We start from the raw sequence: 51,385 nt of genomic DNA, 5'->3' as shown, positions 1-51,385 counted from the left end.
AAGGCCGGCCCGCAAGCAGAGAGAAGGAACCCGACCCCCACTTTCCTTCTCGCCACTGTGAAAGGAGGAAATCGCATCTCGTTTCCTCCTCACCGTTTTCCGATTTTTTTTTTTTTTTTTTTGCGGCTGCCTTGTTTTTTTTTTTTTTTTTGACAGGTTTGGGGTGGAGGAAATGAAAGCTTCGAGGATTTGAAAAGATTATCCAGAAGCCAGCCGGCACACCTGCGACAAGGAGCTGAACGAACCGAGTAGCTGTTTTGAGCGAGCTTGGCACTTGCTCTTCCCAACGAGTTGCATTGGCTCTTTTTTAGCATTGGTTTGGAAGACGATTCTTGCTGTTGTGAGAGCACAAATACCTTGTTCTGCTCAAAGAAGTAGTCATTGAGGTATCATTTTTAGTATAAATATCTGATTTGGCATCTTTCGACAACGGGAAGTACGAGCGGCGTTTTCTGTATATCAGGGATGGCGCTCCATAGACCAGTGCTTCTGAATCATTATGGTTCGTAAACCGGCAGAGGTGACGGAGGATCCCATCCGTAGTCGGTCTAGCACTATTCGGTGTACAGCGTTTTGCTGTAGGGCATTTCGGTGCGGACTTTTTGGTGCACAGACATTTCAGTGTACGGACTTTTTGCTGCAAAGACTTTTCGGTCTGGGACTTTTCGGTGCCCGGATATTTCGGTGCACGGACATTTTGATGCATCGACATTCGACGCTACGGTTTGCTCGCCGGTATCTCCTTTCCAACGTACGAAGACACGCTTCACATCGTGTTTGCGCGTTGAGTTGATAGAGATAGTCTCCTCTATAAGGTTTTGGTTTTATTATTGGTCCTGCGTGTAGGAAAGGACCCAAACGGCAAGACGTTTGAAGTCGTTTGTGTATTCCGAACAATTTCGAATATCTTCAAATGCGCCTCCTCCGCGTAATCGCATAGCTCCGATTGTTAATATTAAATTGTGATGACCTCGCACGACAAAAAAAAAAAAAAAAAAAAAGCAATGTAATTATCATTTTAACTCATTAGGGAATAAAGTAGGCGTGTACCGGTACAAAATAAGTGTAATCAAATCAAATGTCGATTTGAAGCAAGTAAACAAGCCGAATTTCGTGAATGCTAAATCGATTTTATTTGGTATCAAATGTTTGCTCATTCTCGTACGAAAAAAAAAAAAAAAACGGTGACCACAGATTATACACAGCGTATGATCTGTGGTCAACGCCTCCTTCCATGCCGTAATGACGTCGCCGGACGTAAAGAACTCCCTTACAATCGTGCTTATGAGGGGCGATTTTTTTTTTTAACGAATAGACTTTTTTCTAAAAAGGACGTCGGAGTTACGCAATTGCCGTTTGTATCTTATCTGTAGTCATCAAAAAGACCAAATCATTCATTTTTAAAGAAATGTAGTGCACGTGAAGTGCTTCACGGCGTCCTAAAAAGCCTAATTTGGACGCGAATCGTGTTACCGCAATCTTTTCGGCCGCCGCACTCCTCGCCCCCCCCCGCCCCCCCCCCCCCCCCCCCCCCCCCCCCCCAACAGTGGCGTTGTCACAGCGACGCGCATGATTTGTCGCTTTGGCTTCATGGCGTTAGGCTGTGCCACGCGGAGATGGAGTCCACATAAAATCAGAACTATATTTTCGCACCCAAATTAGGAGGACGCCGTATCAGGACGCCGTACAATAGGGTACGCGCGTTACCTCTTTTTAAGGATGGACGGTTTGGTGGGTCGCGATTATGGCCAACAACTTTCTAAATACGCGGTGCCGTTTTCTTTTCTAATTAAAAGGTTAATTAGCGAATTTTAGGCAATCGGTCGGTTTTAGTTGCGTTCTTTCTTGAACCTAATCCTCGCCTGGCCGTATAGCTCACCTACACAAACCGCAATGGCACTAATTTTCACTGGACAATTTGGTGGCTTTTGATTATGCCCAACAACTTTATAAATCAACTATCCCGTTTTCTTTTATAATCAAAAATTTCATTAACAAATGTTAGGTAATCAGTCGGTTTTTGTTGCGTTCTTTCTTGAACCCAATCTTCGCCTGGCCGTATAGCTTACATCCACAAAACGTTAATTTGCACGTTTTCTGTAATATCTAATAGGTAAAAAAAAACAAAAAAACAATTAACGTTGTATATAAAACAGAGGGCAGTTCTTTTCTGGTATAAATAAAGCGTAGGGACGCGCGTCTTGCATGCATTTCTCTTTTTTTTTTTACGGCCTATAAAAACAAATCCAAAACAAATAAAAACAGTTCGAAATTGAGTTTATGATGGGGCGGGCGCTTTATCACGGAGTATTTTGTCATGTTTCATAAGCTTTATTACTAGTCAAAAGAAAGCCACGCGAGCCGTATCACGTTGCAGACAGCTACTTCGGGTGTTTTTCAAGGAGCTCTAGAACTTTCCCATTGACATTTCGGTTGTTAATACATTTAAAAAACTTTGATAATTAGTCTTAAACATTTAATTTATTAGGCATAATTAAAAATACTCCACCTCTCACAAGACGTCTGCCCAAAACATAAAGTTGGTTTCATTGGCGTAAAGTAAGCGTCTTTCATTTTTATGCTTAAACTTTAAAGATTCGCGAAAAGCATTCGCGACCTTATCTGTCAAGCCGCGTACGCGGACAGCGCGACCTCCTCGGCGAGTTGTTCCCTCATCGAAGACGACAATGAACAAAAGGTACGATCAAAATCTTAATACCTGAAGAAAGCGCAAGTTTAAAATAATTCTAAGAGCGTCAGTTGATTTTATTTCTACTATATTCAAATTTCAACACTTGTCGCAGGCAGCATGAAAGGAAGCACTGCACTCTTGGCGCAAACTAGTGCCCAGTCAACGGTCCTACACTCAAACACGCATCACCACCCGACCTGTTTGAAAAATAAATAATTTACAGCACTTTTGGTAGAAAAAGCGAATTTTCTACTGAGCGATGATATTTTGTAGACCCAAAAGTCCTGTAGCCGAGATCGGTAGTTCATAGCTTCAGGAAGGCGAAGAACGACGGATGCATTATTTCCCGCGGAAGTACTGTTTTGACGTTGAATTCCACATAAAATTGTATTTGCACAAATAGTGGCACGATACCGAACTTGCTTGATTACTTTTCTTTTAGAGACCACATAACAGGCATAATCTACAGATATTGCAGAATTTATTTTAATTGGCGTACAGCGCGAAAGACAAGTATGGACATAAAGAACACAATGGAGCTCTGCATTTCTACTGCATTTCTTTCTGTACTTGTGGAAAGTTAGTCCGCATGACTATATTAAAAAATTGACAAATCGTTTAAGCCTACCCCTTTTTATAGTTTTTTTTCATAGATTAATTAGGAATTGTGGTGAATCCCAGCTGGGTTCGGGTAAAGATCTCGCACGTGTTCAAGGACACATTTCGGCATGATTTCCCGCTTGGTGACGACGTTGACCTGGCCGCTGTTCCGCTTCTTTTCTAAGTAGGCGGGGAACGCCAGACGCCTAAATTAGCCAAGCAGCCCCAAAACCTGCGGTAATGCACCTTCCGAACTCCTGAGTTTTTTTGGAGATGGTCGCTGGCCTTCGCCCACCCTGACAGAGCCCCGAACAATTATGATGCAAGGGCTGCAGAGGCTATCTGGGCATTCCATTTCTTAATCAGCGAACAAATGGGAACAGAAGAGAATGAAAACTTCGTAATACCTGCTGTCTTTTAATAAATGGCATAATGTGCTACTATTGCTAATTGCGCTATTTTACGCGAAGAAAATTGTGATTTTGCGGTTCAATCTCCGGGTATTTCCCGCTCTCCTTGCTGATACTCCAGATATTTGTCTGCTGTCGAGTTTTCAGTTACATATGTGGACAGAAACTAAATGCACGTTTGGCCACGAAGAAATTTTTTTAAAAGGCTGAAGATAGATGAAATATACCATAAACCGTTTCACTTTTTATGGAAGTTTGTTTTTACTCTTCTTAGCAGTTTCAGCGAGGCGGCCGTCACTCTAGAAAACACCTGTAGTACGAACCTATATATTATGCCCCAGAAATGGTCCGACTGTGTCCCTCTGACTGCAATATCTTTGACTTGTAATTACTCATGATTATTACTTTGTACAAAAAAAAAAAAAAAAAACACACAATAGTGATACAATCACTCTTCAGTGTGCCGTTGTTAGAACGACCAATTTTCAACTCTTTGGGTAGAGCTCAAAGTTCAGATAAAAATACCCATCTTTTTTCCTTCTGCTGTGATGTTCAAGTTCCGTTCACTCGAGATAAATATGCGGTGTTGTAGCGTATGTGGCCGCATGCGGAAGTATCTGAATGTAAAAGCACTTGTTGGCCTAGTTGGTGTTGACTATCTGAGTGTGTTTTAAAGGAGTCATGAAACGCTTTTTCAACTGTTTTCTGTTTAGCTTTCCTCCTCAACTCATAAATCGCGCATTGTACCAAACAGTTCAAGAAGTCGGAAAGGGGGGAGTCCCCTCTTGCTCGGAATCTCGCTTGCAGCCGGACACAGCCATTGTCCCCCTAGAAGATTAGCCCGTCGCTCGAAATTCCGACTATAACTTCGTTTCAGCTTCCGTCCGAGCGCAGCCAAAGCTACGTGCGGCCGGAGCCAATCACATGCCGGCAATAGGTCACGCGATCTCGCCTGCACTTTTGTATCACTCCGCCTCGCCGCCGATCGGCCGCGCCGCCCGCGCTCGCCGAGTATTTCGTCTGCTACGGATGTATCAACGATATCGTCTGCTACAGGTTTAAAAAGTGTCCTTTCACGTTCTGAAACTTAGTCACAGGGGATGTCAGTACGCAGGCTGGCCGCTGGCATCTGTGTTTGAGCTTTCCACCTGTTCGGCATAGTTTCGAGTTGTAAGTACACGTTGCAAGGTCCCCGATGACCCGGTCGTTGATGTTTCCTTGTATTGTTTGGATATACCAGGGCTCGAGGAGCAGTCCTTTCCACCAGCTTCTCGGCGTTTAATGTGATCGGCAGGTAAAGAGGTGCCCTGATTTCGCCGCGTATCTGGATTGCAGTGGCCCGGACGTTTTGCTTGTTTACAACGCATCGGTACGACGCGGCCGGAGTCTCCTGCCGAATTTGAAAGTAGACATTCATCACGACTTCTCGCGCCTGACGCCCAAAGGTGCCTTTGCGAAAGGACGTTTTGAAGCGACTCGGTGAGGAAAGCAGCGAAGCACATGATTCGGCGACTACGGGAACGAAATCACACATAAAAACCGAGCGCTGCAGCGGTGTTGCCAGCGGATATACATGTTTTCACCAAACCACATGCATTTACGTATATTAATAGAAATATAAACTTCAAAGATTTGATTCTTTTAGTTGCAAATCATTCTCAGCAGCACACATCTGGAACATTGTGCAGTTTTTACGCACAAAGCAGTTATTTTAAAAGAAATTACTTTTGTGAACTACTTTGTGGTGCGTAAGAATGCTCTTCTCGAAGTTGCGAACCGTCCCTCCGCCTTTGGCTGCGCTCGGACGGAAGCTGAAACGAAGTATAGTTGCTTTCCCCACCCCGTTCACCCCGAAGCTGACAGTGCTGTGGAAGCTACATGCTCGTTGGGCCAGCCACACATTTTCCACGTGATCATGCTCTCTCGCGCATACCGCGACCCGCAGAGAATGAGGTCAGGTGATCAAAGGGAGACGGCTGATTGGTCCGGCAAGCGCGTAGCTTCCACCGCAATGTCAGCTTAGGGGTAAAGGGATTAAGTGAGGTCCGGTGTTGTGTGACGTGCGCTTGGGCCCTGGTGACGCGCTGCGGGGGCCCGGTTATGGTGGCTATACACCAACTCAACTCTCCTACGTCACGCCGCGGTGGTGGCGCGCCAGACGCACTTCCGGTCTGGGGCGGTGGGCAGAAGTCGCCGTGCCAGACATGCATTCCTGTGTTCCTTCGGAAGAAACGAGACAAAAAACCTGCCTTCTCGTCAAAATGCTGCGATGGGGGCTTTACCAAGAGAGTCTGGAAAGGTTTGAAGATCAGTTTTCATGTGTTTTTGCACCCTCCGTTCTCCCGAGAACGTGGATAGCAGCCGTGAAAAGGGCAAACCAGACGCTATCGAACTACGATTGCGTGTGCGGGCCACAACTTGTGGTCGCCAGATGTATTTGCTTTGTTCCAACATGAACGAGAGAAAACCCCCAAGTTGTCCGGACCACCCACGGATTCAGTGCGTCTTCAAATTCACACGGCCGCCTGATCGTTCGAACTTTCGTCTGCTCTTTCAAACTTGTCTGCTTTTTGTCGTCTGCTCGTTCAAACAAAAGCGGCCCGTAGACCAAACTTGACCCGGTGATTGCAATAAGAAGTAATTGCAGGCCTCAAAAGACTTAAGTAGGCTCGGTGTAAACAGTCGATACAAGATGTTAATTATTGGTACCGGTGGCCATCGCCTACTTGTTACGCTTGGTCTGTTCCCGCTTCCGATTTTCAGTATCGACGTCGATCATCGCCGCTACCTTTTACACTTTTGCAGCACGAGCGACGTCGCGACCGAAAATAGCTACAAGAATTTCATCATGGTTTTGGCGTCCATTCTGCAGCGTTCATGCGAATGAATCGCCGCACGTCAAATTATTTACGGAAAGTTAAGCGGCGTAACGAGCCTTGATAATTTCGCTCAGGCGATTGAAGTGGTAAGACATTGCGATGACGACGTAGAATCGACAATTCCAACGCGAAAAAGAGTATGCAGACTCACACAGACGCCGACAACGTGACATTCGAATGGTTTGTTGACGCGGGACGCGGTGCTTCTTGCCCGTACTCCATTGCGCGTGGGTTCGAACTGTCGTCTGCTCTTTCAAACTTGGCTGCTTTTTGTCGCCAGTTCGTTTAAACGACAGCGGCCCGTAAACCAAACGTTGACCCGGCAATTGCGATAAGAACTAAGTGCAGGCCTCAAAACACTTTTGAAGGTTGGTTGGGGTAAGTCGGCTAAGTGTAAACAGATACAAGAAGTTGTTGATCATTGTTACCAGTGGCCATCACCGACTTGTAATGCCCGATTCTACTTGCGGTTTTCAGTGTCGATATCCACCATCTCAGCTACGGTCCACGCTTTTGCAGTCCGAGCGACGTCGCGACTGAAAATAGCGAGCGGAATCTCATCGTGGGAGTCAGGCTTTAGCGCCTATTCTGCGGCGTCCACGTGAAATGAATCGCCGCACGTCACATTATTCACGCAAAGTTTTGCCTCGATAGTTTTGCTGAAGCCGCTCAAGTAGTCAGACATTGTTAGGAGGACGTAAAATCAACAATCCCAACGCGAAAGAGAGCACGGGGACTCCCACCGACGCCGACAACAACGCAATTCAATGGTTTGTTTATGGGCGACGGCGGGCTTCTTGCCCACCATCCACCGCGCATGCGCGGCGCCGGTGGCGTCCGCTAGGGGCGCTCCGGTTTGTTTGTAAACATGAGTTGGTGTATAGTAGCCCGGTGACGCGCTGCGGGGTCCGCGGATGTATCACAGTGAAAAGGCGGAGAGTTTACGAAGGGAAGGAGGTACGAAGTAGTCCGCTATGTTTTGCAAATTTTCGTAGCGAAAGTCACGCGTCTGACTTTCTACCTTTGTTCTTTTGGCCCACTGAACGATGTGCTATTAGTAAAATCCCCATATAAATTGATTTACCCCAGCCCAAAATTCGTTTCATGGGTCCTTTAAAGCTGCAGAAAAAAAGTAAAAAAAAAAAAAAGGAGAAAAGCGAGCCAGCCCGAACCCTTCCGAGCTCATATCCAGCCGGCCTAACTAATCCCTGGTGTTTGGGATTGAAGCAGAGAACCTTGAAGGGTTACGGAGATTTTGTGGGGGGAACCGCTAAGCCCATTAGCACTCGTGCGAGAAGGCCGGAAAAAGCGAGGAGGAAAATAGAGGAGGAAAGAGGAGGAGGAAAAAAAGAAAAGAGGGGGAATCTTCTGCCACGCTGAAGAAAATTTTGAGCTCCCGCCTTTAAGAATTATTCCTTTGACCACCGACAGTTCAGGGTCTAGTGAGCTGAAGTTGCCTTGCAGTGGGTACCCGTTCTCTAGACAGTGAAGGACGTGTTGTAACTCAGGGTCCCTCTGTGTTTCAGTTCTGAGTCTTTCCTGTGTTGTCTCGCTCACAAGTGCGGCAAGCATTCCCACAGCGTGTACTTCAACATCCTCCAAGCCTTGCTTGTGATGAGGACTATGCTGCCCAGCTCTTGACAAAGCGTCAGCTAGCACAAGCTTTCTGCCAGGTAGAAACTGTAGCGTGAAGTCGTACCTCATCAGTCTCAAAAAGAAACGTTGTAGGCGAGGGGGAACATCACCCAGTCTTTTTTTTTTGATAAAGCGACCAACGGGCTGTGATCAGTCTCGAGAAGGATGTGTCTACCATATGTGAGGTGGTGAAACCTCTCACATCCAAATACCAGCCCAAGCGCCTCCTTCTCAATCTGAGAGTATCGTGATTCGCTGTCCGAGAGTGATCGGGAGGCATACGCTACAGGGCGCCACGACTTGTCGTACAGCTGCAATAAGGCCACTCCGAGTCCATCTGTAGACGCGTCAGCCGACAGTTTTGTGGGTCTACTAGGGTCAAAAAGTGCGAGGACTGGAGCACTGGTCAGCATGAGTTTTAATTGCTTCCACTCATTGTCATGAGCCGCTGTCCACTCAAAAAGTACATCTTCGCGAAGAAGTTGTCTAAGATTTGCTGTACGTTCGGATAAACTCTTTAAGTATTTTCCAAAGTAATTTATAACGCCAAGCATGCGCTGGAGAGCTTTCTTGTTTGTGGGTGCATCCATCTTCACGATATTTTCTAAAAGACTCGGATCAGGCCTGATACCTTCTTTGCTCACTACATCCCCAAGGAAAATTACTTCTGGAATTCCAAACTGGCATTTCTCTGAGTTTAGCGTCAGGCCTGCGCTGTGTGCAGCTTGCAGAGCTGATCGCAGCCGATCGTCATGCTCCTGTTGCGTAGCTCCCCAGACCAGCACGTCATCAATGTAAACACGTACCCCCTTCAGTCCTTCAAACATTTCAGACATCGCACGCTGGAATACCTCTGGCGCAGAAGCCAGTCCAAATGGCAACCTCAAAAATCGGTATCGTCCAAAAGGGGTGCCGAATGTGCAAACTCGCGATGTTTCGTCAGTCAACGGGATTTGGTGAAAGCCTGCCCGCGCATCAAGCTTTGAAAACACTGTGGCGCTAGCAAGCTCAGCTTGTATATCTTCCCTTCTCGGCATTTCGAAATGCTCACGTCTCAGACACTCATTGATTCTTCGTGGGTCCATGCACACCCTTAAACTGCGGTTCTTCTTTTTCACCAAGACTAGGGGGCTTACCCAGTCTGAGGGCTCCTTCATTCTTGTGATAATTCCTGCCTGCTCCATGCGGTTCAGTTCTTGCTTCAGCGGCTCCATGAGGGCTTAAGGTACCCTACGGGTGGGTTGGACGACAGGCACTGTGCCTTCCTTAAAAGAGATGCTGTAGGGACGTTGGATTTTCCCGATGCCTTCAAACAGTGCTGGAAATTCTCGCTGAACTTGGGATTGAGTATTCGTGATAGTGGCGATCTCGTGCACGCGGTTCACCAAGCCTAACTCTTCACAAGTAGGCAATCCTAGAAGCGCACGCCTGTTCTTCTTGACGACAAAAAACTCGGCGGAAACAACTTTTCCTTGGAACTTGAGCGTGAGTCTGGCTTTTCCAAGGTGGCCGATAGCGCTGCCGTTGTAGCTTTGTAACACTGCCGGACTTGGTATCAGGTGCTGCCTGGAGTTGGCGCTTCGGAAGAGTGACAGCGGGAGAAGATTGACTTGGGAGCCGGTGTCTACCTTGAACTGTAGAGGCACCTTTTCAATCATTACCTTGATCAACCAGTCTTTCTCAGCGATTTTCCTGGACTCGCCGACCTGGAGTATCTCAAAGTTATCTTCTGACGGTATTTCTACTTCCTCCACTCGCCGACTGCTTTGCTCATCTTGAGGCTTTGCGTCACAACATATCGCGAAATGGTGTTTCTTTCCGCACAAATTGCATTTCTTGCCGAAAGCTGGGCATCGGCGTGGTGCGTGAAATCGGTTGCACTTTTGACATCGCAGACGTGACGCACTTTTTTCACTCTTTTGCATGGCGTCTACTTGTTCTACTGGTGTCGGGTGCTGATCCATCCACATCCTCGCTTGTTGCGACGAATTCTCTGCAGCTTTGCAGATTCTCGTTGCTTTCTCAAGGGTCAGGTCATCCTCCCTCAGCAGACGTTCCCGCAGTTTGTGATCTCTGACGCCATCGACAATCTGATCTCTCACAAGAGAATCTGTCAGGTCGCCGAAATTACACGAGCGCACTTTGAGTTTAACGTCTCTCAAAAAGTTTTCAAATGACTGACCTTCCATCTGGATCGTCTTGCGGAAAACGTGGCGTTCGAATGTTTCGTTAGCTTTCGGTGCACAATAATCTTGAAACTTGTGAACTACCGCCTCGAAGCTTTCCCTTTGTTCTTCCGTGAGAGTGAATGTGTTGAAGACGTCGACAGCTTCAGGTCCCGCGACGTGCAGCAAGATAGCTATCTTCTGCCTGTCTGTTCGAACCTCTGGATCAGACCCGGTCGCTTCAAGGAAGAGCTCCACTCGTTGAAGGAATCGTTTCCAGTTGTCTGCGACGTTCCCTGAGAACGATAAACCTTCCGGTGGTTTCAGCATCTCCATATTGGACTTCAAGGTTCGCCCGGTCAGATATCAGTCGGGTTTCGGCACCATGTATTGATTGTGAGTCCACACATCTCGGTACCAGAAGAGAACTGAGTCTCGTGCTTTATATCATGAGCCCGCGCCAGGCTCCGAGCTGCTGCTCGAGCGCCCGCGCAACACCGATACAACGGCAATACATCATTTAGAACCCAGACATCAAATAAGCAATGTTAGAAAAAAGTGTTATTTCTTAAACGCGAAAAAACAATTTTTGAAATCTGGGCCAACTCAGCTCGTCGGCCCCAAGGCGGGCACTCAAGCTGATGATGGGTAGGGAGTCTTCGGAATGCTTGCTCTATCTAACCTTCTCGGACGCAGTCAATTTGAGGACGCGACGCCGTCGTGACGTTCACTGTTCTTGAAAGAGAAGTGAAGCCGACGTTCATTTCGGTCAATGAGGTTGGCTCGAAGTAATGGAGTCCTCTAGTCCCGCGGACAGATAGAGCGGCCTTGAACCGGGATAATAACATCTCTCGCCGCACCTGAACATCACTTTCCGGCACCCAGATCGCTCGAATTTGTGTCAGGTTGTCGCGTGCCCAGTTGAAGAAATTTAGTGGTGTTAAAATTTGTCCGCTGAATGGTCTTTGTAGGCTTGACATCGCAGCCAGTCTTTTCGCAGTTCCGCCCACAACATCGCAGGCACTTTTTCCATGCGATGTAGCAAAAAAGTTCCATGTTGCACTGAGGTTGTAGTCTTCCACGTGATGACAGAGGTTCACAAAGTTCTTTTTGTTTTTGTATTGAGACGCCGCACCGTCTGAGAAGTAATGAATGTGTTCTACGTGAGGCAGTTGGGTTTTCAAGTCATCCAGGAACATTTTCTGGAAAGTCGACACCGTTGCAGGGGTAGGGTCAAAACAGTCCGATATCATTGCGTTTGATATGACGTGGAGCTCGTCTTAACGATCTGGTGGACGAAAATATACGACGACGGGATGAACTGTAGCTTGGCTATTGTCCCAATGATATGATTGTGGAGCGTCCTGAACAAGAAAGCTGTAGTTTTCAGCAAAATCTAGCAGCACAATTGCTTCTGTTGGCGTAAGACGCATTTTAAGTCGCGTAGATGACGCGCCTGAACCTTGCTCACGAAGTGATGCGTCTTTAGTTCTTTCAGCATCTCTAGCAACCGCTCAGACAATTCTTCTGGCGTGATAACTATCGTTTCGAGTTTGCACCGTGCTCCACTGACCCATTGACACACGGTGACGTTGCTCACTAAGTCGGGGTCAAGGGCTGCGGAGTTCATAAGCAAAGCTGCGACGTGCGTAGTGCCTGGGCATTGCTTACACCTGCCAAGCATGCAGTCTTCATTGTTTAAGTCACACACTGTCATTCCTACCAAAGAATCAACTGTGTGTTCCAGACCTGATGAGTAAAGAAGTAACTTCAGGTTCTGGTGATAGGCAAACGCAGACTGAGTGCGTTCCTAAAGCTCCAGCAAGCAGACAGTGCTTGGGCCGTAGAGCAGCGAACTTTGAGAATCCGCATTTCACTCCGTTGTTGCACTTCTTCCATTCCTCATATGCTTCCTTCAGGTTCATTAAAAGCAATCTTTTTTAGCTCCCACGAACGACGTCTTTTTTGCCTGGAAGGCAGACGGAAACAAGTTCGTCTTCATAAAAGTTTCTGACAGAGCTTTTAGTGGATTCATCTAGTGGTCTGTTCACCCTTTTGGTTGAGCAACTCAAGATGCCCTTCTCTTTTTTCATTGACATGGCAAGGCGAACCTGTCTTTCAGAGGCACCAAAATACTGCGCGATCCGTTTTCGCGACCACGAGCTCGGGGCCAGGGTCAAAAGCGAAATCTTATTTGATCGGTCTTTTTCTTCGCCAAAGCGCTTCTTGACGTCTTCCATGAGCCGTCTGTAGTCGTCTGTCCGGAACTCATTACTAGGTGTTGGTCTAGATGTCGACGAGACGTTAACGTCCGCAGTGTTGGTCAGGTTACAGACATTCCGGCTTCGACTGTCCAGCGTCGTTTGCATATCCGTATTTGTTTGTCCGCACTTCTGCCCCGTGGACAGGGGAATTTCCCCAACTGCTGAAAATTTGAGACTCAACGATGAGGGAAATGCTTCTTCCTGGTAGCTAATTTCAGAGGAGGTCATCTCTTCAGTAAGCGTGTCAGTAGTCTGCTTGAACCTCACGCCCATTTGGAAGCAGCGAACTTTGCACCCGGGGCACAACCTTTCTCCAGGAAGAAGCTTCAATGACGGTAGAGCTATCGCAAGCTCTAGTGATATAACTGATGTCCCACGCCGGCTCCTGGTGTGTTCAAGGAACGGGTCCATACAGAACTTGGAAGCCAGAAGTGTGGTATTCTTCTTTACGTAAGTATGATAATGATGAGCGCATATTGTGTTGAGCGCGTCTTCGTCTTTGTTTGCACGCAGAGCCAAAAGGCGTTGTTCTCTTTCTGTCACAGTTGAAATTCTAACGAGAAACTTCCTGTTCACTTGCGTCGTTTTATGGCACCCCTTTGGCCCCAATGAACACGGCACAAGATGGTCTCCTGAAAAAAAGATGCATTGTTTGCTTAGTGCACCCAAATAGCTGAATTTCACCTGCTTTTTTTTGGAATTGCTGTAACAAGTACGAGGATAAAACCTCGCTTTTAGAACGTTAAAAAGCAATAACTAGTAAAAATATTGCCTAAAACCCACCTTTAGATTCCCTGGCATGATCCGTGGAAGCCAGATTACCGGCGTTATTAGGTTCCATGGAAAAGGTTTGTTCAATTTACACCCATTACATGTGAACGCACGCCGCTGGGCGATTAGCAGACGATGTCAAAACCACTTTTTAAACTCTGCTGTCTGCTTTGCGCGCCTATTTAGCGAACCCGTCTGCTCTGCGCGCTCGCGTAGCGAACCCGTCTGCTTTGCGCGCTCGCGTAGCGAACCCGTCTGCTCTGTTGCCCGGCGGCGTCGCCGCTGCAGTACGCCGCTGTTCGACGTCTCTGGACAGGCACGCGACCGGTGCGGCGACCGACATTGAAAAATTATTTTTTCGCGTTTAAGAAATAACACTTTTTTCTAACATTGCTTATTTGATGTCTGGGTTCTAAATGACGCATTGCCGTTGACAATATATTTTTAGACCGACCACCTCACACCGTTATTCTTAAGTGAAAGTTGCTCTTTTTGCGCTATTTTCAAGATTGGCGATTTTTTGGTCGAAACACCGCAACAAATATTATACGAAAAATATTTTTATAATGAACTTCAATCTAAGTGCTATGAATACAAGTAAAATTTATGCCTGATACTTTTGCCCTTTTACGAGGAAAAAAATGTGAATATCGGCATTTTAGGCTATTTTTAGTGCCCCGGAATTACAAGAAAAGGTTGAAATTACATGCAAGTAACTATTTGGGCATTAAGAGGGACCTATTTAGTTACTAAAAACAGTGTTATTTTACAACCTACTTTCAAAACTGCCAGGAAAAAAAATGCCGTATATAGCCCTTGAAGCCAGATTTTCGGGGTAATCAAGGGGTCGCCGAAGGAGCAAAAAAATTTTTACTGCAAAAATATATTGGGAAGATTACTTTTACGTCGATTTAAGTGCCTACAATTTTTTAAAACCAAATCCGTGATGGTCGATTTAGGGGCTGGATCGTTTGGTGTGGAATGACCCATTTACCTTTCTCCTCTCCGGCGCCTTCGTCGCCACACCCACTGCGGAGCCATCGCCGGAAGTCACGTGAGTTTTATCCCTCCTCGTGCTTACCGCGAGCGCGTGTAATCTTTTTTAAATATTTTTGTTATTCTCTGCAGCTCCACGAGCGATCCAAGCAGACAAGGTTTCTTTTATTCGCTTTTCATCGCTTAAGCGTGTTTCACATGCAGCGGTTTTGGCCCTAGAGCGGCGCGATTTCCGCCGTCGCGGCGCTCGTGCCGCAGAATAGACTACTTCCATAAAGCCCTGCATGCAACACGGCGCGCATTGCACTCTGGGAACTAGTTGGCCAGGGAGGAGAGTGCCATGGTTTCGGTTTCGATCGACACGACGACAAGAGATTACACACCGAGCATGGACTATTAACGGCCGTTATCTCATGTTTTCTGGCCCCGAGAGCGTCATTGGTGGTCTCTAAACTAACCTAGATGGTCAGACCTCGAGGCTTTAGCACAAGCCCGAGACGTATAGCTTGTCTTAAGACATGCTTGTTGTATTTTTGTACTTAGCCATTCTGTTAGCATTTCGAGGTATGTGGACGAGCCAGTGCTGGGAGTGCTGGGAGTGGGAGCTCGGGAATCTTGCTTGTGTACGAATCAACAAGCTGTAGACACCAATAAGTATGCATACATCGAGCTCGCGCCTTTACATTAGTGATGTTGATCAGGAAGTTTGTTTCGTGCGTCCATAGACGAAATATAACTTTTTGCAATTATCGATTTTCTTAATACGCCTGTGTACGCGTGGTAAAACTCGGAGGTGCCATTGAGTTATAACACACTTCTTATCTCTTATCTGTACTGACCCGCAGCATTGCACGAAGCGAAGCTTTCCCCACCCATTTGCATTTTACTAATATTTAACGTCGCGTATGCGCGTAAAGTTATCCTGCAATCGTATAGGCACATTCGCGCATACAAACCGTTTTAAGAAAGCAAAAGTCGAGCACTTCTGTGAAAAATGTCGCATTATTCGCCAGAAGTACGCCGGACGGGCATGAACCCCTATGCGGTGCGCCAAACAAACGAAATTATTCAAAGTGCATTTGACGGTTGCTAATGTCCATAATATGTGTTATGTGTTTGCTTTCTTCGTGCCTGAGTATGCCGAGATAATTTCAGACACACCGTTCAGGCACAGATCTTCGGCGTCAGTAAAAGCTCGTCCAAAAAGGCTTAGCGAGGAGTAGGGGACGCTTGTTAAGGCCTCCGTCGTAGCTAGCCGAGGCTCAGCGTTTGCGAAAACTTAATCTTCTATCAGCATAAAATATGACTGGGGAATATGTGATGACACGAGGACGACATCATAGTAACTTTGGTGCAATAGTGAGGTCGAATTTATTGCGTTTCCTTAAGTTCATGCGTCAACGCTGGGCTCAACTTTGAAACTCCTGTGAGGATGCGGCTTGCTTTTCGCCCAATGAAGTAACAAGAAGCGGACGTTTGGCAAACAAAATACGTGTAATGCTCCAGGTGACCGAATTTCAGTTGTAGTTCACTGGTACTAGACGGGATTATTGAAATTGGACTCAAAGATGAGGTGACTAAGCCACGTCTTACTACGTTTGCATACGCACTCATAATATCCGGTGTTTCGGGAACCAAGGAAAGTGCCCCGGCCTTCGTTTTGTATCGCTCGAGAATGAGTGTATTGTACATTCGTAAAAAAAGTCAGATAATCGAAAACGCAAGCAGCGCGTTCGGTCGCGGCGTGATAGCATGAGATGAATCTGCTCAGTCGAAACCGAAACTGAGTGGCCAACTAGTTCCCAGAGTGCACTGCGTGGTATTTCGCCGCATTGGGGCGCGTCGGTTTTGGAAACAGTCCATTGCTGGTGCTGGCCAGAGCGCCGCGACGGCAGAAATCGCGCCGCTCTAGGGCCAAAACCGCTGCATGTGAACTAGGTTTTAATGTTGCTGTAAAGGTAGAAGAGGAGTCAGTGAATTGACGTGATCAACTACAATGCCTAGAAGGTGCTGTGTGAGGAACTACGCTGCCCGAACCCCAAGAGACATGGAAAGCGCAAAAAAGGTGGACACTTAAATATGATTGCAGGGCCCCTTTAAGTTTTGTCAAATGAATTTTGTGTAAGAGAAAATTCCTCTTTTAGTGAGGGCGAGTGTGACGGAGTGTATTCCCGACTCATTCGGTTCTGTGCGTTCGGGCCCGTATGTGTGTGTGTCCCACCGTGGCCTTCGCGCCAGATTACGAAGAATCCTCGCCTCGCGACCAGTGGAAGGAAAGAAGAGGAGAAGTAGACGGGGTAGAGTGCCTACATACAAACGCGCGCTTTTGCTTGAGTGGTGACATCTCAGCCATTTTTCCCCCAATAATTTTTTTATGCATCTTGAAGTGCGTGCAATCCGGTGTCACTCAGCTCGAGCGCGTAGCTTTGGCTAATGCATAGACGCCATTTTACCGCCCAAGTCACGCACCGAGTGCGCGAGAGCCTCACGCGCTGGCATATTCAGGACAACAATGGATGTCTCCACCCTGAGACAGACAGACATGTAGGCACCCTAAGACGGGGCGGTTAGCCGCTGCAAGCCTTCGGACGGAGAAAGTGTTTGTAGTTGTCTGAGTCGCGCACTCAAGCTGAGTTTAGATAAAACCACATGTGCCGGAACTAGTGCTGGATACTCTCCCCTCGACGTCGGGCCCTGACGACGGTTTGTGTGCAACTCCTAATCAGAGTCTTCACAAGCATAACAAGAAGAGCGATTCAGCATAATTTTTTTTTAATACTCTACTCTGGTTCCAAACGTTGTGCATATGAGGCAAATCAAAGTAGCCGCCATAATGCGAGTTTTTGATTTCGGATGAGACTAAGGGTGCTATGTTGCGCTTTTTGGACTCCCAGGAGACTTGGAAGAGGGAAGTGACGTCAACGACTAGAGCAAACGCAGATTGGATGTTGACAGAAGAAAACAAAATCAACACCCAATCTGCGTTTGCTGTGTCGTTGACGTCACCTCCCTCTTCCAAGTCTCCTGGGAGTCCAAAAAGCGCAACATAGCCCCCCAACCCTTTATCATATTTTCAGTTCGACTCCGGTTCAGTTCCCAGGTGGTGGCGAATATTGTCGCGCGCGCAGGTGGCCAAGCAAGCAACGCGCGCGTGGCCTAACGGTTATCATGCCTGCCTCCCACGCGAAAAGCCAGGGTTCGGTTCCTGGGAGCGCCGCATCTTTTGTTATTCCTGCAATTTTGTTTTCTGGTAGATTCGAGAATCATGTTGCGCTTTCGAGGTCCAAATGTTCTACGCGTCGAACATTCTACGCCGATTATTCCAGAAGCTCACGCATGTACATAAGGGGCGCCGCGTGGCGAACCGGACTCAGTCTCGCCCAGGCTCTCGATCCAGCTGTTACGCCGCTATCGACGCCCGCGACGCTCTATTGTTATCTCTGTTCTCTTTTTATTTTTGGGCACAAGTTCGCCCCATATTAAACGTTTCAGTTATTTCAGTTATTTTCTTTGTTTCACTTATCATTCGTGACATTTTTGTGGAGGTGCGGGATACCGCATGTCCGTGCAGCGGTCCCCTCGGAGGTCCCGCAGTGCAACTCCGAATCCAAGCCCCGAGAACCCAACGAAGACCTGGCCGGTACCCGATCAAGTCGCCGGAACCTTGGCCTACCCCCGGAATTAGGACCGTTGCCACCCGATACCAAGCAAACGAGGAGGACCATGATGGCAAACCAGTCGGAGACCCCGGCCGCTTCTGCCGTCATATATTTGCCTGTCGCACCCCGGACTCCGACGCCTTTCCACGGGGAGATCCACGAGGACGTTAAGGATTGGCTACAACATTACGAACGAGTGGTCCGCCATAACCGATGGACACCGGAGCAGTGCCCTCAGAATGTTTACTTCACTCTGGAAGGCACGGCACGCACCTGGTACGAGAACCACGAAGCGTCGATTTCGTCGTGGGAAGAATTCCAGGCCCAGCTGCGACGCACCTTTGCCAACCAGCACCGACGACAGCGCGCCGAAGAACACCTGCGAGCGAGAACCCAAGGGCCGACCGAAAGCGTCACAAGCTTCGTCGAAGGCGTTCTCCTCATGATGAATCGCGCCGACCCAAACGCTCCCGAAGAGAAAAAGCTCCGGGTCTTGATCCGTGGCGTAAAGGGAAACATTTTCGGAGGCCTTGTTCGGAGCCCGCCTACCACCGTCAAGGGTTTCATGACAGAGGCCACCAACATCAAACGTGCCCTTCAAGCACGCGCCGCCCACTATCACCGAGTTCCCGGCATCGCTGACTTTTCGTTTTCCGGCTGCAACCCCGCGGACATCCGCGAGATAATCCAAGACGTCGTGCGGGAGGAAATCAGGAAGCTGCTACGTGCTGCCACAAGCCCGGCTACGCCCTCAGTCACAGAGATTGTCCGGGAAGAACTTCAGCAGGCGCTGCAGCCAGAAGTTCTCGCCAGCGCCGCTCCTGAACCACCGAAGCTGAGCTACGCCGCAGGTATACCCGACGACCACCGCCCCCTGCTCACCCGTATACGGCGCCACCTCGACGCGAACTTCTAGCGCCGCAGTATTCACGACGCCAGGAAGATCGGGCGTACGTCCGCCCAGAACAAGCTGCGCCACGAAAGACCGACGTGTGGAGGACGGCTGATCGACGCCCGTTGTGTTATCACTGCGGTGAAGCCGGCCACATTTACCGTCGATGCCCCTACCGACAACTGGGGCTGCGAGGGTTCCACCCGAACGACCCGAGCCCAAGGTACGACGAACGCCCTCGTGACATCGAGGAGTACCTCTGCCGTTCTCCATCTTCAACGCCGCTCCGCCGTGAGTCCCACTCACCGTCGCCCAGACGTTCAGCGTCTCCAGCGCCACGACCCCGCCGAGAGAGCCTGTCGCCCTTGCGTTGCCGGGAAAACTAAGTGCAGCAGCGCCTGGAGGTGGCGTTGCCAAAAACGACCGAAATAAAGAGCCTCCAAGAACGCCGGAGCGCTCCGACTCTCTCGACGCTACGCATCACAACGACGTCCCTGCATCGGTGTCCAACAACCTAAACATCATTATCGACGGCCACGACGCATCGGCACTCGTGGACACCGGAGCAGACTGCTCAGTCTTGAGTAGGAGGCTCCCTCGCCGCCTGCGAAAAGTGACAACGCCGTGGGAAGGCCCTCAAATACGAACCGCCGGTGGGCACCTCATCACGCCAGTCGGGCGATGCACTGCTCGCGTCGAGATCCACGGTGAGACGTGCCCTGTGAAGGTCGTCGTTCTGCAAGACTGTTCGAGGGAGGTTACCCTCGGAATGGACTTCCTCTGCGAGTATGGCGCCGTCATCGACCTCAGAGCCAACCGGCTAACTCTGCGAAAACCTGTTTCACCACCGGAGGAACCCAAAGCGACGTCATCCGCGGTCCGAGTCCTCGCAAGTCACGTAAACTTACTGCCGCGTTCGAGTGTTTTCGTACCTGTCGGGATCACCGAAGCTTTCTGCGGTGAAGTTCTGCTCGAGAGGAGCCTCCAGTTGCTTCTCGGAAGAGGAATAGGCGTCGCAAGAGGGGTAGCTGAACTTCAGGATGGCCGCACTGTGGTCCTCATGACGAACTTCCGAAACGAAGCGCAACACCTCACGAAAGGTGCAGCCGTTGGCTACGTCGAGGAACTCCGAAACTCCGCCGAAATCGCCACCATTGCTGACGAATCCTCGCCACCTCAGCAAGACAGTACTTCGCCAGCGCAGCTCGACATTGACCCTAAGCTTCCGGGCCCGAAACGACGTCAGCTGAGTAACCTCCTCGCCGAATACCGCGACTGCTTTGCGACGTCGTCGAAGGTGCGCCAAACCTCCGTTGCGAAGCACCGCATCGTTACCGAAGACGACGCGCGCCCTGTGCACCGATCTCCATACAGAGTCTCCGTCAAAGAAAGGCAGGCGATCCAGGAGCAAGTTTAAGAGATGCTGAACAACGACATAATTCAACCCTCAAGCAGTCCTTGGGCCTCCCCAGTCGTACTGGTTAAGAAGAAAGACAGGACGCTTAGGTTCTGTGTGGACTACCGGCAGCTGAACGCAGTGACGAAGAAAGACGTCTATCCACTAAACCGCATCGACGACACGTTAGACCGGCTGCGCCATTCTCGATACTTTTCATCGATGAACCTGAAGAGCGGCTACTGGGAAATCGAAGTCGACGAACGGGACCGAGAGAAGACAGCCTTCGTCACACCGGATGGGCTGTACGAGTTTAAGGTGATACCCTTCGGACTATGCACAGCGCCAGCAACTTTCCAGCGTGTCATGGATACCTTACTGGGAACTGAAGTGGCAGAGCTGTCTCATCTACCTCGACGACGTCGTAGTGTTTTCCGGCGACTTCGACGAGCACTTGCGACGACTCCGAGCTGTTCTCCAAGCCATACGGACCGCCGGACTCACCCTCAAGCCGTCAAAGTGTCGGTTCGCCTATGACGAACTGAAGTTCCTAGGTCACGTGGTTAGTAACGAAGGCATTCGTCCAGACCCAGAGAAGACTCGCGCCGTCGCAGCATTTCCAGTGCCAAGAGACAAGAAGGCTGTGCGAAGGTTCCTTGGGCTATATGCCTACTATCGGCGCTTCGTTCGAGATTTCGCAAGGATTTCCGCACCGCTCACAAACCTCACGAAGGACGCCGAGAAGTTCGAATGGGCCGAGGAGCAGCAGCAGGCATTCGACGAGCTGAAGCGACGACTGCAGGCTCCTCCTGTTCTTGGACATTTCGACCAGGATGCGGAAACCGAGATTCACGCGGACGCAAGTAACGCAGGACTTGGCGCGGTACTGGTTCAAGTACAGGGTGTCACAAAAGAAAATTTTTTTACCGCAAAAATAAACTAGGCATCGTAGAACGCTCATTTTCCGCCCAAAGGTAGAGCTAGAGGTCACAACCAGATGCCAAAGTTTCAGCCCGATGCGATAACTTAATCAAAAGTTATAAGTGCTTTTCTGAAAATTTCAATGGGAAAATGGCGGCCGACGGAGTTTTCGAACACATGGGGCTCTATGGCACCAGAAACCGAAAATGAGCAAAAATAAGCTCCATTTTCCCATTGAATTTTTCAGAAAATCACTTATAACTTTTGATTAAGTTATCGGATCGGGCTGAAACTTTGGCATCTGGTTGTGACCTTTAGCTCTACCTTTGGGCAGAGAATGAGCGTTCGGCGATGCCTAGTTTATTTTTGCGGTAAAAAAGACCGTGTAAATTTTCTTTTGTGACACCCTGTACAAGAAGGCACCGAGCGAGTCATCGCCTACGCAAGGCGGACATTGGCCAAGGCGGAGAGAAATTACTCCACGACTGAGAAAGAATGCCTTGCGGTCGTCTGGGCGATCACGAAGTTTCGTCCGTACTTATACGGAAGCCCGTTCCGCGTAGTCACGGACCACCATTCGCTCTGCTGGCTTGCAAACCTCAAGGACCTGTCAAGACGCCTTGCGCGATGGAGTCTCCGACTACGAGAGTTCAATATGACCGTAGTCTACAAGTCAGGCCGCAAGCACAGCGACGCCGACTGCCTGTCCAGAGCTCCCGTCGAAACACCTTCCGGCAGCAGCGATGACGATGACGACGAGTGTTTCCTGGGCGCAGTGGGCACCGACGACATGGCCCGACGTCAACGAGACGGTCCAGAGCTGCGCGCACTAATAGAGCACCTGGAAGGGCGTGGGAGTGCCATACAAGATGTTTTTTCTCGAGCCCTGCGGACCTTCGCCATTAGACAAGGTGTACTCTACAAAGAGAAGTTCGGGAACAACAACTCGACGTGGCTGCTGATAATCCCGACCGACCTTCGAGAGGAGATCTTGCAAGCCTGCCACGACGACCCGACGTCCGGACACCTTGGTTACAGCCGGACACTGGCCCGTATTCGTGAAAAGTATTACTGGCCCAAGCTCCCTAAAACCGTCCACCTATACACACAATCATGCCATGAATGCCAGCGACGAAAGAAACCTCCGACGATGCCGGCCGGACTCTTGCAGTCAATTCCTCCGCCAACAGCACCCTTCCAGCAGATCGGAATGGATCTACTTGGCCCCTTTCCGCCGTCGACGTCGCGAAATCGGTGGATCATCGTCGCCACAGATTATCTCACGCGGTACGCCGAAACGAAAGCCCTTCGTTCCGGAACTGCTGTGAAAGTTGCCAAGTTTTTCATTGAATCCATCGTCCTCCGGCACGGCGCTCCCAAAGTCCTGATCTCAGACCGTGGGTCCTCGTTCATGGCCCAGCTGATACAAGAAGTCCTTCGTCTCAGCCACACCAGCCATCGTCGCACCACGGCGTACCACCCTCAGACCAACGGGCTGACGGAAACACTCAACAAGACCATCGCCAACATGATTTCCATGTACGTCGACGTGGAGCACAAGACATGGGATGAGGTGTTGCCGTACGTCGCCTTTGCCTACAATACGGCCGTGCAAGAGATTACAGGGGTTACACCCTTTTAACTGGTTCATGGTCGCAAAGTGACGACAATGCTGGACGCAATGCTACCCCACGAACCGGCTGTCGACGGAAGCGACGACGCCCAGGTGGGGGAACGCGACAGAACAGCACACGACAAAACAGCACGCGACAAAACAGCACGGTCAAAACAGCACGCGACAAAACAGCACAGCGTCAAAACAGCACGGCGACAAAACAGCACGCGTCAAAATAGCACGCGACAAAACAGCACGGCGTCAAAACGGCACAGCGACAGAAGAGCACGTGCCAAAACAGCACGGCGTCAAAACAGCACAACGACAAAACAGCACGCATGTAAAAAGGCTGTAATAGGTAGCGTTTTATGAAAACAAAACAGAACGTAAAGAAAAAGGGTACGTTGGACATTGCATGGCATTATTTAACAACTAGTGGAGAAACAATAAAAAAAAGTACGCTGGCGACGACCGGATCGCACTCAAGTCAGTGTCCCGATTGCTGCTGCTGTGTGATTGCTAAAAACAAAAGAAGTTATCAGTAGTTACTACTACTGAACTACGCTAATTTTTGAAGAGATTGGGTAGTTAGAGGGGATACCTTCGCGTCGATGTTGGCTGCGTTGTCTGGTCTTTTATGAAGTATCAGTGAAACAGGAAAAGTTATTGGGAAAAAGATATCCATAAGTTCAAGTTATGAACTTCCTGGTTTGTGGCGGTCCGGTGAGGTTCCGTAGTACTCCTCGTTTCGTCTTTACCACCTAAGCGTAGAACGTTTCCTCCCCCCCCCCCCCGTCTCTCCCCCCCCCCCCCCCCCTAAAAAAAAAGCGGGAGATGCGCCGATTACAAACGCATTCATAGAAACGGTAAGATAAGGTGACTTTAATGTAGAGCTTTTTGACGGTGTGCAATGGGCACCGATTCTGCGGGGTACATTCGCCGTGAATAAAATCTCCTAGAAACACGCGGCTGTAGCTTGCAGGCGAGAAGTTGTACGCTTTGAGTTAAATTCACAAATTATTGCCGACGAAGGCCTTGATCGAGTGTAAACCGGTGAAGCAGTAACATGCCGCAGCCTCAATGCTGTGGCCTTGCACTGCAGCATGAGCTGAACACACCGTTGCCGCACACGCTTTCTGTTTTTTTTCTTTTAACAACTAACGACAGCACATTGCCGTGCGATTGGATTATTTATTGTAGACGATATCACCAGCAAACTTACGAGTAAAAATGAGCAAAACTGCTCAAAAAAATTGGGGTGGCTTAGCTCGGCTATGCCAGGATATATGTAGTGTGAGCTTATGCGCACAAAATGAGAGGCGCTATCAAGCGGCTCCGGTGCAGCGTTAGACTTCGCTACTGCGCAACGGAGGCGCACAGCTGGGCACGCGGAGGCGCCAGTGCGTCTGCCGCGGCTATGACGCCTCTCCTCTGGAATGCGCAAACCGCCGAGGCGGGCGCGGCGGCGGCGGAGCGCGCGGCGGCGGCGGCTTCGGAGCGCCAGCTGTGTGCCGTGTGACGTCACTGCTCCTCGGGCATGCGCAGCACGGAGCACAGCTCATTATGCGAGTCACGCGAAACTTCTCAACTTCGGCCAGTGTAGTTCATGCTACAAACTAGCCAGAATAAGCACCAGCGGGGGCTTCGGTACTGCCCGCCCAGGGAACCCTCATGCGCGCATCGAGTATACTCCCCACTGCGAACTTGCTTCCAAAAGAACAGATTAAAAAAATTGGCCGTCGACGAGTTGGCTTTAGACGAATTGGCCTAGAACCCCAATTCCTTTACAGTGCCTTATTTGAGACGTGCATTTTTTTAACTTCAAACGCTACGTTTAGGGTTCAGCGTTTTCGGGTTAAACCGAATATAACCGGTAAAAGTACGCCGAATTAATGTTTTCCGAATTCGGTCTTAGCTGAAAAAGTTCAGTGTTTTCTAGGGCGTTTGGAGTGGTGTGTTTGTGTGCCTGTGGGGGGAGGGGGGAGGGGAATGTGACTCATAACTAGGGTTTCGTGTTACCCGCCGGTAAAAGTTTCGTATATTCGGATTTATCTGATAAACTCTGAATTTCGATGTGCCATTCCCCTCCCCCCACCCCCCTCTTTCCCACACACGCATATATTTTACAATTAATGGTTTAGTCAGCGCGTGCAGTAAATGGCCCTGGGAAAATGCCACCACACATATCTTTCAAATTTCGGTCAGGACAACACGTCATTGTACTATCGGGTCAAGACAAAAGTCACTGTTATTGTTTCCGGTTTGGGTCATACTATTTGTGCCTGAAAGGAAGGAGAGGTTGTGTTTTTGTAACCGTGAAACCTTTGGACGATAGAAATTACATAAAGTGGGAAAAAGGACAGGTGAAACTTCTCTATTTCATCCTTTTCCACTCTGCCTCTTGCAGCCGCGCGGTAGGATGATGGAATAGCATGGAATAAATACAGGCTTCCCAGCGACTACCTCCAGTAGGATATTGATTTTAAGGTATAGACATTTATCGAAATAACACTTGCGTGCCACTTTTATATTAGGACAAATTAGTATTGCCAGTAGTAATGGCACCAACGCCAAATCCAACTGAAGAAAATATTAATTGATACAATCGCGTTTTTTTTTTTTTTTGTCCAGCATACGTTTACATTTGGATATTATTTGTTTATTTTTAATAAGAAACACTGCGAAATTTGGCTCCGAATTTCGGAGAATTCGTAATCAAACAAAAATAAACACCGATAAACTCAGAATTTTTGGCAAAAAATAAACTCAGAAAAACACCCTCCGAATTTGACGAAAACTAAACTCCGAAAACACGGAACCCTACTCATTACTGACCACATGGCCGCTTCCTTTCGCAGTTTTCAGCTTGTCTGCGAGATCGGTTCAACTTTCAACAAAAGCTCCGGGGGCACAGGGGTCTTCAGGACGAAATCTGGGTTTTTCACCTGATAGGGATTTGTACCGAATTTTTTGTTAAAAGAAGAGAGTTTAATCGTGAATTCAAACAACGGAAATCAAGAGCGTCCGTAAATGCCGCGCATTTTTTAACACCCCTAGCTTCCGTCTACTAGAGGAGGGCGTGTTTTACGAGTGTTTGATATTCATTTCTGCAGTCGGCGCGAATTTATCACCTGTCGCAGTCGTGATAATGGGGGAAAGCGCACCGAGTACAACGCTTGCTAATTTCTCCATTTTGATATTTGCCTCTCCGACCGAAGTGGTACTGATGCTCATGCTCGTCCTGTGTGCAATTACGAGCACACGACGATAATGTCAGATCACGATAAGGCCCCAGTGCGTCTTACAGAACAGATCGCATCGGCTGCCAAAGACGGAAACAAATAAGAAGACCAGTACCTGGTACTCAATATACATTTTACACAAACGCTTTTATTATTGCATTTTCGTTAGTATACCGGTTTTCGTCAATAAACCTAATATAACTGAGAAGTTTATGAGTCTACAAATATTCACCGCAATAAACCGAAAACTTTTGAATAAAAACTTAAAAAATGTGCGCGGAATTTTAAATAATACAAACCGAAAAGGCCGAACTCTAGCTATATTGTCAATGTCATGTTTTGACGCTGTGCTATTTTGTCGCTGTGCTGTTTTGACGTCGTGCTGTTTCGACGTCGTGCTGTTTTGGCCCTTGCTCTTCTGTCGCTGTGCCGTTTTGACGCTGTGCTGTTTTGTCGCGTGCTATTTTGACGCGTGCTGTTTTGTCGCCGTGCTGTTTTGACGCTGTGCTGTTTTGACGCGTGCTGTTTTGACCGTGCTGTTTTGTCGCGTGCTGTTATGTCGTGTGCTGTTCTGTCATGGTGCCCCAGGTGGTTGCCCAACGGGCAGGAGAAGTCCGTCAGCTCGCCAGACTCCAGATTCAAGTCCAACAACGTATCGACGCTGGCCGCTACAACCTTCGTCGCCGGGACATCCACTTCCACCCCGGAGACAGGGTGTGGGTGTGGACACCGATCCGCCGCCATGGTCTCAGCGAAAAACTATTGAAGCGCCACTTCGGACCACGACCAACTCGTGCTTTGGACCCTACAAAGTGCTTCGTCGGCTCGGGGATCTGAACTATGGTGATGCCCGACGAAGCAAGAACATCATCACGCCGCCCACCACGACTTGAAGTCGTCCACGTCGTTCGTCTAAAGCCGTACTACGCTCGATAGGGCTGAACCTTATGTGTACCAAAAGACTCCTTAGTCTGCTGTTTTTTTTCATGTGCTTTGTTTTGTTTTGCGTTGCATCGGGGCGATGCACTTTTTAAAGGTGGGGGGGGGGGGGGAGTAATGCCGCGCGCGCAGGTGGCCAAACAGGCAACGCGCGCGTGGCCCCTAACGGTTATTGTGCCTGCCTCCCACGCGAAAAGCCAGGGTTCGATTCCTGGGAGCGCCGCATCTTTTGTTATTCCTGCAATTTAGTTTTCTGGTAGATTCAAGAATCATGTTGCGTGTTCGAGGTCCAAATGTTCTACGCGTCGAGCATTCTACGCCGATAATTCCAGAAGCTTACGCATGTACATAAAGGGGTATTCACACGAGGGAGAAATCCCGGGGATTTCTCCCCGGCACGCGCATCCCACGACGAAAACGTCAGGCTTTGCGATGTGCAAAAGCCTCGCGTTTTCATCTCGTGATGCGCGCGTGCCGGGATTTCTGCCTCGTGTGAGTACCCCTTTAAGGGGCGCCGCGTGGCGAACCGGACTCAGTCTCGCCCAGGCTCTCGATACTGCTGTTACGCCGCTATCGACGCCCGCGACGCTCTATTGTTATCTTCTGTTCTCTTTTTATTTTTGGGCTCAAGTTCGCCCCATTAAACGTTTCAGTTATTTCAGTTATTTTTTTTGTTTCACTTGTCGTTCGTAACAATATTTCGGTTTGGTGTGGTTTCGGCTCAGCTAATCATAGTATTGTTCAAGTCCGATTATCACTTCGATGCAATCCTGGTTCGACACTCTGACTTCTTCAAATGGTCAATAATTTGTCTAATTTTTTCGCCTACGAAACGTCCTAAATACCACCAGGCAAACCAAACAAAAACAATGATTACTAAGGAGTATTATTGTTATTGAAATAAAATGCGTACACACATACTCTACTATTATTACTGTCATAGTTTTACTCTTCTAATAAAATACACAATCAGATATGTCCTTCAGTGTTCGGTTACAAACCAAACATGCTCAAAGGAAAGCGGCAAAAATATCATTTGGGTCTGACAGATTAAAAGAACTGGCGAGAATAACGTACGGGTGCATAAAGACCGTGGTCTTTACGTGATAGCTTTAAAGAATAATCGCGCTTTCTCAAATCGGGTCTTATTGATTTCGCTTCGGGCAAGTCTGCCAAGCTGTCCGGTGGCGAAGTCCGGGGAACGCGGCGTCAGCGTTGGCGTGTGTAGGATGACGGTCCAGACCCGAGAAAAACACAGCAGGTGCAGCACGCCAGTAGATTATGCATGGAAGCGAAGCGATCCCTGCACACATGAAGGGGGGGGGGGGGGGGGGGGGGGACTTGAACCTTGAAAATGCCAGCCAAATTAACGCTACACTACAATAATTGTAACTGCACGAGTATCCAAGAGCACTTATTCAATCCATTCGGAAACTATATTAGCTCCCATGACACGGATAAAATGATGAGCGGAAATTTTGAAGAAACCAGTGAGATGCCATTTTTAAACACCACACACCCCAACATGCTACCAGGTTGCCTACAGCTTATGAGAGTTTGCGCGGAAGAAAGGCAAACACATCCACTTGTCAACTTTCTTCTTTCTACACACTAAAAAAAAAAGGTATATTCTCACACCTTTTGTCACATACGGCACCCCAAAACTTCAGTTTGACTTGTTTCTGGCTTGAGCGGCGTCGGCGTCGGCGTAACCGCGCAGTGCATGATGGGTAAATTTCCTCCTAAATTTAGCGGAAAATTTTCTGCCAAATTTAGTGGCCCCCTTGAGGGGGTCACGTGGTCCCCTCAGGGGGGGGGCAGGGGAGTCGCGTGACACCCCTGGGAGGGGTCAGGGGGGTCTCGTGGCAGATACCCCTCGGGGGGGTCAAGGGGTCACGTGACCCCCTGGCCCCCTGAGGGGGGTCACGTGACACCCTGACCCCCCCGAGGTCACGTGACCCCCGTGACGTCACGTGACCCCCGTAAAGTCACTGACCCCCATGAGGTCACGAGGGTCACGCGACGTCACCAGGGTCACGGGACCTCAAGGTTACGCCGACGGCGACGCCGACACCGCTCGGAGAGAGTAGCAGGCAGGATGAGGAGGTGAGGAGGAGCGGTCTAACCCTCCCCTCAGTACCCTTCCCTCCTCCTCCTCAAGAGCTGCGCTTTGATTCGGCGTTACAGGGAGTTGTAAACGGCTTTAATTTTTTCAATAATACTTCACGCACAAGAACAAATTTGAGACTTTCCGAGCTCAGCGAAATTCCCAGCCACCATCCCAGCAAGGCGAAACGGGTGATAAAGAATCGCTGACCCGGTCGACCATGACGGCAATGTATAGCATTCCTTCTACATCAACCCGATCAAATGGGAATTCATTGACATAATTCGAGAATATGGAAGATGATGGTTATCAATTTAATGGTTCACAACAAATACAAGAAAAACAACGTGCCAACTCCACTTACCATCAGCAGAAAGCCATGCAAGCAACACAAAGAACACCCAGGCACACAGCCGTACTAAACCGACGTGCAAGGAGCCCGTAGACAACCTCACCGGCAGAGACATTCTTAGGGCAATGAAAAAGGCAGGAATCCAAAACAAAGATGACTTTTCCATCCACCGGAATCAGAAATCTAACACGATTGCGATCACAGAAATAAACTACGAATAAACTACTCAATATCAACCGAATCGTCAAGGGCGAACAAAGCTACGAGATGAAACCCCAACATGGCGGTCGCAAATGATCAGATCCGCGGAGTTATCTACCTTTCCGTACACGACGTGCAAGAAACTCCGGAAACCGTCGTGGAAAGTCTCGACTGCAGAACACACACGATCGCCGCAGCTCGTCCGACTGAACGGTTGGAAAGGACCATTTTGATCATTTTCGATGGGAAACCTATCCCGAAGCACGTTCGTTTCCTCTGCGAAATATTCAGAGTAACCGACTATCGACCCAGACCTCTCGTCTGCTACTCATGTCATGAAATAGGCCACAAATCGGACGTCTGCCCTAGCGCCATTAAGCGCTGTGACCGATGCGGTGACACTCACAAATCCGGCGGGTTCGGATGTGAACTACAGCCTAAATGTTTAAACTGCGGTGGACCCCACATCGCCACAAGTAACGACTACCCCAGTCGTGAAATTTCCCCGAAAAGATTCCGTCTCAGACACTCCAGGAAAAAAAAAAAAAAAAACCTCTCAACATGGCAAAAATAAATATAGTACCCCCTGCATCAAAATCCTCACAGTCATGGACGAACCCACCCCCACGAGGAGCATAAGCAACACCTTACGAGGTCTACCGGTACGTTCCAGCCGTTTCAGAAAGGTTCCAGATGGGATCACATCAGCCGTAAAAACCTGCGAATTTCCCCCACCACAAATCGCGGAAATTCTAACTGGCAACAACAAAATAATCACACCACCTGCGAGCAACGTGTAACGGCAATGGAACAACGCATGGACAGGGTCGAAAGATCCCTTGAGGACATCTCGCAAACCCTACGATATATCCTCAAAGGACTCAATGATTAACTTGCCCAAACAAAAGGAAGAAAACAAGCCAAAACGTAAGGCGACTTTTACTTGGGTCCTACAGTGGAACTGCAGGGGATTTAATAACAAGGCAGCGGAACTCAAAGAAAGATCAAAGAAAATGAGGAAAAACAAACCTCACGTCATCTTCCTACAGGAAGCAAACGTTAAAAACCTCAATTCGAGGGTACACTACATACACTCCCACCATCGTACGCCGATCCCGCAACTACCAAAGCCAACAATCCACTGCCTCCTCTTTTACTACCTTTTGTTGTGTTCTCTTTTCTGCCCCAGTCTCAGGTTTACAAACATGTTCAATCCACTGGTGTAACTTATGGTCAAGCAATTACCCTCGTCTAACAGTAAAATACGATCACAAATAGATACCTCGCAAATATGTAACGTAGCCAGAGAAGTTGTAGGAGTTAAGTTACGCACTGGCAATCAACAATTTAACATCTACTATGTCTACATTAGACCGAAACAGAATGAAGGAGACGACGAAGACTGGTTCGATGCCGTCGTGCATGGCACCACACTCACACCCATCGTTGGGGATATGAACGCTCAACACTCACAAAAAGGGGGAGTGGTGCACTAGAAAGCTAACAAACGAGGACGGAATATAACTAGTTAATGCCAGCAATTAAAGCTGTCCTCCCTAACTAGCCCGACACCCCTACAAGGAACGCAACAAGCCCCAGGTACAGCGACACAACCCCGGACCTCACCTGGGCCATGAATAACTTTAAAGCCTCCTGGGAGACCTTGCCAGATCCAATGGGCTGTGACCATCTACCAATAGTAATTCGTCTCAAAACAACCACACCAGCCAAACTACAGGCGAAATTCATTAAATATAATGTCTTCCGCACCACCATAGCCGCAAGCCAAGGCGGGAAACCTGGACACCCGTATCCAACAGGCCCTCAAGGTTGCAAAGATAATATACCAGATTGAAGAAGATTCTCCTGCACCCGACCTTCATCTTTTCAATCTCTGGACTAGTCGCCAAGCGCTCCAGATATACCGGAAAAATAAACGAAATCGAGCACTCCGGACCAAACTTAACTTAGCCACGGCAAGGGCCACGAGATACGCTCTAGAACCTAGACGAAATAGATGGTGGGCACACTGCAGCTCTTTCAGTGACAAGACTGGACTGGAGGAGGTATGGAACACATACCGAGGAATGAGTGGCAAAGCCAAAAGCAAAAACACCGGTTCCAACCTCGCATTGCGGCTAAACACGACAGAAGAGCTAGCAAACGCAGCGGAAAACAGTTCCTTCCCTCAACCGACCAAGAAACCACCGGATACCTGCTATGCGCCGGAACTCATCATCGCATTGCTGCCTGAAGACTCCCCTTTTACCATGGGAGAGCTTTTGGACGCTTTAGCAAAAGAAAATAGCAACAAAGCTACAGGCCCGAACCTCTTTACCATCACAACACTCCGAAAATTCCCGGATAAAGAAATGCGTTAGCTCCATGACAAGTACGAGTTATGAGAATCCGGTCGACTCCACGATGACTGGAAGATATCCACCGTAATACCTATTCCGAAATCAGGAAAATCCAACAGTGACATCCAGAACCTAGGATCCATCTCCCTAACTTTCAACCTATGTAAAGTAATGGAACGTATGGTCCTACCCAGAATAACCTGGATCTTAGAGTCACACAACAGACTACATTCCAAGCAAACTTAGATCCGTCCACATCTGTCCACACAAGACAGTCTAGCCATGATTCACAATGACATCTCCACATTTTGACCTACCGTACAGCCTCGTATAATAGTGGCGATCGACATAAAAAGGGCTCGACTCCAACCCACACGAAATAGTCATTTGAGGAGCAAAAAATCGAGGCCTTCGTGAACGTATACTAAACTTCATCAAATCCTTTCTTTACCGACGCCCATTCCAAGTTCACATTGGAGGCACCAGAAGCCCCTTCACAAGAAACACGGTAGGAGTTCCCCAAGGAGCGGTCATCTTCCTAACTTTATTTAACATGGCCATGGCTGACCTAGCATTCCGCCTGGAGGCAATACGGCACGTACGTTACATTATGTACGCTGACAACGTCACCTTATAGATCAACAGAGGCACACCTAATATTCAAGAAAGGCGACATCAAGAAACCCTGGATCTCACCATGGACTTCATGCAGGAAACAAACATGATAATCGTCGCCTCAAAGAGGCTAGAATAAAAAGTGAAAGCCCTTTACAACTCCCTGTAATGCCGAACCGGAGCTCTGCTCTTGAGGAGGAAGAGGGAAGGGTACTGAGGGGAGGGTAGACCCGTCCTTCTCCTCCTTCGCCTCCTCCCCTCATCCTTTAATATGTTCCGGGGGCCTCAGGAAGGGCGGTCACGTGACTTGGGGGGGGGGGGGAGTGTCGGGTATCACGTGACTTCGGGGGCGGGAGGAGGAGAGGGGGTCACGTGACCTCGGGGAGGGTGGGGGGCACGTGACCTTGGGGGGTCACGTGACCTTGGGAGGGTCACGTGACCTCGGGGGTCACATGACCTGGGGGTCACGTGGGGGTCACCTTGGGGGTCACGTAACTTTAAGAGGGGTCACGTGACCTTGGGGTGACCTTGGTTTCGCCGACGCCGCTCAAGCCGGAGACGGGCGCCTAAGAGCTGCGCTCTAAAAGCATCGGAAACATCATCAATTTGTATTTTGACGGCACCGAAATTCAAAGACAACTAAATGTAAGGATCCTCGGTCTCGCAATTGACGAGGATGAGGGAGCACGAAGCTGGCTGAGCCAGATTAAGATTCATTGGAGACGCGGCCTTAACCTTATCACGAGAACAGCCAAAGCATGGGGTGCAGAAGAAAAATCTTTAAAACTAATGGTACGAGCTTGTCTCCAAAGCCCTTTGCGCAGTCTTGGGTAAGTTACTTTTAAAAAGTAATTCGTTACAGTTACAGTTACTTTCAGAAAAAAGTAGCGAAGTTACCGTTGCAGTTACCGCAACAAAAAAAATCGTTACAGTTACAGTCACTTTTAAAAAGTAACGACGTTACTTTGCAGTTACTTTTCTATAACACAGAAAATAGGAAAAACTAGAAAACGCTTTTCACCAAGTTTATTTGCATAAAATTAAAAATTGTGCTTTTTACTTCATATTGTAACTTAGCAGCAGTTGCTTCTCGAAATTAGTGTCTGAAAGTTTCCACTGCTTGATAACGAACACGTCCCTGCCCTTGCTGGACAGGCGCTCGTCTAACGCGCTAGATGGGATTGATGTGTTGTTTCGCCGAAACAGGTTTTTGATTGCCGGGTAGGCGTTGAGGCAACAGAGTGCCGTTTTCTGCGGTCAAGTTGTTAGTAACCACCTCCACCACAGCAAAATTCTCTCTGTACGCCGGCCATGATAGTTCTTTGTTCTTATCAACATTCATATCCTTGGTAGCACTAGCACATTGCTGGCTAGTTGACGGTCGTGCTGGGTTCATAGAGTCCCTGGACATATTTCCGTTCGTGCCTGGCAAGCCAGAAACAAACCCCACGCAAACAGAAGTAAATTTTACTTCGACTGTTGACACTACACCGGAGTAGTGGCGCAAATCAAAATACGAAACATGAGCAGTGCGGAGTGGTGGCGCTAATCAAAATACGAAACATTTGTGCCCTCCGCGTGTATTGTTGTTTCACGTTTGATTCACCCGATTAAAAAGCGTTTGCGCAGAAAAAAGAAAAACCGCAAAAGAGATAGTTCTTCAAGATACTAAGATGCAAGTGTTAAGTCACAAAGTATACAAGCGCGTGCTAAAGATAACTACATTTTTTTCACCAAATCTACATGTGGCTATATTCGGGTCGTGACTGGCGAGAAAGAACGTATTCACAAGTTTGTGGAAAAAATAGCTTGACACTCGAAATGTCGGAACAGACAATTTGGAAAGCGCAAAGAATGGCTAAATTGTACTCGTTCAGTGATATATTATTAAAAAAAATTAGAAAGTAACGACAAAAGTAACGTCGTTACTTTCATCGTTACCTCAGAAAAAGTAATAGAACTACAGTTACAAGTTACATTTTTAAAAAGTAACTCGTTACAGTTACAAGTTATCAAAAAAGTAACGAAATTACAGTAACACGTTACTAGTAACGCGTTACTACCCAGGACTGCATTTACGGCTAAACTACCTCCGTCTTACCAAGACCCGGCAAGATCGAGTTGGAACCCTTAACAAGGCAGCCCATGAGAGTTATCACCCAAAATAACCCGCATTCCCTGTCTAAACAAAGCGGCTCAAATAAACATTATAAAAGACATAGCAAAAGAAGCACAACACAACCAGAAAAAACCGCCTGAAAAAAAAAAAAAAGCGCACCGGGAAGAGTAATTTTTAAGCAGTTCTAGCTACAGCCACTTCTCCTTCATGGGAACACAAAAGCATCACAAAGATCAAGCCTGTATCACAAAATCAAAGCAGAGTACCCTGTAAGAGAAGAACAAATGTTGCTAAAAGATACACGAAAGAAACAGAACATCTCCTTCGGTGTAAGACCGATAAAGTAATTTACACAGACGCATCGCGGAACGAGGACGGCAGGGCAGCCATTGCTTAGTACTCCTTCCGCTCCGGCAAAACAAATGCTAAAATCCTGCCTTATCCTGCCAGTGCCAAAGCCGCTGAACCCCAAGCAATCTATTGGACACTAGAAAACGCCCAAGAGGGTGAGCACCCGACAGAAATCTTAATCCACACGGACTACCAGGAGGCTGTTAGAGAATGCAGGAAAGCCAGCAGCAGTTACAAGACTGTGAACAAAATCTAAGCCGCAGCGCGCTATCTCCCAACCAAAGGAATCACCCTAAAAATTTCATGGATCCCGGGACACCAAGATATCCGGGGAAACGAAGACGCTCATAAGGCAGCGCGGAGCACGGTACAAGCAACCGGCTCCGCACAAGGCCTCCTGGACTCCTCCGCCATATTACCCACCGAGGACCCCGATCCCGATGAAATAAAGGCACTCACGAGACAACAGCGAAAGTTGCGGCTGGCTGCACTACTGCCAACGGAGGAACACCCGATCCCATCAAAATGCTCAAGGTGAGATCGGGTGCACCTCCAGCGCCTCGCTACCAACACGGCTATTACACGTGTTTTCGAAAGCGTTTTTACACTCCAACATCGGAAGATGACCCGGACCCTGACCTTAACTGCACAATCTGCCATGTGCCGGCCACCTGCATACATCTTATCTGGGACTGTCAAGCGACAACAGGAAAACATCAGGAAACGATCTCAAGACTTGCCGCCGAACTCACACCCCAAAACTACGAAGACCAGGTTACCGCCAACAAAGATAATTTATACAGGAAGCTAATCCTCGACACCCTTCTTGGCTTCATCAAGGCTGGCCTAGCCCAATATATATGACCACTTCCTTTTTTTTTCCCCAACATCTCTACTCGTACCCTCTGCACCCCCCCCCCCCCCCCCCCACACACACACACACGCCGGATAAGATGACTTTCGTCAACATATCCGGTGTCCCCTTTTTGTAAATAGACGGTTTCTCACTGACTTCTTCCCAACAGTCTTTCGTTGCGAGGACAATATTCTTGGCGTGTACCTACTGCACATGGTCAGCAGGTTTCTGCGCGCGAAGGCGGCAGGCACGTGTTTCCATTCTGCCGGTGTACGGAACTTTAAAACGGCAAAAATCTATAGGGAGAGGAGGAGATGAGAGCGGCTCGGTGACTTCAGAGCGCCGTGCTCAGATTGGAAGAGAAAATCAAACATCGGCACTCTGGTGCAACACGTTATAGATAACAAAGCCGTAGGGCTGATAGATACGTCGTCATCAGCGAAGGCCAACTCTGGTCACAGATTGGACACGACGATTGCGCCAACATTCGGCTGAACCTTGACTCGAAGCCGAGCGCTGACACAGCACTTGTTTCTAATCTGTGTCCAGCATTGGCCTTCGCTGGTGATGCAAAAATGTCAACACTATAATCTTGCCTTCAAGGCGGTGTTGCCTGACGTCACTGCAAGCTGTCATCTCGTCTTCTCCCTCAGTTTCTAACCGCATATCTTCTATATTCCTTTTCACATTAAACCTTACTGTAGCCAACGCCACGATCCGACAGTGGGAATCCAGCAGCGTCAAGAGTGCATCCTCATGACGCTCGTATAGTCTTTGCTCACCACTGGCTAAACCGATCACGCACAGCTGAATACATGTGCATCCTGATCTTGGACTTTCTTTTTTTCTGTGCCGGTGATGGCAAACGCACAAAGACGAGTGCCTTGACGATACTCTTTTTGGCTCTGCGTGCCTGGCGCTATAGAAAACGCCGGAAAGAAAGTCGAATCGACACGTGGACTGACAGGAGCACTTCCAGAGCAGCCACGCAGTCGACGTCCTGAGGTGGCAGGCCAGCGAGGCGAAGAAGAAACGTGGTTCCGAAGGAAGTTCCGCCAGGCATGCTGCCGATCCCGAGGCTTGACAAGGCGTTGGCTGCGCTGCGGGGAGACGGGCTTTCGGTACACGTGTTTCTAAAATTATCCGAAATGCTCCCGTGCCACAATGGACTGTCAGGGTGTCGTGGAGGCACCCCGCTTCGTTATTAACGTCACCCGCCAAAGCGCGAGCGGGATGGGGATACCTTCCACAGTCTTGAAGCTTAATTTATTAATTTTTTCTTTTAAATCGCCACTCTTAATATAACGGGCTCTGATCTATAGATTTGGAACCGTTTGTAATGGAAAAGTTGGAGAGTCTCGAAAGTATTGGCAGTCTAGCATTCACGGCTGGGAGTGTGGCAACCCCCTGGTTGAACCAAACTTGTGTGGCTATCTGAAATACTCTACTCAAGATGCTCTATTTCAAATACTTTTGGTTGTAATTTGGTGTCTTGAAAATATATGTGATCAAAAGTATTTGTTACTCTATCTTGATTACGTATGTCTGTATTTTGTACTTGTTATCTCAGATACATTTGTCAATCTTTGAAAAACTTTGCCGCTCGAATATTTTACTGAAATAGAAATCGGCGCATCCTTCCGTCAAGCTCAAGCGATTGCCAACTTATAGTGGAAACGACCGAGCACAAAACAGGAAAAAAAGCCAGGGCCAAACATGCACTCAAAATGCCAGCAAAAAATAACTAAATGGAAAGGAGGAGAGGACACAAGGTGTTTTATTCTTCGCGGTTTCAAGCAACACCAAGCAAAAACATGAATAACGAGTGAGGGAAAAGCGTCTGTGGGGGCACGTGGGTAGCTCGACGCTTTTATGAGGACAGAGACAAGACATGAAACTAGCTACAAGCAGGACGAGCTCTCGAAATGCAAACAAACACTCCTCCCAACGTTACAGGCCTTTCTGAACGCGCTTCAAAAACAAATAAAGTAAAAAAAAAAATTAACAGCCGCCAGAAAGATAGCAGTGCTTCTGCGTGTTTTTTTGCACACTTCTTTTTGAAGTTTAGACATCTCTAAATGTAGCGTTTGGGTAACCTATTTCAGGTAGGAGCACTCATTATTTGGCGTATGCCAAACTCTGGATATAGCGACTACAGCGCTTAGCAAAATGATGCTTCTATAGATAGGTGCATTCTAAAATTACCACAAGATATGATTTTCAGCGGCATGACTATAGGTCTTTTTGGTAATGTTTCAAAATATATCCTCTCTTGACATGCACCAGTGATGTGATGAGACATCCCTGGTGTCTCATGATACTTTCTGCTGGAATTGCATGCACTGCGAGTTTATTCTGTTTGCTCTCGTCGCTTGCAAATACAGCATTCCTGTGTCACCGAAGTTCATACAAATTACGTAATGCGGACGTATTTTTGAATGCAATTAACATATATTTTTAAGTATTCTGACTGCACTAATATTTCGGATATTTTGCAGAAGAAGTAATTCGAGTGGTACTTTATGAAAGGCAATTAACCTTAAACGCGTTTATACAGTATCTTGTCCAACACTCTGCATAACAAACCAGTGACCGTCTTTTGATAAGGTAACGAGCATGGTACAAGGTATTCTCGAGCGCTTTTCGGTCGTAAACAAATTTGTCTAAATAAACCAATGAATGGAGAGCAATCAAATGTTTCAGAAAGGGTTTTTTAGGTGGTGAATTTATCACACTTAAATTTTATAAGTAATTTAAAAAAAAAGTAATAAAACATTTTCTTCTATGCACAGGCAGGAAAACGGCAAAAATCGTCTTTCTTTTTTTCGTTTTGCATCTGTAGCGTCAAGCTACAGATGGTAAAACGCAAAAAAGAAAGAAAAAAAGAAGCAAAATCTTTTTGATGAACACCCGAAAGCAGATCCTGCAGACCCGAGTGTGTGGGATGCCATCTGCGAGCAGCTGAGTCAACCAGTTTTTTCTGTTTGCTTCTTTAAACTCAAAAAAAAAAAAAAAAAATGTTTTGCGGCATATATATATATTTTTTTTTCCACGGAGACCTACCCTAATAAAAGTTGTGTTTGATAAATGTCCCACCTAAAGAAATATTTCAGATAAGTTTCAATAAACTGCGTTCGTTGTTTCATTTATACGATTTTTTAAAGCGGTAGTTTTATATGCCCAACCGCGCTTAAAGTCATGTCCTCGTCCTCAAGGTCACACAACGCCTGTGACTGATGTTTAAGGTCGCGTAATCAAGGTACCGTAAGCGCCGGTCGCTTAAGCTAGTAAGCGGTAGCTTTATAGGTCCAACCACGCCCCAAGTCATGTCGTTGTCCTCAAGGTCATGTCATTGAGGTCACGCAACGCTCGTAGCTGAAGGTCAACATCGCGTAATCAAGGTCACGTAAGCGCCCGTTGCGTAAGCTCCGTTTGCGTAGGCGCCGGTCGCGTAAGCTCGTAGCGGCGGTAGCTGAAGCTGACGTGACCTGTCGTCCTAGAGGTCGTCCTAGGTGTCGTCTTTGACGTCGTCATCTAGGATGTTGTCCTAGAAGACATCCTTGACGCGTCCTAGAGGTCGACCTCTAGGACGTACTTTACCCGTTCTCGGTGGCATTCTTGAGGTTGTCCTCGACATCGTCCTAGGCGCCGTCCTTAACATTGTGCTCGAAGTCGTCCTCGATTGTGTGCACGACATATTACAACCATTTCCTGTAAAGCTTCCGCATTTAATCGAATTTGGTCGAATGAACGTGAGTCTAATTTATACAGCAATTTAATAACTAATAATAATATTTTCTTTAACTCCCGGGTAGCGCTCGCGAACACCCTGCATGTTATCGCCAAGTCGACTTGTTCTTGCAGGCCACAAACTCCGTCTAAAATCATTGGATCCTGGGAAAATAGCTCTATTGCCGTCCCTTGCTGCTATCAAGACACAGACACTAACATACATGCATAAATCCTCGCAAGGAGATTGGTTAATTGGTGTCTGCTGCCATGGCAATCGCCATTTCGGTCCCCTCAAAGCTTCAGAAAGGCCTTTCTTAACCAGCCGCGCCAACATCGCTGTGGACCGTTATCGGATATACTGAAATTGTTCCTAGCCAATATACGAGTCTTTGTCATTGTGCATCCAATCAACTTATTAATCATGCTGACCATCACAAATTTCTTACAATTATATTGTTGTTGCTGCTTATTCAACCCAGGAAAATTATTTTTCAATGCCGCCAAGCACTGACGCCACCGGTGGTGGTGGTTCGAAGATGTGCGCTTGTTTTGCCGATGTTTAAATAACAAAATCTGGGTAACCTGTCACCGCAAATGTGGGTCGGTTCACTAAGAATGAACAGAACAAGTAGAAACTGCTTATTCCATGAATCAAAATAGTGACCATACGGGGAGCTTGGCGCTACTTTCCTAGGATCCAGTGACTTGAGCTCCGGATCAACGAAACTCACTCGGTATAAACGACTCTGGTCCCATCTCTTCTCTAAAAGTAGAAAAACAAACAAATATAGCCTAGCGAAGGCATCGTGCAGTTGACGGCAATGTGAGCTAAGGCAGCCGAGTGCGCTAGCCCGAGGGTAAAACACCGCATACCCCCTCAGAACGTATAGTCATGGAACCTGTCACCACAATGCATCGACAGGGGATGTGTCGGTTTATCCCAATTACCCTTCTAACTGCTTAACTTAACCGGAACCGTCTCCGCATCATGGCATTCAGCAGCGTCACTAGGGTCAGGGGCACCCCGTCACATTGCCGCACCCCACTACGAAGAAATCGAAGGAGAGAAGAGTGGACGGAGGGGATGTGTCCTGGGTGTTTTCGCCGAGAACGAAGCGCAGACGCTGAACAAGGGCGGCGTCATGTGGGGCGTCCTGTCCATGGAACCGGTGCTCTTCAGCAGCGCGTTCCACTCTTGAAGGCGAAGCTTAAATGTCTTTCTGTATTTTTTTTTTCTTACTTTAGGATTCGACATGAGGTGACGTGCGACCATGAGCGAGGAGCTGTCGGCGCTCTTGTTCACTCTGACTGCACGGAAAGAGTGGGTAGAGGCCAAGGCAGCTACCCTTTGCGCCTATACCACTAATCCTTCCTATCAGCGCTCGGTGCTTTGATGTCACCCCATGCTCTTATCTCCTGCTCTCCTCCAGTTTCTCTCCACGTTGACATTATGCACCCATGAAGGCCACTCCGGAGTTTCCCCGGCATACCACATGGCCACTCTGGCCCCGAGGCTGATGTCCCTGTGCCTACGCTGGGCGACGAACAGGAGGGCCACCATATTGTAGACGCTGGTGCCCGCCCTGAGGACCACCAGCAGCGCCGGCAGCAGCACGCGCAGCGGTCCGCGCTCCACGTAGCCGTCCTGCTCCAGCAGGCGCAGCGCCACTGGGAGCGCGACGCCACTGCGAACGTCCGACTCCGCTCACACTCGACCAAATGACGTTACTGGCAGTATAAGAAACTCAGGCTTAGTATAATCACGTTTTTAAAGAGACAGCTTTATGGAGCTCGGGTCGCAGAAAAGCCGGCGTCGGCGGCATGGGACGGGAAAATCCTGATTAGTCAATAGGGCAATGACGTCACAGCCACGTACCATCCCGCGAGAATGTCAAACAACCCACAACGCTCACGTGAAACGTGACGTCACGTGTGGAATAAAAGTGATTTAAAACATTACATGTAATGCAAGAAAAGGTCGCTGGTTGTGTCAAAGGATTTCAGTCTGTAAAATCTTTCACTTGCCTAAAGGGATACTTCAACGAAATTTGAAATATTCCCGTCGTGTTCAAAAATAGGTTGAATATGATCCACAATATCTGTAAATGACAATCGCACGTTTGTATTTTCAGCCTGGTGGCTATATTTTTCGTTATAAACGGCCCACTCTGGCAAGCGCTCGGAGAAGGCCCAGCGGAGACCACGTGACATCCAACGGAATCGTGACGTAGGTCGCTTCAGGACGAGCAAAGGTACGGCGAGGCTGACGTCGAGAGGATGGCCTAGTCGTTCCTGCCACCGAAGCGGCTGCTTTTGTACGAATTTTGAGTGACGGGTTAATCTTCCGTAATCTTGTAAGGGGACAATAGCGACTTCTGAGACACACAAAAGGCATTCTCGGGAAGAGGGGAGTTCCTTCTTCCCCTCTTCTCTCGTCGTGGCCGGAGGCGAGACAACCTCCGTCACTAGCTGTCAAGGTTCCTAGACGGGCATTACAAACGAGGCGTTAGCGACATCCACCAGGTGCTCTTTCCTAATCGTTTAATTCGTTCTAAAATTCCTTTTCGTGACTTTTTTTAACAAGATATTGGTGTGTTCGATGTGATGCTGCTCCTTTGAACACATATAGACCAAAAAATGAGCGCCGAAATTTTGTTTTAGTATCCCTCTAAACAAAAAAAGTTAAAGAAATTTTAGACGGATGCATTATTCGAACCCATGACCGTTCCGATGCGAGCCAGACACGCTATCGACTAGGCCACGCAGACTCTTTTTTTTTTCTCGCTTGCGAGGCTTTGGAACTAGCGGGAATTTACCCCCATCTTCAGCTATCGCATTCCACTCTTAAAGGCGAATCTTAAGCGTCTTCTCGTGTTTTTTACGTCGAGATTCAGTTTTCGACGTGGTTTGTGTCAAATGTTGCAGTCCCACTGGATGCTCATAAAGTTCCTCGGAACTTGCGACGCCCTGCGTTACTCGAGCTGTCAGTGATTATAAAAGCCAAGGCCTGCGTCTGACGTCATTGTTAGCAGACCGCCAACCCGCCTTAACATATGTTGCCCCTACCAACAAACACGCTGATCCTCGCCGAGAGACGAGACTTTGCGGCAAAGCGGCAGATGCGCGCGTCTCGGTGCCGCTGCGTGCTACCGTCGCGTCGGTTTTGATACGCTGCAAGACGCGTTCGCGGCGACACTGACGCGAGCTGCATGGTGGCGCTGCGCTGTCGGCTGTTGCACCGGTCAGACGGCTTTCATTGGCAGACGGACGCACTCGGTAGGTATCTCAAGTTCTTAATTTCCAACTTGTTACTCTGCCAAGTTTGTTCAGTGATACACGCGATCCGCCACCCTCAGACGCCTCTGTGGTAAATTCTAGCGCGGTACCGTTAAATGCGGTCTCTTCAGACAGCTACACTTCGATTAATTGTAACTTGGCAAGGAATGAGCCGTCCTTTTCTAGCCAATCAAAGCGACACGAGCCGAGACACCTGAAGCCCTTACCAAATGTACGGGGACGAGAGCGTAAAGCAAGCAGTTGAAAGACAGGGGAAGGAAAAACTTCCCCCAGACGTCGTCTTTGTCTCCCTTGGAGAGATGCCTGTCACTTTAAATTAGAAGAGAAGCGATTTTCCTCCCTCTCCCGCCCGTGGCTTGGAGAGCACTGCGCACACCTAGGCCGTGTTCCAAAATTTACTCGATCTTACTCCAGGGTAAGGGTTTTGTACCTTGGCGTTCTAAAACCTACTCGCTACCGGCGTTTTTCAATCTGTGTTGTCAGTTGACACGACCCTGCGGAGTAGCTCGGGTCCATTTGGGTAAGATTTGGAACACAGCCCTAGTAAAATAACATTGATTCACGTGTCTCCCTCCGACGCGCCGATTGGCTCACCGGGACCGTAGTCTTCAGGGTTTGCCAAGTACAGCTGTTTACAAACAAGTCAGTGTTTTTCCCACTCCAGTTATAAATACTGCGCGTGCGCAGAATCTAGATTCCCGCGAAGTGAAGGTCCGTGAATGCGCCATGTCGACAGCAACGCCCCCGCAGCGGCATCTTGTTAGAACCGCGCAACGACCCCTTTGTCTCACGCAATAGACGCTATGCGTTAAAAAGAGGAGTGAAAAACGGCTGCACTTACCTGGACGATGTGACGTAAGCAGTGCTCAGTGGACACGCCAGTGTGGCGAAGAAGCGCACGGCGTCTCTCCTGGACGAGCTCATGTACACGAGACCGACGCAGAAGAAACCATGCAGCGCCAGGCCCAGGAACGCCGTGCTGAAGAGCAGCGGCTCCGTGGACAGGACGCCCCACATGACGCCGCCCTTGTTCAGCGTCTGCGCCACGGCCTCGGTGAAGGCACCCAGGGGACATCCCCTGCGTCCAATACGCATGCTCGTTCGGATGAAATTAAAAAAAAAGAAAAGAAAGACGTTTACAATTTTTTGCAATTCCGAATTAGAGCGCAGCTCTTGAGGAAGAAGAGGGAAGTGTACGGAAGGGAGGGTATGCCCCTCCTCCCCCTCCCCTTCTCCTCTCCCGCTCCCCTCCCACTTAGCGGGAAATTTTCGCTAAATGTCTCGCTAAGTTTAACGAAAATTTCCCCGCCAAATTTAGCGAAGAAACGTCCCCGCTAAATTTAGGAGGTAAATTTAGGCGTAAAGTTTTCCCGCTAAATTTAGCGGGAAAATTTCCCCGCGCTAACTTTAGCTGGGAGACGTCCCATAATGCAACGCACGGTTACGCCGACGCCGCTCAACCCGGAAACGGGAGCCTAAGAGCTGGGCTCTAAAATGTCAACACTTGCGCAACCCGTAAGGTGGAACACAGCGACAGCTGAGGTGTGTCGTCGGAGTTGCTGAGGTGTCCTCTCGGAGCAGATGAACTGAATGAACGCTAAAGATGCGAGCGCGTACCATGAAGTTCGCATTCGCATTTCGTATCAAACCGAGTAACACACCGGACGAACATTCCATTGCGTTTTGGGCGCAATGAGGGTGTGTTAAGTAGAGAGCATTTCCGCTGTCTGCGTAAGAGGGGAGCGTGTTCTCGTACGTCACTTCCGTACAAATAGTCACGCGTCTAAATGAAAAGCGCCGAATAAGCAGGGACAAGGAAGTAGACAAAGTGCACTCTCAAATGAGGGTTTATTGAAACAAACAGACACTATTAATACCATCTTTCTGGCTATTCGTTTAGAGAATAAAACTCTGTCCCTGTCATGTGCCTTGACGGGGCACTAACGCACTTGCTTTCTTTTTTTCTGATTCCGAATGCATTGTAAAATTCCAAGACAGATTTATCTGCGTATCTCCCGAGAATCGTTGTTTGTGCTAATTCTGGGTCACACGGTCACCTATCTTAGTGCACCGTCAGATCGCCCTGCGGGGACTGTTTTACTGACTATGCCTGTTACCTTGCTACCATGCATGACGAAGCATGTTATCATGCTTGCTTGTTATCTTATTATCAGCGGCCCGTGGAGTGTTTGGTGGCGTGACGAAAATGGGCCCACGTCGATATGGAGCGCGGTCGACGGCGCGAAACCGGGAAGTGGCCCGCTAGCAACTATCGCTGTAATATCGTTGTAAAAAATAAAAAAAAAGGAAGAAATTACCATACTCCATTGTTTTCTTTATTGTCCTCGATTTTCCTCAAAATTGATCAAACACACAAGCTAACATCGCTGAATTAGTAATCCAAATATTATGTCAAAACATTTTTGGCGAAGGTATTGAATTTACAATTTTTACCGTTTTTTTATAAACTAAAAGTGTCTACTAAAAAAAAAAAAAAAGAGAGGGGTATAACTTAGGTGAAAATCTTGAATAGATTTCTTCAGCAGGTGGACGCAAACAATAAAATACTATAACAGGAGAAGGAGAAACTACACAACCAGTAGCAATAAAAAGGGCTGAGACAGAGCTGCCTACTGTTACCCCTGCTCTACATGATATGCCTAAGTGGAATGGAAAATACATCAGAGCAGAACAATTTAGGTTTTGATGTGAGTTATATGGAAAAAGAAAGAAATGTATTACAAATAATCCAATGATTAATGTATGAAAACGATATAGTACTCATGGCAGATAACCGCGACACGTTACAGGAACTAAATGTGGAGAAGAAGACAGCTTGGACCTGACCGTTAGTAGTGACAAATCTTAAGTAATAGTGTTCAGTGAAAAAGAGAGGGAACCCCTGAAGATAAAAGAAATTGAAATAGACCATGTAGAAAAATTCAAATATCTTGGAGTATGGATCGATGAAGGAAGGAAATATCTAGAGGAACATGAACAAAAATATAATTAGAATAGAGAAAAGAAAATTATCTATCATGAAATTCAAGGCATTATGAAAATATAATAGGGATGAAGTGTTCAGGGGTATATGGAAAGGAGCAATGGTGTCAGGACTGTCTCTTGGCAGTGGCATACCGTGCATGAGATCAGAGGTTCAATCAGTTTTCAAAAATTCGACAAAGGAGCGTGGGCAGGTTAGCAGTAGGAGCGCATGGGAACACACCAAATGAGGGAGTACCAGAGGACATGAGCTCGGCGTCCTTTGAAAGCACAGAGGCACTCAGTAAATTTAAATTTGAAGAAAGGTTAAATGAAAATTATACTACCCGATGGGCATGAACACTATTCAAGTATCTATACATAAAAATATTAAACACAGAATGGACACACCGAACCCGCAAGCTGACAAATAAATACCGGCATGCTAGTGATGGGACTGAGCAGATTTCAGTGAAACAGGGAGTGAACAAGGCAGGAAGAAATTGCGGGAGAAAATAATGAAAAAACGTCAGCTCTTACAATGTAGAGGTAAAAAAAAAAAAAGACATAAAAAAGGAAACGATGTTTAATAATTCATTGGAACTTTTTTCCTGTTCGAGGCGAGAACGTGAGTGTTAAGAACAAGGACTGATAGGGCAAAATTTCAAGACATATACATATTGTGGGCCGTGTGCCATATTGAGAGTAATACACAAGAACATTTGGTTTTAAAGTGCAAAGGGTTTTGCCCTTTCCTCCCTGAAGGGGTGACGGATCTGGCAAGGGCGCTGGGTTTTGCTGGCGAGGATAAAAGAACGGAGGTGAAAATAATCGCAGTCAAAAGGAGGAGGTTAGAAGATTGGTAGAAATTTTCCAGGGAAAATTGATTGAATAACAACTAACTAGCGCAGCCAGGGACAGGTGAGACATAGGAAAATGGGGACTCCCTCCCGCGTGACTCCGGCTCAAAGACACAACCCTTTTTCTCGGTCGGCCCGGGGTGGGGGTAGCGCCGAGTAGGCCTGACCAGATGAGGAAAATTGGGGACTCCCTCGCCACGGGAAGAAGGCAGGGGAAGGGTGATGTTCTTAGTCTTCTTCTCCCAATCCCCCAAAGGTGATACTTGTGATATTTCATGCGTGGTTATGATTACCAAAATGCAGAAGGGAAGCAGATTGACTTAGAAGGGCGAGGGGAGGAATAATACTTTTGGGTTTCTAAGCTAGGTGGTGTAAGCTACCGCCCGGTATAAATTAAGTGTACATCCATTAGCATCCATACATACATCCAGCATCAGGCAGAGGCAGGCAGGAGTTCACTCTTTAGGCAGTAAAAATCTATTCCCAATCGATTACAAGAAGTTTGATGGTGTCAAATGAACGCTTTAAAAATTCGCTTAAGCATCCACGCGGCAGTACGAAAAAAATGCGTGGCATGCTCTGTTTTCTAGATCCTCTGCTCGACATCCAAACCTACCTGCCAGCGACGTCATGACACTGTAAAGCGCAGGTATATTTGAATGTTGGTTATGGCGTCACTTAATTTAAAAACAAAAAAGTTAATTAGGGTAATTGATAAAAAAAACAACAAAAAAACTAGTATTTTCATTTGAGCAAGAAATCCCGGGTATTTATCCCCGGCGTACGCATCACGAGACAAAAACGGCAGACTTTTGCGATGCGTGTTGGTAACGTCAGTTGCCCTGCAGAGGAAGGCAGGGATGCTCGGATAGTACAAACAATTCCGGTTTTGTGGCGGATAAGTTTGTTTTTAATGATAGATCGACGTTAAAGGGGCGGTGCAACGATATTCAGTGTGAAGTTTTTCACAAATTACATGAGTTTATTAGCACTAGTGGCACCCATGGTATACTCGCACAAACTCGCCACAGACCAAGAAACGATTTTGTCGTGGTGTAATTGCAAGAATAAAAGCGAGCGTTTTCTTTCAACCTCTCCTTCTCAAAACTTGATGACGTAGTTTGGAGTTTGCAGCAGCGTTATTAAATTAGCTCAGTTACGAAACTGCTCATAGACGCTGCATGCACGTGCATCACCCCCCCCCCCCCCCCCCCCCCGTCCCCCGACTCGCCACCCGTCGTTTAACGCGCCGGACAGTTGATGTGGTAACTGCAGCGTATTCTATGGAATCCGTACGTTTCAAAGCGCATAGTCTAGATACCGTTCCACCGTACTCTATGGAGCACACGGTTTTGAAACGGAAATCTAGATGGCGCTTTAAACAACGGGAGGCGAACAGAAGTGAATGAGGGGGGGGGGGGGGGGGGACTGTAATCCCCTCCGCAGGAGTTCCACAACTAAGGTAATCTAGTAACTTTGGTATGCAGTGTCCTCCAGTGGCGTTATAAAGTCCCTTAGTGACGATATTTGAATGCGGCTCATAGATTGGACCCAAGCATTGCGTGAGCACTAGATTTGGTCTCGTGATAAACAAGCTTGAAAAACATTCGTGTAGTGGCTTGTGTCCAATCGCTGCAATGACAACAACGGCCGAAGCCTAACAATGTCTAAAAGTCAGAGCGTGTCCTGCGTTTTTCCAAAACCAGGATGCGGCTTGATAAATATTGGCAGCATGTAATCGCCTTCAGATCTTGCGGCAGCGTGTTCTGGGTACAAGCTGAGAAGGTAAGCGCTGCTCGTTTTTCTTTTTTTTTTTTTGCGACTAAATTTGAGTGGGCTGGAAAAGTAATGCGTGTTTCATAGGTTATAAACGTTGGAAATTCAACTAAGCAGTATTCGCGCAAAGTACAAAATTGTTGCACCGCCGCTTTAATCGCTTTGGCAGCAATGTAGAGACAGCTAAATTAGCACCGCCGCTTCGGTGGTTTGGGATCCGTTTACAAGTACCAACATAAACGTCCTCGAAGATGTTCAAAGAACAAGTTTACGCTTCATTCACAATAAATTCCAGCGAAAATATCCCGTCTCTGAACTGTACGCCCTTTCTGGGGTGAACTTACTAAAGCATAGACGCATGTTTACGAGAATAAAGTTTCTATTTGATTGATTAAACAACCGGTTCAAAATCGATATCTCTAATTATATTTCACCCGCACCTCAAGATTATCCCATGCGAAGTTATCATTGCAAAACGCTCAAAGAATTCAACTGTCGGATTAATGCATTTAAGTACTATTTTTTCCCAAGGACTGTTCACGACTGGAACTCCCTGCCAAGCGATATAATAACAGCATCACCAGAGTCGTCCTTCTTTAATAAACTCCAAAATTTTTGTGATTCTTGTATCTGATGCTCATTTATTATTTTTTTCTTGTGATGAACATAGTCTTTGTATAACGCTGTTTTTTATGTTTAACTCTTTGTGTGTTTTTGGATCAGCTAGAACGAATATCCTTGTGCTTGTTACCTGCTGTTTTTTTATTATTGTTTTTGTGTACCATATGTTGTAAACCACTCCTACCACGTCTCCTGAAATAGGAGACAGTAGTATTAATAAATAAAATAAAAAACTTGCCGGGGTGTGGAAAGTGGAAAGCACAAACAAAGCTGGACAGCAAACGCTGACATCCCCTGGTACCTCGTCGGTGTGAACGACGAGGTGCCGGGGGATGTCAGCGACTAACCGCTATAATGATTGTTGTGATTTTATTCCCTAGGGAGCGCCGTAAGTGACCAAAGTGTTTTGCAGGCTTACCAGAAAAGAAGTTCGCTGAGCAGAAGCATCAGGCCATCGCTCATTACGGAGAGAAATTCGCGCAAAGTTATGACGTCATCTTGGCGCCGGGACAGGGCACAGCCCAGAAGCACGGCAAAGGCGGCCAGTCCCAGTTGGTTCCCGCCAAACGTGAGACTCGAGGATCCCACGAAGATGTCCACCGGAGATGCGGTCGTGTCTGCAACAGCCCGCGAGTATAGACATTTTCCACAAGGGCGCCGCCATCTTGAATTGTTGCCACTTCCAGTATGGGCGACGACAAATAGTAAAACGTTTCAACCTGTAACCAGTAAAAAAATAGAGAAGAGCCAAAACGAGAATGTGTGACGGTTAGGCCTATATCCCAAATGTCTTCTATTGGCGTGGCGACGGCAAAGTAATGTTTTCGCCCATACTGGAAGTGACGACAATTCAAGATGGCGGCGCCCTTGTGGAAAAGGTTTGCCGTGACCATGGTGCAAGATACACTGGGTGCTTCAACAAAGACTTGAAGTAATATGGTGGCTGAGAAAGACAAACACTTTTCGGGAACAAACTGCTAGCCACGGCGGGCGTCATCTTCATGCAAGGACACCAAAGATGACAAGGGCTGGAGTACGAGAAGAAGAGAAACGAGAGGATATATGAATTAAAACAAAAATATGGCGACAGCTCTTTTATAATATGACTCCTGAGATTTTACGTCCTGGAACACTTCAAAATCGCGCAGTCGACAGGATCGTAGTAAGTTGAAGTGGACTCAAGATGTGTGTGACATTCGAAGTTAAAAGCGACGACAGGGAAAGTGTACGCTCCGTGAAATGTCAGCCGCAAGATGAAGAGCCTGTCGCGTTACCGCTAACGGTAAGCACCAGCGCTTTTATTCAATATCTACTTGACAAGTCAGGCCGAAGCTTGGAAGACGTTTTAGAAAAAGGCAAGGTCAAGATAAAGATGAAAAGAAACACTATAGAGTTCATATTGGAACCTTCTCGGCCAACGCCAACAAACCTGCAGTCTGAAGATACAGGCATTCTGCTTGCAAGGATGCTTGGATTGCAACAACACATGATACAGCAATCCGAACTGCTTCAAACAACTGCTTCGAAAATGTTAGCGACGAAGAAGTTATCAATGGTAGTCTGTATGAGGACATACAAACCACCATCTATTAGGACAAACTACGGCAAAGAAATGATCAATTTTCAGGCTCCCCAGCTCCTAAATGCAGTCGGCAATAATTTCATAAATACTGGAAACCAAACTGCATTAAAAAAAAATCTACGCTCCTTTTTAATTGCCAATCAGCTAATAATTCTATAGATACGTTGCAATACATTTTTGAGTATTTTAACGAGCATTTTTTGTGCATCCTCTTTTATTACAAATATTGTATACACGAACTCATCTCTGTTACGTCACGCCGCGGTGGTGGCGCGTCGGACGCACTTCCGGTCCGGGGCTGTGGGCAGAAGTCCCCATGCCAGAAGTGTATTCCTGCGTGTTTTGAAAGGAACCACACAAAAACCTGCCTTCTCGTCAAAATGCTGTGACTGGGGTTGTACCAAAAGTGTCGAGAAAGATTTGAAGGGCAGTTTTCATGCCCTCGGTTCGTCTGAGAACGCGGATATGTGCCGTGAAAAGGGAAAACCAGATGCAGTC

General features: G+C 47.8%; 1 protein-coding gene across 2 annotated transcripts; it reads right to left on the bottom strand.

Annotated features, from left to right (window-relative positions):
- Positions 1 to 28,052: 28,052 nt before the first annotated feature.
- LOC121834622 (excitatory amino acid transporter 3-like) lies at positions 28,053 to 44,114 on the bottom strand. 2 transcript variants are annotated; one of them, XM_042288333.1, is made up of 4 exons: positions 43,908 to 44,114; positions 41,260 to 41,454; positions 37,003 to 37,137; positions 28,053 to 28,379 (listed from the first exon to the last, which is right to left on the bottom strand). In XM_042288333.1, exons 1-4 carry the CDS (start codon positions 44,081 to 44,083, stop codon positions 28,286 to 28,288), a joined length of 600 nt encoding a protein of 199 aa, XP_042144267.1. In that variant the 5' UTR covers positions 44,084 to 44,114; the 3' UTR covers positions 28,053 to 28,285. The 2 variants fall into 2 exon arrangements, with proteins under 2 accessions (XP_042144267.1, XP_042144268.1); XM_042288334.1 differs by lacking the exon at positions 37,003 to 37,137.
- Positions 44,115 to 51,385: the final 7,271 nt, after the last annotated feature.

The sequence above is a fragment of the Ixodes scapularis genome, unplaced genomic scaffold (assembly GCF_016920785.2).
Source record: "Ixodes scapularis isolate PalLabHiFi unplaced genomic scaffold, ASM1692078v2 ptg001897l_1__unscaffolded, whole genome shotgun sequence".
In the NCBI taxonomy this organism is placed as follows: Eukaryota; Metazoa; Arthropoda; class Arachnida; order Ixodida; family Ixodidae; genus Ixodes; species Ixodes scapularis.
This window is presented reverse-complemented; position numbering and strand designations above follow the sequence as displayed.

Coding starts and splice junctions, on each gene's coding strand:
- LOC121834622 (XM_042288333.1), bottom strand. CDS start 44,083: ATGTGGGGCGTCCTGTCCACGGAGCCGCTGCTCTTCAGCACGGCGTTC. Junction 37,138..41,259: donor GGGGCCAGAGTGGCCATGTG/GTATGCCGGGGA, acceptor GTCTCCCCGCAG/CGCAGCCAACGCCTTGTCAA. Junction 28,380..37,002: donor GCTGCTCTGGAAGTGCTCCT/GTCAGTCCACGT, acceptor TCATGTGTGCAG/GGATCGCTTCGCTTCCATGC.